General features: G+C 36.1%; 1 protein-coding gene across 1 annotated transcript; it reads left to right on the top strand.

Moving 5' to 3' along the window:
• The first annotated feature begins 4,417 nt into the window (after window positions 1-4,417).
• On the top strand, window positions 4,418-43,383 carry LOC104459213 (leucine-rich repeat-containing protein 49-like). Its single transcript, XM_010082883.1, has 11 exons — window positions 4,418-4,624; window positions 10,595-10,738; window positions 12,130-12,191; window positions 18,638-18,785; window positions 25,836-25,919; window positions 30,939-31,090; window positions 33,729-33,966; window positions 35,257-35,442; window positions 39,868-39,977; window positions 40,653-40,806; window positions 42,871-43,383. Exons 1-11 carry the CDS (start codon window positions 4,418-4,420, stop codon window positions 43,075-43,077), a joined length of 1,692 nt encoding a protein of 563 aa, XP_010081185.1. The 3' UTR covers window positions 43,078-43,383.
• Window positions 43,384-50,919: the final 7,536 nt, after the last annotated feature.

Here is a 50,919-nt window from a genome sequence, read left to right as displayed (position 1 = left end):
TCTAACATTCTGTGATTCTGTGAAAACAAGATCCCTTACATATCTGTAGAAGATTTTAATTTGTCCAGGAAAAAGCAGAATGGGTCTAAGCTCTTGATTGATGCATGCTTCTGAATGGACTTAAGTCCCCAATTTGAGACTAAGCAGTCATTTCAGTTTGAAGTGATGCGTAAAGTTTTAGCTGTAGTACTTACATGAGGAAGATTCGTGTTTGATGGGTATGTCAGAAGCAGCGTGGAGTATTAAAGGCAAGCAGGATATGGTATTCTTTTGTGAAATAAACTTAAAACGCATGTGGTAGAAAATGTTTCGTAATTGAGCTGTTTAAAACAACATATGGTTATTGTGACTATATAAGACCAGCGTGTGAAGTTTCTGGATTCCGGTTCTGACAGTTTTGACACCTTACTGATTTGTGTGTGTGTTCTTCATTATACAATTGCTTGACAGTGGGGAATGGGAATCCTTTTTTTTTTTTTTTTTAAGAAAAAAGGGAAAATAAAAAGACAAGCTAGCACTACAATGAGTTCGTGTTTTATCTGATCCAATAAGTTTGTGGCTTCTTTGAATAATATTAGTATATTTGAATAATATATAGTATGCATGTTGTACAGTGTCAGAGGCAGCATAGGAACAGATAATGACATTGCCATTGCAGTCTTCAAGTGACTGTTTGGAAATGGCTGTTTGTGTAGTTATAATCCTATTCTTATTGTAAGTTTGGGATTTTTAAAATGTTTTTGATAAAAACACTTGTAGACTAGACACGCAGCTGTGGCAGCGTGCTTTTGTAGCACAAGTGGAGGAATCGCTAATGGCAATGAAACATAAGTCGTGCATAACTCTCACAAATTACTGTGAAGTAGATATGATTTTTTAAAAAATTTTTTTTCTCTTCAAGTGTCTGTGCAACTCCCTTTACATTAATTAGAACTTTATTAGGGGTTTTGGGCGTGGTGCCCAACTGGCTGCTGCTAGATCAGTTTCATAATAATAGGTGTTTGATTCAGAGAACATAAATTATCTTGTGTCAGGAGTTAAATATTAAACCTCTGGAGCATAGTAAGTGTTTGGGTTTTTTTCAGAAAGTTTTAATCATAAGTGTACATGTGAAGAGCACAAATGTTAGAAAATAGAATTATTTTCTGCGTGTTTGGTTTTTTAAAAGGTCTAGCGGCTTTTTCATGGAAAGACCAAGTGAAAACTGTGAATTTCTCTTCCATTAATAAAGTAACTTTCTGTTCCTTTCCAGTTTAAAGATATGCAGCTTTTCATATTAACATTCTTTTTTTTCCTGTCTTTGAGAAATTCAAAATCTAAAACACCACTCTGCTGTACATATTATTAGTTATTTTTGAAGGCATAAGGGAAGAAATGCTGAGTTTGAGACCTGTCAGCTTGGTGTACTAGTGTCTTGTTTAGAAGTCTGTGGTTTGTTATTGTTGTTTGTTTGCTTATTTCCTAATGAATGGGGGGTCTTTTAACTTGGGGGCTCTGTCTTTTAACTTGATTTAGATTTGTGGGATCTTTATTTATGGCAGCTTTCTAACCCATCTTAAACAGTATTTCTTCCACATCGTAAATTTCTCAAGAACAGCCTTCAGCCACAGAACTGGTTTTGAGAACTTCAAAATATGTGTTCCAGTATTCCAGAACATAGCCATTTAAACAACAGATCAGTAGAATTAAAAATGAGGTGTTGGTATATAGTTCAAAATAGTGGATTCTGATCATTGTTCCGTTGATATAATGTCCTATCTCTAACATACACATGATTTTTTTTTCTTTCAGTGCAGATCAATTAGAATCAAGAATGCAGAAACAGAATACCCTGCTTGAAAATGAAAAAAATAGTAGAAAATAGGATTTGCTGTATCTTAATAAGCTCTTGATACGTCTGTTTCCTTAGATTGCCTGTGGTGTTATCCTGCACCCAATACTCACAGGAGAGTAAAAAGGTCTACAATAAATCTAGTCAGTTTTATGACTTGGAACTAGTGATGGGCAGCAATTTTCCTTTATCAGGGTGGGGTTTTTTTCCAAGCAAAAGGTTTAACAGCATTTTTGGTGTGCATCACTTATGTCTTCTTATAACTATGGAAAAATGTCATTCAGTTTTGATGTACAAAAGTGTCATTTACTGCCAGTGTAATATAAATATCTGTATGTGCTGTGGGGAGCAATATGAGATTTCCTCTGGCCATCACTTTCCGTTGCTCACTTCCAGTAACTGTGAAACAGACTGTGTAGGTTACTTAATGTTACCATCTTTTCAGTCATACTCTATTTCTTATGTTGACAGATATTTTTACGGTACTTTTGTTTTCATTTTACATTCGAAGTTGTGTTTCTTACAGATGTGAGAAATTATTTAATGCTGTGTATGTGGTAAACAGATATTCTTTATCCAGCACAAAGCTTGAAGGCTGTTTTCTAGAAAAGACGTCTTTGTCGTATCATCTGTATCTTGTTGCGAAGAATATTTTCACGATTTTCCTAATGTGATAATCTTGGGCCACAATGCAAAGTTCATACTGTTAAAGGCACTACTCACACTTGCACACTCAGTTTTGTGTTTATTTTTTGATTGTATAGTTTTAAAAAGATGGTTTTGTATTTTTGAAGAATGTTTGTAACTTTATTACAGACCTTGTCATTGTAATTCATTTAGTAGCAGTGGTTTTCATACCAGACACTCCAGGAAGAAATAATAGATTCTTTCAAGAAAACTATTGATAAGCCAAAACTTAGATGTCAGTTTTGCCTGGATGCTGTCTGCTCAATGGTCAGATTGTTGTGTAGACTGTAATTGGCCTAGAACAGGGATGACGTATAAAGAAGTATGTGTCAGATGCTATTAAACAAGACAGCTTTGCCTTAATCCCTAGGAAAGTGATGCAACAAGTAGTCCTGGAAACAGTTTCCAAACATGTTACAGCAAGAAGGCAACCAGCAGCAGTCACCATGAATTTATGTAGGAAACGGCATTTTACAACAAAACGATGCATGCAGTGGATGAGTAGAGTGCAATGGATGTTTTTTATCTGCAATTTAGAAAGGTTTTTGACACTGTCTCCCATCACGTCTTTATAGACAAATTAAATTTGCACTAGATAGACAGCGAGATTAACTGAAAACTGGCTGGACTGCCAAACTCAAAGGGTTGTGATCAGTGACACAAAGTCTAGCTGGAGGCCAGTCGCTGTCATCGTACCAGAGAGGTTGATACTAGGCGAGTACTTTTGAGCGCCTTCGTTGACGACCTGCATTATTAACAATGCAGGAAATTGGAAGGAGAGCTTTGTGCACGAGGTGGTTGTGCTGCTGTTCAATGGGACCTTGACAGGCTGGAGAAATGGGCTGAGAGAAATCTCCTGAAATTCCAGAAAGGGAAATGCAAAGTCCTGCACTTAGGAAGGAGTAACTCCCTGCACCAGCATGGGCTGCGTGCTCCCCAGCTGAAAAGCAGCTTTGGAGTAAAGGATGCGGGGGCTCTAGGTGGACAAGCTGGCCATGTGCCAGCGGTGTGCCCGTATCGCAAAGCAGGCCAACAGCATCCTGGCTGCATTAGGAAGAGTGGTGCCAGCAGGCTGTGGGAGGCGGTTCTTTGGGCTCCCCAAGTGGCAAGCAGACATGGGCTTAGAATGAGTCCAGCAAAGAGGCACAAAGGCAATGAAGGGTCTGGAGCATCTCATATGAGGAGAGGCTGAGAGGGATGAAAATTGCTTTGGCTGGAGAGCAGAAGCTGCAGGGAGTTCCGATCTATGTATATAAATAGCTGATGGGAGGGTTCAAATAAGATGGAGCCAGGCTTATCCCAGTGGTGTTCAGCAGAAGGACAAGAATCGTGGGGCATAAACTGAAATACAGGAAGCTCGTTCAAACTGAAGAAAATGTTATTGTCAGGGTGGCTGAAGACTGGAGAAATTTGCCCAGACAGGTGATAGAATCTCCATCCGTGAAGGTGGTCTGAGCCTGACTGGACCCAGTCCTGGGCAGCCTGCTGTAGTTGATCCTGCTTTGAGCAGGGGGGTTGGAGAGGAGGATCTCTGGAGGTCTCTTCTGACCTCAACTGATGCTCTTGATTCTGTGGCTAGGGTTACTTTAGATTAAACTCACTCTCTTTTCCTATTTTCCTTTTTTAGTGGTAGATTGGTTGAAAGGCCTCAGACAGAGGGTGGTGGTCAATGGCTCTATGTCCAGGTGGAAGCCGGTAACGAGCGGTGTCCCCCAAGGGTCTGTCTTGGGACCGGTGCTCTTTAACATCTTTATTAATGACATTGATGTGGGAATTGAGTGCACCCTCAGCAAGTTTGCTGACGACACCAAGCTGAGTGGTGCGGTTGATACGGTGGAAGGAAGGGAGGCCATTCAGAGGGACCTCGACAGGCTGGAAAGCTGGGCTCAGGTGAACCTAATGAGGTTCAACACAGCAAAGTGCAAGGTTTTGCACTTGGGCCGGAAGAACCCCAGGCACCGGTACAGGCTGGGAGGAGTGGTCCTTGAGAGCAGCTCGGCAGAGAAGGACCTGGGGATCCTGATGGACGAGAGACTTAACATGAGCCAGCAGTGCGCTCTGGCAGCTCGGAAAGCAAATGGGATCCTGGGCTCCATCAGGAGAGGGGTAGTCAGCAGGGATAGGGAGGTGATTGTCCCTCTCTACTCGGCTCTTGCGAGGCCCCATCTGGAGTACTGTGTCCAGGTGTGGAGCCCTCAGTACAAGAAAGACATAGAGATTGTGGAGAGGGTCCAGAGGAGGGCCACAAAGACGATCAGGGGGCTGGAGCACCTCCCCTATGAGGACAGGCTGAGGGAGTTAGGCTTGTTCAGCCTGGGGAAGAGAAGGCTGCGGGGTGACCTCATTGCAGCCTTTCAATACCTGAAGGGAATCTACACCCAGGAGGGGACTAAACTCTTTGAAAGGGCCGACAATAGCAGGACTAGGGGAAATGGATACAAGTTGAAGGAGGGAAGATTTAGGTTGGATGTTAGGGGGAAGTTCTTTACTAGGAGAGTGGTTAGGCCCTGGAACAGGCTGCCCAGGGAGGTTGTGGATGCCCCGTCCTTGGAGGTGTTCAAGGCCAGGTTGGACGGGGCCCTGGGCAACCTGATCTAGTAAATGTGTATGTTTGGTGGCCCTGCCAGGCAGGGGGGTTGGAACTACATGATCCTTGAGGTCCCTTCCAACCCGGGTCATTCTATGATTCTATGATTCTATGATTAGCAGAGAAGAATAATTATTTTGAGGATATTAGTAAGGTGACAATTATTTATTGCAAGAAAAGTGCCCCGTAAAGCCATGAGAAACCTCTTTATTGGATGAATGTGGCCATTCCTTCAGCTGTACTGCACTAAATCAACATCCTACTACAGTACTCATTGAATGGCACTCTGTATTTGGGGTTAGAATAGGACATTCCTGTGGTTTTAACGTTCATAAATCCCACACATTTGATGAAATTATGCATCGAACCTGTTGGTCTTTTGAGCACTTTCTGTGTAGCTTGCACTGATTGCTTCTGTTCATCAATTCTGTTACTTCTTGAGAGTAAAGGTTGATCACAAGTCACTTTATGGCAATTTATTTGTTGAGAAGACAGCTGAATTTTCTTCAAACTTGATTTGTCTGTTTAAAGAGTCATCCTCTGTGGTTCATGTTTATGTATGTATTAGAACAGTAACCTATTTTACAGCTTTTTAAAAATTCTGTGTATTAATAGCAGCTCTGTTTTGACTGGGGGTTTTGGCTTTTCAAGATGCCATGCCTTATTTAATAGAAGGCAAAGACACATCATTTGTTTGTAGTAGTAAGACCGTTCTATTAAAGGGAGAGCATCTGGTGAGCAGTCTTCATCACTAGAGGATTATCTGAATATTTGCTGCTTGCATAGGGTTTACTTGAGATAGGAGTTAACTTGCATATGGTGATTTCTGGTGTTGCCGGCTTTCCTCTGTAGTCAGACAATTCCAGAAGGTGGTTTAGCGTGCTTGTTAGACTCCAGTAGCTGAGAAGAATCATATAAGTAAAATGTAATAAGTCATACCATTTAAATGGTATTGCCTGGCAACGATAATATTATTACTACAGTATGCTATGGAATAGAGATGGCCACAGTGGTATTACTACTTCTAACTGAGTTATGATATAGAACAGAGTTTTTCCATAGTCTTTGTTTTCATGGTTTGGCTTCTCTGATGTCATTAAATAAACCCCATAAAATTCAGTGTAGCAGGTTATAGCAAATCCAATAAATCTTCCTGATGGCCTTTGGCAAGTCATTTTACCAGACTGACTCTTCAGTGAATGTGATATTCCACAATTCTTTCTGAGGACATTAAAGGTGCTCACACATCTGTCAGGAAAAAAGTATTATTCTTTTAACTAACATTTTTTCCCCTTTATGGTTTATGTCTGATATAGGACATACTTACAATAAAATACTAAAATATCTTATGTGTAATATCCATTACATAATATCTGACCAAATTGTTTTCCTTCTTACTGCAGTAGTTTAATTCACTACAGAAATATTCAAAGCTGCTTCCAATAATTTTAATTTTTTTGATGTTCAAAGCTATTGTTAATAATGTGCAGTATCTCTTACATGTTACCTGTGATCCCAGAGGATCATTGAACAATTAAATCTTGTGTACAAGTTATATTAAAAGTATTTGAAATGAATTAGTCTAACAAAAAATGTTAACTCTTTGGTGATACGCAGTATAATACAAGGTAAGAAATCTCAGCAGTCACTTTCAATAGATGCAGAATATAAATACTTAAATAGGATCTAGCCAGAATATCAATATTATTAATTTTATTTTTCAAAAATAGTGCCAGAGCCTAGCTAGAAGTTATTTATTTTCGTTAATGTTCGTGGAGTAACAGCAGTTAAGAGGAAAGCTAGATTCCTGTTTTAGTCTCAGTCCCTCCCTCCCTCTCTCTTGGGGTGTAAATCAATCCCGTAGATGGAATGCAGATTGTGAAACTTCTAAGACTGGAATGTTTCCAAGAGGTTGGAGGTGAGGAAAAACAGAAGGAGGAAAATTTCATTTTTGTTCACTTTTGGGAAAATATTTTGATTTATTTGGGTACTGAGTTTTTGGATAATCTGATTTGGTCTGAACTTTGAGACTTTCTTCTGCCCAAGAGAGAAATGTGCTGCGAACTAGATGTGCTTTAAAACATGGAGGTATAGTATTCCACAATGCTTAGTGATAAACCTTGTATGATTTATTTTTTTCCAAGTCAAGTTTTTAAACTTAAAAATCTCTTTGTAAAATAAATTCCCAAAAGAAATTCAGGGAAAAAAAATATCCATGTAATGCCTAATGAAATATTGTACTTGATGTCCTTTACAAAAAGGACAAAATGTGAATTCCATTGTCATGCTACTACCCTTTGCCTGTTTTCCTACATAATTTAGTAAGGCTCTTGATTTTAATACTGCCCCGTAAAAGTCTGTAAGAAAATACAGCATCTTAATAACATTAATTTTTATGTGGAGACTGTTTCTATGGTTATTAACATGCTAATATGGACATACAGTACTACACGATCCAGAGATCTTGCACATGATTGTGTGCATGGTATATTTAATGCACTACAACTTACATTTGATTTTGAACTGAACATTTAATTTCTCAATAGTGTGCTTCAAAGCACTCTGAATAGTCTATAGAAAGAACCCTGATTGTTGGCTTGATCTTTGCTGTCAATGTGAATAGTATAAATGTTATATGTTCCATATAAATCTCTAAAACATTTTTATTGTAGGTAGGGTTAAAATGAACTTTACTTTGTCTTCTAGTGAACTGATGCATTAAGGTTGAGTCAAGTTGAATTTGAATTTCATTCTAACTTTATTTAGAAGGAAATTCATTCTATAATGTGTTAAATTTTAAAAGGTCATTAGAGTTGGGGTTTTTTTGTGTGTCTGGTTAATTCTGTGAATCATTGTCCTTGCCAAGAGTTCAAGGATATAAGTAAAAGGAAAAAAAAAAAAAGCAACTTGATTTTTCAGGCATGGGCTTCTTTTCAATAATCTCAGAAATGTGTGTTAAAAGATGCAACATTTGTGCACTTTAGTTAGTAATGAGTGATTATGTGGTGCATAAGAATCTTTTCTGAAATAAATCTATTTCATATCTAAATATTCAAACATAAAAGCAAACAAGCAAGGTCTTTGACTTATGTATTTAAAAAAGCAGCTAAAAATGGTTAATAATAATCCTTCTTTATAATTAATGGAAAATTGTCATAGATACAATTTCTTTTTAGTGAAAGAAATATTATTTGAATCCTCTAAAAAGGGGTGATAATGGCTTGTTATTTAATCTGCACCTAATAGTGTGTACTGGAAGCTGGTGTATCTTCATGCGTGTGTGCATAATTGAAACAGAGAATATCCAACGGAGTTAGTCTTAAAACTTAACAAAGTGATGGAGCGTATCTCTGTACATTGCTGGTGAATTCATTATCTTTGCAATAGCAGTAAAATGCTAGGATTAATATTCCACATTGTGGCATGCTGTAATTCTAGCTAAGCAGACATCTGCAGAGGTCTGTGCTCTTCATGCTAACCATCTGCTCTTGGCTTTGCTTTTACGAGTCTTTCTGTCTAAATATGTCGTTCTAAATGGTGGTATTTTCTGTGCCTTTTGCTGTAATACTTTTGTATCCTGGTAATTTTTATTTTCTGCATGTAATACACATGAATGAAAGATGTATGATAGTTTAATTAGCAGTTGAATCAAAAGTTATTTAATTAAGATGTTATTTAATTTTAGTTTTGCTATCTACTTTTGTATGCTTTTTATTGGAAAAAATTGCTGAAATACTTTTCATAGCAGCATATTCAAGTCATAGGTCATAGACTTAAAGGTGTCTACATACGTGTGTATGTATATATGTGTACATATACGTGCATACATATGAAAATTAACAACAAAATTATGTTCTCAAACTGTTAGTCAACAGCTACCTTACCTCCTCTCCAACTCCAGGAGATGCTAGACATGTTCATGAAATTGGCACGGCCAGATATGTACTGGTCTAAAGCATCAGAAAGCTCATTGTCACTGGGATGGTGTGTGGCACCAGTCACTATCTTGCTTCTTTGCATCTGGTGGCTGTTGGCAGCTTTGAGGAGGAGTAGCGTGCCCGAGTACACAGTGTTGAAGGGAGCTTACAGTGGTCCAGCAGATGATCATTCTAATTGAAAGGGAGTGCATTATACTTGTTAGTACCTTTCTGCACTGTATATCTGGGTGCACTGCCACACATTGTGGAAGTCTTTTCTGCTGGGAAGCCTCCTGCCTTCTTTTCACCATATAGCATGGGTTTCAATAAGAGTATGATAGGGATATCCCCCTGCGCAGTGGCAGTACTTTGTCTTTTCCACGATACATTGCTGTATGGAAGTCCTGCGTAAATGTCTGGATAGATGCTGGACAACAGATCCCAGACCACTATGAGTAACAAAGAGATCCTTGAGTGGATCACTCTGAGAAGTACAAACAGCAGAAAGTGAACTCAGATTGTGTCAGCAAAGCAATAATTAAGGCCATTGTAAAAGATGGTTGCAATTAAGGGGCAGTAGCTATTATTATTCTTTTGATTTTTTTTTGTTAATATCACCTGAATGTTTGAAATAGAATAATGAAATAGTATAAAATAGTATAATAAAATAGTATAAAATAAGATAGTATAAAAACAAACCTTGGGCAGCTGCCTGTTTACTGTAGTTTAGTCGCTTTGTTCGATCCCTCCATTTTCTAATCACGAGAAGACATGGGTTGTCAAAGGAATGCTGGGGATTGTCAAGCAAATGTGCTGTGTATCCAAACTAAGGATGCTGCACCTTTCTTTTAGAATTTTTGACTATGTCTTACTGATTCCAGCAATTACCTGCTCATGAAACTTCCTTACAAGTTCCAATTTCAGAATATTTGCTTTCTTCTCCAGAGGGCTGTGGCTGCTTATTGACTCTGACCCACATCAGGTTCCTGTCCTCATGACCTGCTGAAAAGCCTCTCTGTGGAGCTCCTGTGACTAGAGTTGTGAATGCCGCTACTGGCTTTTTAAGAGGCATGCAGGGAAGTTGGTGCAGAGTTCTGTGATGGCAGGGAGACACGATGCTGCGTATTCTTTAGCATAGGTACCAGGAGATTTGAGGGTGTGTCTGAGTGGCTTTGCAGACAAATTAGGATCAAATGTGCATGAAACTTCCTCATTTTGGCATACAGTGATATCACCAGTGTCATCTTCGTTCTATGGTGTCTTCGTGGTTGCTGCTACAGAACAGCACAGCTGAATTCACCTAATTTCTGATGGTAAGGAAGGAAGTGTTGACTGATTTTACTGCAGTATGAGTAAAAGATATTAGTAAAGTGAGTACTAGTACTTAGTCTCTAGCAGACTGTAGCTTGTTTTCAGCAATTTATGATATGATAATTGTGGTTTAGAAAAATACACAAAAAGTGCACTTAAGTTGATTGTTGATGCATACTTTTTTAAAAAAATGTGCTACATATATCTATTGTGTATCTGTGTAAAACACAGTATATGTTTCTAATTATACCTCTTTCACAGATAACTAAAATAGAAAACATCAGTCATTTGAGTGATCTGAGAGTGTTAAACCTCGCCAGAAACCTACTGACTATTGTAGAAAACCTTAATGGACTGGATTCACTCACAGAACTCAACCTTCGTCATAATCAAGTCTCTGCTATAGTAAGGAACGAAACTTTTTCTCTCTTATTTCTTTTTTTCTTTGTTTTTAACAAAATGCACTATTATTGTAACTTGTTTAAACTGTATCAGCATTCCAGATTTGTGAAATCTTGTGTTTTCTGGTATTGTGTTGCTTATCATGTTCTGCTGCAGTACTTACAACATGAAGGTGAAACAAACAGCAATTTAGTTTTGGTCTTATTTTGTTTAAATATGATCACTTGTAGTGATTCAAGTTTTGATAGCTCATGATGGTTCTTTGGCAGGGGTGAGGTGGGGTGGGGGAAAGGAAAAAGACACTGAAACAGCTTTGTGGTTCCAACATACAAATTTGGAGACTTTTCTTCCATACAAGTTTGTTTCCTAGAAACAAATCCTCTCAATTTCTGTAGGCCAGCTAAGCAGTCAGACCATCTAAAATTTCATGTCCTTGAGAGTATTTCTGAGGCAAATGCAGATAAAATGGATATTGATTGTAAAAGCAGAATTTCACAATTGAAGCTTTAACCTAGCATTGTAAGTCTTCATGTTCTAAAAAATAAGCCTTTTCACTTTTGCAACTGTAGTTCAGGTATGTCAAGTAGATTGTTTGAACAAATGCTTGTTAAAATAATATAGTAAATCTACTTAAATAGCTATGTGTCCACTGGTTACAAGCTGGAGTATGCTCCTTAGTAGGATAAGGAGATGCAGAATTATAACCGAGGAGTTGGTGTGCGGTTTAAATGGTATATGAATGACTGCAGACTGTGCCGTCTGGCCATTATGGACTTATATTTCATAAATGAAGTTTGATCTTACTTGATATATTTCATTTTATTAATATTTGAGCTATTTGCTCTTTACAGGTTTTCTACAAAAGCCTTTAGTGGTATATATTAAATGCCCAGTTACTCATTCTGGAAACTCATTCCTTCTTGTAAATATTAATTCTAAAGGTGACAGACTCCTTCAGATCCTTCTCTGGCAGAAGAGTCATTGCTGTTTCATAGTGCTAGTTGCACTGCTGCATTGCACTTCAAAAACCTTATTTCAGCATGGTCACAATAGAAACTTTTTTTTTACAGTATGTTTATCCTGAGGCTTAAATGCTGAGGCAGCACCTTGGCTTATTTCCCAAAAGCCTGTTCAGAAACCAGCAGCAGCCTTATCTTCTTTTCTTTAACATCATTTGCTTTGCAAGTGATGCAGCTTGTTCTGCAGAGTAGGCATCTGCACTGAAACACTCCCTTGCAGTCTGCAGTAGGGAGAAATGGAGCTTGCACGTTCAACAGAAATCAATGTTGCAGCAAGGTTATAGCATATAGAAATGAAAGTATTTCATCATGCAAAGTAGATAGGTTCAAAAGCTACTTTCAGCTGCTGAATTTATGCCTCTTGTTTCCTTCTAGAAAGATGTGGATTCTTTGCCCTGTCTCCAACGTCTCTTCCTCAGCTTCAACAATATATCTAGGTAAGGGAAAAAGCACTTTGCTGCCTAGCAGTAATTTGAAGTACCCTATTGGAGCTGCATTTCATTAAAATTTAAATTCAAACACTATGAATGCAGATACTTTTTTCTCTTAACATATCAGATAGCATAATCAAGCCATTGTGTATTTTCTACTTAAACATAGAAATTCTTGAAACTCTTTGCGTTTAAATGTGGTTGTACTCTGAGTATTCTACCAAGAAACTTTTATATTTTTAATTTAAAAAATATCATACTGTTCACAATGATGATCAAAATTGAAAACAGTTTTGTAAATATGTTGTTTTATGCTTAAACTGCATATCTGTTACAGCAGCATTACACAAGGTACATATTTTATTTAACTTACAATCACTGTATTTATGGAGATACACAGACGGCTGAGTCAGATTCTGCTTACGATGATTATATTATTTCATGCTTGTATTTTACTTGTCTATATATTAATAAAGCCTGAAAGGTATAATCATGGTTATTTCCTTTTCAAACCAGATGGCAGAAGCAGAATAGCTCAAACTATAGAAGCCCTGCTTTGAAAGTTCAAGTAACTAAGTGCATTTTGTTGTAAATAGATAGAAATGTTGGTCTTTTATGCTTCTTCATATGAATGCATTTTTGGAGTCTGTATTTGTACTAGTGCCAATATTTTTTAAAAAGTAACAAAAAGAAAGGGCCTGCACTATCTACAGTTTGGTATGTCTTTTTTTTTTTTTTTTTTTTTTTTTTTAAATCCCTTAATCACCACCAGCCTTCTTTGGTTAGAATAAAATAATTTAATGTGGGGTAGGGGAAAGGTGCTTCATGTTCTGATTACTGGAAATACTGTGCTGTTCTTGTGGTATCTGCTTTGTCTGTAAAATGTTGTACTAAGTATAAGCTTTTGTTTTAATAGCTACTTGGACTTTTTAAGTCGACCTGCATTATGTTTTTTGCAGACAGCTCCAACCTACTTGTCTGTGTTCCTTAGGTTCTTAAAGTACCAATGCAGTAGGTCTCCTGAAATACACGTGCATATTAAGCATTTAAAAAAATCAGAGATGATGAACTGCAGGAGTCTGTAATATGCTTGTCACTTAATTAGCCTGCTTGTCTTTTTATTTTATGTTTCAAATTGGCATAATAAAGAGAGGAGGTTTGCATTTGCTTCTCTTGAATAGTTTCCAGAATTGAAACAGGCCTTTTGTTTGTGTTTTACTAAAAAATGTCTTAGCTTGGCAAGAACATTGAGGGGACTGCAGTACCTGGCTCCTTTGCCATCAGGGAGCATCACTGCAGTCAGTGGAATTTCTGTATTTTTTTAATATACTTGCTATATTTTCTGTAGCTTTCTGCCTCCTTTTTCACGTTGTTTTATGCAAATTCATGTTATTTTTACAGTGTTCAAAGAGGGAAAAATGTTTTGGTTTTTCTGTGAGGTTTTTAAAGTAATTTCTCAAACTTTATGTAATCAGTAGCTTGCTTCTTGGTACTTTATCTTGATTTTTGTCACTCATTGGGGCTTCAGTTGAACTGTTGACAGATCTAGTCTTAGTTTTCATGTAAGCTAGAAATACTTATTTAGATCATTCATACAAATATATAATTTTGTTTTAATTTGTAGTTGGAACAGGTATAAAAATGGAATCTTAATGTCAAACAAAAGACATCACTCTTCTATAAATTTTGGATGCATATGTGGGTAGATTGGTGGCTGGATCAGTTTAACTCTTTTATTTACCAGTCATTATTTTAAACAAATGAAAATATCTTCTGATGGTCACAGTTAGCTTGGGTTTTAAATAATAACTACCTATTACATATGGGTTTTTAGCCTTAAAACTGCTATTAATTCCTGATTTTGAGTTATGTAGTAGATATGATTTCTAACAAGAAAGTGATTAAAAATAAAAGTATGTTCTGACTATCTGTGTTCTGATACTTGGTTTAATAGTGTTTGAACTGACTGAAGAAGTCACATGTCACCATGAAACTAGTGAATTACTGTGCTACGTTTGAACATTCCTATAGCCCTTTTAAATGATTTTGTGTGTTTTTAGAAACAGGTGTGTTTTATGCAACTGACTTTTCTTTTAGACAATCAAATTGATGCACAGAAATTCTAATTCATTTATCTGTAGGTGCATAGAGAAAATCTGCAAATTGAAAGAAGCAAGAAAGAATATTGTCAAAACCTGGATACAGGTTCATTAAAGTATTTTATAAGTGATCATTCAGAGAAGTAGCATTTTTGAGGCAGTACTCCCATGGAAAGTTTTGCTGCTTCCTACTTTTGTATGTCAGCAAAAATTCTTAAATTGAAACATACTGACATATATGAATTAATATTTCAGTAAAAGATTCAAGAAGGCCTTTTAAAAATTGTTGCTATTTAAAGCATGAGGATCTATCATGAGTTAAACCGCTGATGTTCTTTTTCTCTCATGCTTATGAGGAAGCCTCAGAATGCTGCTGCTTCTCTGCAGAGCTTTTAGTATAAAATGATCTATTGGCAAGATAATATAAGCTAAACCCAAACGCTGTAGAAGTTGATGCTGATTGGAAACAGAAGTAGTCCTGCTTCTGGCTTCAGCCCCAAAAAATTAGCAGTTACAAACTGAAGGCATTCGTTTCTGATGGCTGAAGGTAACATGTATCTCTAGAACTAGTTATAAAGAAGGGAGAGAAATCCCATTTTGAATTTGTCATGTGGTATTTGGAAGAGATTACAGAAACTTTTCTTCAGGAAAGATATGCCACCGAGATTCAGAAATAAGGTTATTGCTCATATTTCAGAACGTGAAACCAGGGAAGACCATTTTTTAATCTTGAAAACAAAATATTTTCACTGTTACACTGCTGTCCAGGTCAGCACTGTGTTGGCTTTTTCATGTAGTAAGGCATGTTGTCTAGCCATATGGAAAAAGTTGGATACAAACTCAAAGGACATTTTTTTTAATTTTTGGTTGCTGAATTGGAAACCTAAGAGAAGGAATGTTCTTAGCCTAATAAAAATAAGAAAATATATATTTTTTTTCTTAGCATAATGAAAATTTATAAATACACTGTTAAATACTTGAACAAAAGCAGTACAAGGGGACTGAAAAGTTGACTGTGGTAACATCTGTTTTCATCAGTAGTTTAGTGGTTAGAAACCTGGAAAAACCCAAATTTTCTTCTTTGACTTAAGTTTTTTAAACCTACAGTTCCTTCTTGGGTGTTCTATCATACTGCAGCAAGTATGTTGCCGCCTTTCTCTTCTCCAGAGCTTTTCCCATTTATGGAACATGCTTTAAAAAAATCATGGATGCAAATGTGTAGAGAACTGTCTTCCTAAGCAAGTAGCCTGTAACAGAGGACAAGTGTGTTCCTGTGTCCTGTTCGTGCCTACTAAATGTGTAAATGTGAATGTGTGTCACTGATGGAGGTTGAGCTTACACCGCTCCAGAATACTCTGCTGCTTAGTAATTGCCACGTTCTGACGTGAAGCAGCAGAAGTGGGTTTGCATCCCCTCTGGCAGAGGGGAGAACTGGATGCGGGACTCTGAGCATCCACAAAAGATGTAAAACTGATCTGTTCTGAAAAGATTTCCAGAAAACGCTTAGTGATAATTTAGCCCATATTCACAACTTGTTTCTGTGTTGCTGAAACTACCATTTTAGCAAAGATAAATTATTCTCGGAAGAAAGGAGGACAGGGGAGATAGAGGTGGTTGCCATAGTTTGGTGAGACTCCTGCAGGAGACAGTCTTTTGGAAAGGGAAGCAGACATTCCACTTGAAGATTGACTGAGGCAGTCTGAAACAGCATCATCCACAGCTGCTTTGTATTTCGTGAGCAGGTTAAAGACTCCTTTGTGGTGAACAGAGGCTAGAGAGAGCATTGAGACGTGCCCTCTGATTCCTGTAGGGTGGTCACCACTTGGCTCCGTCACAGCAGTCTGTGTGCTGGGAAGCAGACAGAAGCTTGGTTGTAAAGTATGCAGTCTGTTTGGTAAGTGTATTGCGCTAAAGCTTTGCTTGGCTTAGGATTGAGATGCCAGCGTGACAAGTACAGTATACTAAGTTTTCTACGTTGAATTTCTAAGGCTTTATTTTTCATATGTATATACAAAGATATGAAAGCATAGCTGTTTTGCACTGCTGTTTTGCTCTAAAATTGGGCTGTTAATAGGGCAGCTAAAAACAGGATAATATAAGCACATCTGTTTTAGCTCCAGAATGAAAGTTCTGGTATGCTGAAGCACTGAGAATTTCAAAGCACAGCTGTATGTGTAAGTGGAAGGTCTTGAAAACACTAGCAAACTCTCAACTTTTCTGTTATTTCCTGAAGAGATGGGTTTTATTAAAAAAAATCTGTAAATCATATGTAATCCAGAAGTACTCTTTAGTTAAATGTTTAGTGCAAAGGACTTGGAAAACATATATTTATTAACAAATATATTTACATTATTTGAAACTAATTTTGAAGACCAGAAAGTTTTTGTTTGTCGCATTTGTCAAACAAAATCTGTTCTAGCTCTATGGAAATTCAGTTATCTTTTCTTATTCCATCCTGTTTACGCGTTTGCTTTAATAACTCCTGTGTCATTTGGGAAGATTATATTTTATCTTCGGAACATACTGAGTTTTAAGTAATTTAACATTTAACATTTTAAGTAATATGTCATCCTGATCTTCCAAAAATGTGGTTATGCAAACTGTTTTAGGGAAAGGATATCAGATCACAGAAAGCAGCAGAAAATTGTAAACAAACTTGTCATCTTAACCACGTGAACAAAACACCCAATTCTTCACGTATGCTAAGCACCTTCACTGCCTTTGTTGGATCTGTACATAGTTCATTTTCCATCAGTTCATGTGTTGTAATACACTAAGCAGAAAGTTAGTAGTTTCTTCCACTTCACTGTCATTTTCCTGCAGCATCCATTGGGTATATCCTATATAGAAGTTACTTGCATGCTGTACTGATTGCATTGGGTTTCTGAGATTTGTATCAGGCGATTTCTTTTCTTTACTCCTGCTAGCTTATGTTCGTATCCAAGCCTTTCTTCTGCTGATCAAGACTGATTGCTATTTGGTGACATTATATTTTACCCATATTTCTTTTTGTTGTTGTTGCAGAAATTGTTTTGTCAAATACCAAGAATCTTTCAGGGTTATCTTTAAACTCTGACATTTTGGTAGATCTGAAGCCCTTTGCAGCTGGATGTTAGTCCTCAGCAGATTATTCTATGCTTTTTGAAAGTTGAGTGATAGCAATGATAAAGGCAGTTGCTGCTTTACTCAATGACTGTCTTTAATATGAACATCTGTACTGCATATGATTTCTAATCCCCAAGTTCAGGGCATACTTAAGGTTTGGTATCCTTCCAAGTATTAGTGGGGGAAGAATTTTCCTGCCACCAAGAGTGAGAAGAACTATAACCAGTTGATGCGATCACTAAGATTGTCAGAATATTAAAAAAAGGCAGTAATTCCATATTTTCCACTTCAGAAAGTCTCTTCTTTCAGAATGTCATTAAGTATTTGCTTCTCCAGTAAAGTGATCATCATTGATTCTTTTTGTAATTTTCATGTTTTTTTTAACTTCATTCTCAAAAGTACCAAGTCAAATTATTTCATACTTTCCACTTGAACTTACTCTGTAACAGTCTCAACTTTTGCAGACCAAAGCGTGTAAGGATGGGTGCACGTTTGTACATCTATACATTGTAATCAATTTCTTAAAAGGTTTTGGGGAGTCATATTTAATTCTATGAGTTCAGCTTTTTCTGAAATCAGGTTAAATAGTTCTCTGTTTAAAAACGTTTTATCTGAGTCGGCTGCTTTCTTTTCACATTCCATCTTTAATGAAAGGAACGCGATACCGGCTGTACGTCTCTGAATACATTTTACACAGGCCAGTTATTTTTGTAAGGAAACCAAATCCAATTTTGTTTAAAAAGCTAACTTACTAGTGGTTGTAGACTAGACTTGGAACCATAGACAGATCTGTTCTGAAGATAGTATGATGCTTTTGTAATTGTTTTTCTTCGTCTTTAATACTGTTCCAAACACCCAGGATCATTCTGTGGTATTTCTGTTTGACGTTTTTCTTGTATTTTCCATGGTTTTCATGCTTTCTTTGATGGCAAACACACCATGTGTTATTTTTTGAGTTGATATGTATACTCTGTTAGGGTCTTTTTGTAGGTGAAACTATACACCCACAGTTAACAAGTTCCCCTTATTCTGCATCTCTTTTTACCTGTATGTGGAGAGATTTAAAAGTTTAACAGCAGCAGCTGTTTTGGTATTTCAAAATACTTATTGTCTGATTTATCATACGTGATGGTGGGCTTTTTTTCAGTACAGTCAAATATTCATGTTCTATCCTTAAGAAATAAAATCTTCCATCTCAAAATTATTCCTACTCTGTGACATTAAACCTTTAAACTTTTTTGGTTACAGTTTTGAGGATATTCTGTGCCTTGCTGATTCCTCATCTTTGTCAGATATCACCCTTGATGGCAATCCAATAGCTCAGGAGACATGGTACAAACACACTGTTCTCCATCATATGATGCAGCTCCGACAGCTAGATATGAAGAGAATCACAGTAAGAAATCTCTTTTTTTGTCAAACTTCATAGATCCTTGAATTTGAATTCAGAAGTAGAATGTAGGGTTTTCTGTGTATATATGTGTCTTTAAAATGCCAGCATTTTTTCTTAATTTAGTATGGAATTGAGTGGTGTAGGGACATTACGATGTTTAAAACTTTAACCTTTTTTCCTTTGTTCAGTATTATGTAAGGGTGTGCTTTTTTACTTCACTTTAACATGTTTATTTTTAAAGGCTTAAACTCTTCATTAGTAAATACTGTGTGATCAATTGCCATGAGATGTGAGAGAATGTGCAAAGCTTTTGGTTAGAACTTTTTCAACACAATCTTTACTGGTTTGCTGTATAGCTGAAAAGGAACAGCATATGTCTTCCAAAGGAATAGTGTTTACCCTAAAATTGGTGTTATTGCTATCTTATTTCATTTAAAAATCTTGGCATTTTCTTTCATCTGCTTCCCCGAGGGAACCCGGCGATCACACAGTTTCTGTGTGTCTGCCTGTATTTCTCCCTTCTTTACTCAACCTCTCCCCCTTCATTTCCGTTTCTGCTGCTCAAGTTCAAGGAACCTTGATAAGAAAGTAGAGGACTTGGAAACAAAAGAGTCTTCTGCAGACTTCTTGAAAGTACACTGTAAGGTAGAGAATGGAGGGTAATCACTGGGGGCCTTACCATTAAGTCAACTATTTTACTGCTTAATATAGGAATAGCTATGCTAATTTTTCTGTGTCTATTCAAAGGTGATGTGTAAGCATGACCACCTTACAAGAGAAATCCGTCCAACAGCAGGATAACAGATGTAATATACTTTACAAACAACAGTGTTGCACTATTTTCTTTTTTGACCAGGTGCTGATACATAGACCTTATTTTAAATGCTCATTCACTTTGTACAAAAGCTGTACTCCATTATAAGTTGCACCTGTTGTTTTACCCTCTATCCTGTTGTCCTGTAGCCAATCCACCATAAAATAGAGCCAATTATGATGTGAAATATAACATACATGGAAAACATTAATTTTAAAAATAAAGGGCTTTGGGACATTAGAATTTTACTCCCAGCATTGAAAATACAAAATACTTGTTTGTGTGCAGGTATTCTATGTGCTGTGTGGTGTTTTTTTTTCCTTTTGTGAATTTATACCAACTTATTTGAATACTTGCTAATTGCTTTGCCTTTAAAAAGATAATTTCCTCACTATTTCAGAAACTTGAGTCAAATCAAGAAAATGTTTCTCCCTCACCCCCTCTCCCAGCCCCTTCTGAAGAGGAGACAGATCCTGGTAGAACTCTCAGTGATGGGAAAAACTGTAGAAAGAGCTCGAACTCCTTTTTAGACTCTATGGGATCTGATGGGGAAAATCTATTAGAAATGCACAGCCATGGGGAAAAAATCTGGGTTCTCACCTTGTTAAACATCAGAGAATGAACCACAAGACAAAAAGCCATAGAAAATCAGGCTTCACAAGTTGTGCTGCTCAATTCTGCTTTTAAAAAGAGTGTTTTGTGTTCTTTTTATTTGCCTTCTGGTTTTTGAGCCTTGAGAACTTTGTAAACACTTTCCTGGTGTATGTTTTCTCCAATAAAAACTGTGTTACCCAGATAATCATATGACTTAAGAAACTGGGATTTTAAGGAAAATAACAAGTATCATTAGATTTGTGATAAAGTTAGAGCATTGGCAATGCCAAATCCAGCTATTCTGCTTAGTAACTGCAACATGCTATTGCAATGGGCTGTAATGGTAAATGTAGTTTGGTGGGGAATGGAAGTACAATATTGGGTATGTGCTTTTTCTCACTCGACTAGTATGCCTAAACTCTAATTTACAGGATCTTAGTCTGAGAAGAAATCACATACTCTGCACTTGGAATAAAACTTTCTTTTTGCGTTTTAATTGTTCTAGTATTTCTTAAGTTGGGGCAGATTTGCCTTTATTCAAGGCATTACATCATATTATGACAGCTTTTAAACCCTGACCGGTGAAGAAGGTGGTGTTTTCTGAGGCCATTTCGTTCCTAACCCATTTTTGAATGTAAGATTTAAGCTCTTAAACCACTGAGGCCTGGACCCAGTGGCGGTGGAATTGGTGGAGGTTAGTCACCTGTAACGAGTTTCACTGGAAGACTGTAAAACTTCTTAATTATCAACACTAGAAGATGATTTTTGGCTGAAAACCCCATCCATGTCTGCAGGCATGTAATAAAATATTAAAATATGAATGAAATGTGTACATATTCCTTACTGAGAAATTATTTATCCAGGAACACTTGCTATCCATCACTTTAAATAAACTTTATCAACAGAATTTGCTAAGTGTGTGTGTGTGTGTATATATATATATATTTGTGTGTGTGTATAACAGTGTGTGTCTCTATATATATACATATTTTAAATGTGCTGTGGTTCCCAAATTCAAAGACAAGCTGCATCTTTTTTACAGTGAAACTTGGCCTCTTTTCATTGAGGTTTTATAGGGTTTTGGATCTTTTCATTGAGGTTTTATAGGGTTTTGGATCTTTTCATTGAGGTTTTATAGGATTTTGGATGCTTAAAGTAAGAGAGCTGTGTTTGGTTTTGATTATTTGCTTAGATATTTCTCTTCTGATCAGGGAGCAGGTTCTACTCCTTTATCCGGAATATAATTCATTATCGATTCCATCACCACCATGGAGTGTTCTGGTTTTTAGGGAAGGATCCCTGATTTTTTTTTTTCTTTCCACTCAAAAATAAAATACTTCAGGAACTTCTAGAGCTGTTCTTGTGGATCATAATCTTCTTTCTTAAATCAGGTCTTGCAAAAAATATACTAAATTAATACTAAAAGTAGAAAATGGAGAGAGATCTCACTGTCAAATATAACTGAAAGAATGATTCATCAAAAATTTTGTACTCTTATTTCTGTAGCTATATTTCTACTAGAACCATTCTTACATTCTCACTTCATTCTTGTGTAAAATCAGCCTCAGTGGTGTATGTAACAGAAAGTAGTCTGCCTTCTGCAATTGTAAATGAGCTGGATTTTGTGTATGTTAAGTGTCCTGTGTTGAGTCTCTTTATAAATTTAAGCTTTCAAGGCGTATTCCAGGCCATTCTTCATATCCTCTTTTTTCTTTCATCACCTAAAGTAGTTTATATCAAGTACACTATAGCTGTTTCTAATCTGTAGTGACATTATTTGAATAATAGGAAGGTAGCTGTCCTGTGGAAATGAAATGCTGCATTCCATGTGTGGTACTTCAGCATCTTTTTTCCGGTGAGTTAAGTGGTATCTTTTGTTGAAAAAGAACTTATTTGGATAATAGTAAAGCAGTAGTGAGGAAGAATACCTGCGTTGCACTGTGGTCCCTTTGGGATCCTCCTCGCGTGTTGCTGGATGGTAGCCTTGAAGGGCTGATGCCATAACGACAGATTTGGCCCGAATCTGCGGTGTTCCCGTTCCGGGGGTGCTCAAGTAGCAGCAGGGGGAGCTGTCAGCCTGCCCAAGCGCCGGGTGCAGTGCTGCTGCAGCTCTCCTGAAGGTGTGTTGGAAGGGTGGTAATCGCTTTCATGTGCCTTTATTCTTCTTGTGTTGTGTCGCTACTGTTGCTTCACACTGAGAATGTGAACCTGCAGCCTCAAAAACTCGTTGCAGAAAGTCAGACTTCTGCTTCTTTAGGAGGGTTGGTTTTTGGGTTTTTTTGTGAAGTTGGCTTCTTGGCCATTCAGTGAGATTTTTAGATGGGAAGTGGAGAACGAATGGAGGTCATCTCAGTATAAAAGAGGACATACAAGTCCTTTGGTAATGATCTGGCACTTCAGCCTTCTGGAAAAGCATCCTTCCTTGTCCAGCAAGGTTTGGTTTAAAGACAAAATAAAGTTACAGACAATAGCAGCAGAATAACGAGGGGGAAGGAAGAAAAAGGGAGATAGAATTTCAGAAGAGGTGGAGGTAAAAGAGAACAAGGGGTGATAATAAAAATGGATTGTGTCAAGGTTATTAAGGGCTTTGTTTTATAACTTTGTAGGTTTTTTGGGGTTTGTTTGTGGGCTTTTGGGGGGGAATGTGTTTTTTCAAGGTTGATTGCATGTGTTGTGTAAGACTAATGAAGAAATGCATAAGGATTTTGTTTCCATAAAAAGTAGATTTGGCCATTGATCTTGATTCATATATTTTCTCTATCATTCTGCTTTTGTGAATACTGAGTAAAACTAGGATATGTTTTATTCTGAGGCTGAGATAGTTTGTTTTGTAAAAGAAATAGTATTTTTTAAATGTCTGTAATTAGGATAAGCTCTGGACAAGAAAAAAGTCTTATTCTGTTAACGGAAGACTCATTAGAATGTAATTTGCATTAGTTCACTTTGTTGTTTGTATACTGGACTGGCTTGAATGAGGGCAGTAGACCCTCGTGTGCAAGACTGTCATAAAGCATGCTTTTGGGCTGTATCAAGGGAAGGCTTTGAGATGGAAGATAGAGTAAGAAGAGAGATTTATGGAACCTGAGAGAAAACAGAATTAGGGAACTCTCTGGACATTTGCCTTAAAGCTTCAAAACCAAACCCAACTAGAGTTGTTTTGAAAGGAATAAAATTAATGAGGGCTAATTTCCTATAGACTAGTGTCATTTTGTTCTCCAGTTCCCGCTTCCCCAGTGTGAAACACAACAATACCTCGGTGAGTTTGGAGCTGAGGTTATGATGACTCGCTAGCTGTTTTCTGCCAAATAGAACGGATAACTTCTGCTTTGTCTCCCTTGGTGGGAAAACTACATTTCTCTTCTTTCTGCATACCAATTTTATATAATCAAACTTCTAGGGAACAAAAAAAACCTTAATCTGAGAATTCTAAACATATCTTAAATTGTTTACTATGGTCAATGTGTTGAGAAGTCATTAGATATTAAGATGCTGAAATTGTAAAAAGCTTCATTCTTTAGGAAGTTAGAAAGCATAAATGCAAGGTCAAATGGAGAGATTTAATTAGAAAATGTAAAAAAAACCCCAAACAACTCTAACCCTCTTTCTGTAGAAAGGTATGACTAATGTAGTTTGTTAGTGTTTATAGTTTATTTTAAGGCTTCAGGGTTTTTAAGTAAACAGAAACTTAGTGCACTGTAACATGTAATTGGATAAATGGCTGTCATGAGAATCGTGTTTGTAGTTCTTAGAGAGATTTTGAATCGTATCTTGAGGAACAGTACATGTTTATTTTGCATTATTAATTATACATTCAAATCTGTGACATATACCTGCATGGGGTTTATTTCATGGTTTTTGTAGCGTCCCATTCAGGTATTGGGTTTCATTGTATGGTATTCTGTTGTATTGGGATCTCAAAGGCCTTTCTCTAGCTGTGTGTGGCTTTACTGAATTATTTATTTATTGTTCATCCTCCTTTAACATGGAGTAGTGACCTCTTGAGGTCCCTTCTAACCTGGATTATACTGTAGTTCTATTACACCAGCCTCTTTGTAAGACCCTGTTTAGGAAGACCTGAAAAGCCCAGTAGCAGAGGAGGCTGCTGACAAAACTTCACCCTGAAACAGCGAGGAGTTGCTTTCAGAACAACAACAACAAAAAAAGTTAGGCTGCTTTCCAATTAACTGCATGCAAGAATTGCCCTGGAAGGCTGAGTTAGAGAAGCTAACCAAGAAGGTATCCAAAGGCTCATGCCTCAATCTGCATTAAGATATTCCTCTTGTTTAATAAATGCATGTTAGGTTAAAGTCATGGAGGAGCAATTTTGGAGGTTTGTTTAATCACCTTTCAGATTGAGGTCAATGGGTTTCAGGGGAGCTGTACACAGTTAAGGGTAAGTTTGCTATGTGAACCTAAGTTCTTATGTTTTGGAAATTATTATCTTAGAAAAGTAATAGTGATGCTAAATGTAAGGGTCTTGTTTTATTTTATCTTCCAGTAAGCATTTGCCCATGTGCTTAGGGGTTCTTAAATGCTCTAAACATAGTGTGTTTTATTTATATAGAAATTCTGACAGATCCATGTGTCTTCATGGTTGATGATGTTTTCTGTTCATTTTTGTTTGTTAATTTTCTTAACACATAACTTTCTGGAAAGTGAAAGTGAAAAGGTTAGGACAGGAGCTTTCTATTTTGAGGGAAATCAAAACACTTTCCGTATGTTCCGGGAAGATACTTTAATAGAAACACTCAAATGGCATGTCAAGTAAATCAAAATAAGTTAAAGTATGCTTCCCAAATATTTGTGTTGGAAGGACTCTACACTTTTTAGTTCATAGTGAACATTTCTTTTGTTACTTGGAAAATGTATGTTCTAAAAATACTGTGCTGTGAGAATGTTTAGACTTCTGTAAACAGGGAACATTCAACCTAATAGGGGTGTATTGCAGTATTAAATTGCTGTACCAGGAAAATTAAGCATCTTCACTTATGTGACTTTCATTATTTGGGAATCAATGGCTTTCTTCTTGAAAAATCTTCTTGAATGGGAAAATTTCAAAATTAACTGTAGTACATTATTTCTCATCAGTATTATTATACTGATGAGAAATAATGTACTACAGTTAATTTTGAAAGTATTTTTTTTTCTTCTCAAGTTCTATAGCTGATTGAGAAAAGTAAGCCCCTGGAAATAGTTTATAATTATAAAAATCAATCTTATGATTCAAGCATAAATAGAATTCATCTCATTTGCTCTGTCTTACAGAAAAAAATCCTACTAATTGCAAAAACTACTACAAAGATATAATGCACTGTTACTTTTAAAAATGTTCTTTTTCCATGTCTTATTCACCATATGCTTTACACTTTTTCAAAGGCCTTTAAAAATACTAGTTTTAAATAGCTTTATTTTCAGTATTTGCATCTGAGTAGATATGTTTCTTCTGTGTTTCTTATTTAAAACAAAATTGTTAATTATAAATAAATCAACATCTAGAAACATTACTAAAAACCCTAAAATTTTATTAAAATTAAAATTTGCATTTCAAATACCAACAAGTATGTATTAATAATTGATCAGTAATACTTTTCAGAACCTGAGTAATTCCTCCTTTTATAAGGTGGTTTTTGGTTTTTTTCGTGCAGGAAGAAGAAAGACGTATGGCATCTGTTGCAGCAAGGAAGGAGGAAGAAAGGAAGCGTGAAAGCCATAAGCAGACATTGCTGAAGGTATTTTCTATGCCTGTTCTAAGCCTGCTGTAAACCACTGTACAGCAATAATCTGTATCCTAATATTTTTGCTGTAGTTCTTGTATATCCCAGTATGCCTCTATCTCTTTAAACTTTTTTTACAGCTTAAACAGTGGACTCCACAACTGAAACTTTCTTCAGTCAACTATGCAAGTTATAGTTTAGCAAAAAAACCCAGTTGAATACATGATTGTGTTACATGTAAAAGGATGGTAAACTTCATTTTCACCAATCTAGAGATAAAGTAAATGTAGACTAAAGTAAAGGACTTTTCAGTGATTTCAAGTTCCTTGAACTTAGTCTCACCTGTTTCAGGTGAGTGCTCTAACTGTTGTCATACAGGGTGTTCTGAAGTAGTTTTTCCTTCATTCTTTCCTGTTGAAGTTGTTCCTTTTTGTATAAAGAGTAAAACAGTCATCAGAGCAGCAGCTAGACTCCAGCTGTCTTCTTTTTCAGAAGAACAGTTATCTGCCAGACCACCTGGCCTGGTTAATGGTTGTATACAGGAGATGGAATAGCTCTAACGGGGAGACTGAGGTGCACTCTGGAGTACTTGTATGGGGCTGGTGACTGAATTGCTAATAGGAGACCGAAGTTTGGGGATCTAAGAGTATCTGTGTCCCATTTGTTGTGTGAATATTGCCATTTGTCTCCAAATCATTTTTCTTTGGAGGAAAAAAAAAACATACCTAAAACTTTGTCATCCAGTAATGGTTATACAAAAAGCTCTTTCAATTGGGCATACAAACAAACAAAAATTTCCATGTATCCATATTGTTAAGTTGAGTAGGTAAAATCAATGTCATGAAGGGGATTAGACTGAAAGTAGTTGAAGTGTAGCAAATGTATATAACTCTCAAAAATAAAAAGTATATTAGAAGTTGTTTTAAGTATATTGAAAACCACTAAGAACACAAATATGTGAGTAGGAAGATAAAGAATTATGTATCTTGTGCCTAAGAATATATTTTTATTTCCTGTATATTTGTATCCACATATATTTTGATTTTCAGTTAAAAAAAAACCCCAAAAACAAAAAAAACCACCACCAACCAAAACCCAAAAAAACCCCCCAATATAATAAAAAAGTCTTTGATATTTTTTTTTTTAAGGAGTGTTGTGGTTTGGTGTGTTTTTTTGTGGTGTTTTTGTGGTTTTTTGTTTTTTTTTTCTTTCCCTTCCCTCTGTAAGATACTTATGTATTTAAAGTCTCTTCAGCTTTCAAGTTTTGGTGCCAGTTCTTAGTAACATAACTAAATGGGAAATTAGTAAATAATATTCACAGATAGTGTTACTTTATGCTCTTGAAAAGCTAACTGTGTCTCTGGACTGGACAAAATGTAGGTGTTTATTGAAAGTGTTTATTTGTAGTTCATGTACTTAACCATTGATATAATGTTTCCTCGTAGTAGAGGGGTTGTTTGTCTTGATGGCCTAGATTTCTAAGTGTATTTTACGAGTGGAAGCTTCCCTTAGGAGAAAAAAAATAATATTTTTAATGTATAATGCCATTGTTACTCAGATTACAACATTAAATTGTAGATTTTGTAACTTAACCAACGTGTTTTTCTTGCCTTCAAATACTTAAGTGGCATACAAGCCAACTATCCATATGTTTTCCACAATTTGGTGGTTTTGTATATGTTTCCTTTGTAAATATGCTCTTTGTAAATATGTGTTATGATTCTGGTTTCTTTTCTCTTCAACACATTTGAACTGAAAGGAACAAATCTATTTATAGATACAATGTCCTATGAAAAATGTTGTGAACTATAGGGTTTTCTTCATAGTTAAATCTGAAGAAAATATTTGGTGAATCCTATTCTGTAATTTTTGTTGTCACTTTCCTCCAAACCTTCTTAAACTGTATGCAATGTAAATGAAATTGTAAGCACTCGTTCAGCAGCAAACAGTTGCTGTTTTCCTGTATGAACTGTATCAAGAGTTCATTTCAGCTATGTCATCTCTTCTTTTTCCCTTGCTTGTACTGTCTACTTCAACAGCAAAATTTCGTCTCTCTTTTTGCAAACTTTTTTTTTTTTCTTTTTATTGCTTAAAATTCACTCCTCGGGGAGAGTTCAAGATGTACTTCAAAATATACAGAATGTAATTCCTTTCCGGTAGAGGCTGAACTGGGGCCTCCCATAGAGGCTTAGTATTTAATGGGGCAAGAAACAGTTGTTGCTTACAGAATCTTCACACTTCTAAAATTTGCTTTTTGTAAAATGAATTCTTGAAAGCTTTCGAAGCTCTGCAGGAATCCAGCAGCCCACAACTGAGGGCTAACAAGGTAGTAGAGCTGTACACTGGTTGACATTATGAGGAGACCCTCACCCCCCCAGAACAAACAGAATTTTTTCCATGTGACTAGAAGAAAATGCTGACTATTTCAACTTCCCCTACTTTCTGTGACATGGAGCCCAGTCATCACTGAGGTCTTGTAAATCTTGGGTGCTTAGTGTCCTCTAACCAGGTAACATCATAGCTCTTCGGGCAAATTGAATGGGAAATAGGCTTTCAGGCTCTTTAAAATGGAAAAACTTTCAGAAGAAGAAAATTTTTCAAGTAGTTCCCATGTTGTCAGTTATAGGCAATTATGGACACTATTTTTATCAGCATTTAAAGTCTGGTAGATCTCTGCATTGTCAGTCACTGAAAGAGGTCATGGTGTTTATTATAAATGTAATAGCTGCAGCATGAGGGATTTGCATATAGGCATTAAACGTTTTACTGAAATATTTATATGTAGTTGGTTTTTATTCTTAAGGAAATACCTAGGCTCCACAAATTAGCAGTCACAAATGGTGAAATGCTTGCTTTTTTTTTTTTGTTGAACTACAGTTTTCTGTTTTTCAAAGAAATATTGATTTTTAGTGCTTTACACTTCACATCTCCTACACTGAGTACTGTGAGGAACATTCTTAGTGAACTACATTGCAGCCATGTCCACAACTCACCCACTGTGAAAAGAATTATGTGAAACCATGATGGTAACAGTCATTTTACTTTTATAGATTAAACCTAAGAACATAATGAGTATAGGTCAAACTTAGCATATCAGAAGTGCTAACTTCAAATTGTAACGTTAGGTTTGTCCTAGTCCCCTGCCTTTCCCCATAGGCATATAAAATAAATTGGTTTTTTTTTTTCTATTTTAAAAAAAGGGGCTGTAAGAAAACTTTGTGGTTTGTGCTGATATTTTTTTCCCAGTCATAGAGTCTGTCTTAAAACAGAAATGTAAATGTTCAATTTTAAACCAAATAAAGCCTTTCTAGCCTTCAGGATTTTTGGTACAGCCTTCTAAATTCTAATGAATATTGTGTTGTTTTCTTATATCTTAATCAGCCTAACAAAATATTCTAAAGGACACAGGAACTAATTTAATTATATTTAAAACTATGATATTAGACAGGCTTTTAACACTGGTAAGAAATGGATAAAGGTGTTTAGCTTATGCTCAAAGCAGATACTTGCTAACAGAGATTTCCCTTACCTGACATCCTTTTAGACCCAATTTGAGATCATTGCAACTTGAAGCTAACAAGTACTTGGTGATTCAATTCAAAGTTTCATAGCATTGAAGTAGAATATTCATGAGTACATCTGAAGAGTATGCGCCTTTTATCCTTCCCCTATTTATGGGTAAAATTAGTGACAAATACACAGGCTGCCTACAAACTGCTTTTTATACTACACAGAGAAAAACCAGGTTTGCCTTTTTTCCCCCCTCCATTCCAAAATATCAGGACGTTTGCTTGTATTCCAGTTCCAATAGTGATATTCTGAAGTACATGAGAGAAATTAAAGGATTCTTAGAATATAATGGGTTTTTAATACTTCCAAGAGTGGGAAGCTTTAAATTAAGGTTGTGACTTTGTATGGACTTGAAAGCTACGCTTCTATAGCAACATCAATTTAGAGTATGATATTACAAACCAAGAAATCATTGGCTTTGACTGATACTGTTTTCTCCATGTTCTGTGGATATGAATTTATTTTATGGTAAGCTCCTCTATAATATTTCCTCTCAGAATTCTAAGTCACTGAGTTTCGTTGAGAGGAGTGTAGCAGTGAGATGGCTGACTCCAGAGAATTTGATCTGGTTCAGAAAAGCTGAATGAAGTGAAACTAACAATGAATTTACCCTTTGGAATTATGTATGTTGAGCAGTTTGCATTTCATGAGAGTTCAGCTGCCAGTCCATGAGCTATTACAAAGCACCTTGTTCTTTAACCTTTTAAAAGATGCTAAATTGGATATATTAAATAATATATATCTATATGATACAGCAGCATAATAACCTGTGTATAGAATCATAGGTAATTGACAGGATTTACATGACTAGATAAGCACAAGTACTTAATAGACTTTCGAAACACTGGTTCATTGACAAGACCTGTTTAGAATATAAAAACCACTTAAAACTATTACAAAATATTTGAACTTAGAGTTCTGTTGCAGTCCTTGTGTCTGTCATGAAGGTAATTTCACGTTCTGTTTTTATAAAATTGACTTTTTCAATTTTTCAGAAGATACCCTGCACGGGCTGGAAAAAGTTATGTTGTAATTACTGCAAAGACTTAGAGCAGTTGTGTAACTGCCTTAGCCTAAGTGCTAGGGTCACTCTAGCAGCAGGGAGGAAAGTACGAGCAGTCTGCCCTGTTGTGTGGGAGAAGTATTCCAAACAGCTCCAGACTATCAAAATGAGACTTCTGCAGTTATCCAAGCTAAATATTTTAACTTGATTATTTCACAAGTTGTGGATTTATGATGTTACTTTTCTTTTCTGTTACTGCAAATTTAGTGAAATCATGGCAGCTATATGAAATAGCAGTAGAATGATGCATTGGTTTTAATGTATAACCACCAACCAGAACTTGTTACTTTAACTTAGAACATTTTAAATGTTTTGATTAAGCAGAATATTTCTTTCAAAACAAACAAGTGTGTTGATACTGCACTGTCATAACTTATTGTGACTTTTATGTCTTGTTTCAGGAAAAGAAACGGTTGACAATTTGTAATATTGCTCACCAGTGGGAGATACAACAGAATCGAACAGCTCTTGTGGCTTCTTTAAACCAAGATAAAGATAACGAGCCCTGTCAGATCAATGGCAATGCTGTGTATGTATTTCCTGAAGAAAACAGGTATTTTATTGGGAAATACTTATTCTTCTTTGTGTCTTATATTCTCACCTCTGAGCTCTCACTGTACTTCATTATCAAAAGTAATATATCCAAATTAATCTTGAAAAGATGTTTTACTTTGTGATTAAACCTATTGGCCATTAGTAATAAGTAATAATATATTGAAGAAGTAATATAACAGTGACTCATTGACTAAAGAAGTGCAAGCTAAATTATTATGTGATTTTGCTAAATAAGGGAGGGCTTCATGTTTGCAGGAAATGTTATATATGAATTTGTGAGCCTTCTTAAGGCTGTTCATTTCCTTGAGAGCTTAGATTGTTGCCTTCAGTTGAAACGAACAAAATGAGGGTGTATGAGCGTTAGGTATGTTTGCAACCTCTTTGTGTATCAAGAGGTTTCATAAACGGAGTGTTGAATTCATGTTCTTAGTTTGAACAACAACATCTCGTAAGGGCCCACTTTAATACCCGTGCTATTTTAACAATAGCAGATCTTTGACTTAGTTTTATTCCTACAATGATTTTTTCTAAGATAATTTTTCGGTTGTTGGTTTAAAATATTTTATTTCTGTGATACACATGGCTTGCTTATCTGCATCTGCAAGATGGCCATCTGGCGTTCTATGTCGTTTAAAAACCAATGCAGAACTTCGTGAAGAATGTGTGAGTTGGATTGGCTGAAACCCAGCTAGTACACTTTCAACCCGGCCAGCTCAGGCAAAAGTCTGAAAAAATAGCCTGCGTGAATTCAGTAGCAAGTACAGCTTCCTGCTGTGACTGATCAGCACTGGAAATGTTGGGTCTGGGCAGGAAGTCTTTGCCTCTCACAAGCAGAACCCATCGGAGTTTCAGTCTGACGTTGGCTAGACCTGGTTTTTATCTCTGGTGGAGCGCTGCATCTTTTGAAACATCTTAGTGCTTTTATATTGCTGTTGGCCTTTCTATTCTTGTGCTCCCAAATATATGTTTAGCCACTGCTTTCTTGCTGCCTTGGCTTCTTCACAGTTTAATTCAGTGTTAGTAATCATTGCCTGTGACCAAGTCAGTGTAACTGTGGTAGCTTGGCGTTGTCCTGTTAATGAATAGATTCTCATTCCTTGAGAAATCATGCTTTTAAGTAACATACTAAGACTTTTTCCATGGAGTTGTATGAATGATCTTGGTGTAATGCTATTTCTGCTTATGCTACATACAGTGACTAAAGTTGGTTTAGTCCTTGAAGTTTCCTGACTGTGAATGTTAGGATTCTTTTGTCAAATCTACAGTAATATAGTGCATAAATTCTGTTTCCATATTCTTGTGAAAGTTTTTGTAGTTTAAGATTTGTAGAATATGTTGTCGAAATCAAAGGGGTTACTTTAATGAAATACCAAATTTCAAACTCCCTGAGATGTTAGCAAAATAAACCATGTGCTTTATTTGCATATATTATAAATTTCTTGTGCAAACTACAGGGCATTTAGTTTTCTGAATTAGACACTTAGGTTTGGAATTTTCTTTTTCATGACTGGTTAGAGAAATTAAAGTGTGATAGTGTTGTTTATCCCTGATTTATTTCAGACAGATTAATGAAGATGTGACAATGTGCATTAGGATTAAGAAGCTGTAAATAACACTGCCAATTTTTTTGTCTTGAAGCCTTATTGCTCTTTAACCCTCTCGAACTTATAAGCATAGTAGACCAATGTTAATTTTAATAGTGAAGAATTTCAGAAGATATTGTCAAGATGAGTGACTAAACAATAAAATGGCAGGTGAAATTCAGCATAGATAAGCGATTACGGCTTCACGTATGAAGTGATTTGTGCTCATCTTGAATTCTCTGTGCACTTTAGGTCCAGTCAGCTGAGTGTATCATGTTGGAAGATGCAAAGATGTGAGAGTTGAGAATGCCTGGACTTATTGCTTATTTTGAAAATGGTTCTTGTGAATTGGAAAACTCACATTATTTTAAATAAATGCTTATTCAACCCTAATAATTAGGGATTAAACAAGTAAAATAAACTGTAAGATTATTCTCATTTCTAAGCAGAATAATGAATCCTGATATGCTGATCAGATAATGTGACATACGGGTTTGAGGAAGGAATGATGCTCTTGTTCAAGAGTAAAAATAAGTGTTCAGTACTGTGAATAGCATGAGCCTGGATTGGTTTTAACAGCTGTCTCTTCTTAAAGTGATTGCTCATGTCATAATCTTTACATCTCAGAAAGCAAACAGCATGTGAAGGTGACTGCTTGAATAAATACATTGTTTGAAGTTGGTTTTAGATATCTAAAGCAACATGAAATATGTTAAGTTAGCATTCTGAGTTAAAATTTTTAAGCAGATTATTAAATACGAGTGATTTATTAATTCATTTATTTATTTTTTTTCTACTCCCCTGTCCAACTCAAATACACCCAGAGGCTTTCTGACAAAGTAGAATATTTGCTATGTTACTTGATGGAAAGAGGATTGTCCTGCCCTTAATGTTTTTGAACCTGATTGGGTACTGCAAATGAATGAATGCTGAGAAATGCAGTCATATTTGCCAGTTGGGCTTTGGTGAATGAAAGGACTGTTGTTCAATAGAGTTATGTTACTATCTCAAAATAGCCTCATTTATATCACCACATTTTTATTTCCTCCACAGGTCTCTTGATACAATATTGAGCAGTGCAGTACAAGGCTTGTCTGTTCTTGAGTCTCATTTAGTGGAAGTGGAAGGAGACACTCTTTGCTTGTATGGTGCTGGAGCACTGGAGTGCCTGGATAGAAACTGGAGTATTCAAACAACTGGAACTATTGTCACAGTCTCCTTTATGTTCATAGAATTTGATGAAATTGTTCAAGTGTTAACAAAACTGAAGATAAAATTTCCTAATTCTGTGGTAAGAATGCCTCAGACTTCAGCTGTGTGAACAGCTATGGAATATGTATTCTCTAATAGAACCTTAATTTGGCATAGTCACCCTTGACTGCTTTCATATAAATAGATATCTTTGTGAATTACATATTTGCTTGCTGTTATTCTGTCACACTAACTTTAACTTGATACTTATGAAAAATCAAGACTTGAATTTAGGGTGGTGTTTTCTTTTCAGACTGGTTATTACTTCTCTTCGTTCCTCTGACCTAGCTGATTAGTTTTAAGATGCAAAACTGATGTGCAAATACAGTATTGCTATCCTACAATATTGTTATGGATCCATGGCATGAGGGAACCATCATTTGTGTTGTGAGTTCAAAGATCAAATAGCTGATAGGATAAAAAGAGAGGTAAAATTCAAAGGGAATAGCTAGCTAAATCAGTACAGCTCTTGGAATTCCTCAGTCCTTGTTGAAGCAAAATAATATAAATGAGACATCCCTTTACTACTTCCTTTTTTAGGTGTTTTTTTTTTTCTTAGATATTTAAATAAGTCATTTTGAAGCAAATAGTGATAACATACATAAAGCAACTTGTTACTCAGATGATATGCTTTCTTGAGTTCCCCGCTTCATTTAAGGTTTTGAGTATAACAGAACTTCATGGTTTAATTGAGCTAGATGAATTTGTGGGGAACTTAAGACAAATTTATCTATCTCAATGAAACAATTATTTGACTGTGGGGGAAAAATTTGGGGGGGATAAATTTGTGGGGGATAACAGAATCTCAGCTAAATTTTTATCTTCGTCAATTTTTCTTCCTTCCTATGTAGCCACACATACCATGCCCATAGCACTAGCATAGGACACGGTTCAAAGAAACAGCAGTGTATGACTTAATGCCAGCCTGCTAATGACCAAAAAACCGGAATATTTAAAACACATACTTATTTTTGCATGCGGCTGTTGCAGTTGCTTTACTTGCAGAATGAAAATAAGCATTGCTCAAGTATTATCACTGCTTGTTGTAATATTGAAAGTATTAGTGCTGTTAGTAAAAGGTTTATACATTTCTTAGGGGCTTGTAGCGTTGTCATTTCTAAATATATGTAATACACCCATTGGTTGATACATTGATGAGTTTTGCCACAAAGACCTCAAATGAGGTGAGCTCAGTTGCTTCATCAAACCTTAAGACTGTTTATTTGAGTTTGGAAATTGTGTGGCACAGAACAGGAGTCGTTGTATTCATTATTATTGTTTTCTTACTTAATTTATTAATTTATTGTGGTTCACTTTTTTTTTTTTTAAGCACCTGAAGTTTAAGGAGACAAATCTTGTGATGCTGCAGCAGTTCAATGCATTAGCCCAGATGCATCGCATTGAACAGTTAACAGTTGATCCTCAGGGCAATCCGGTTGTCAACTTTACTTTGTGGAAATACTATGTTCTGTTTAGACTGAACCATTTTAATCTACAGAAGATCAATGGAGTAAAGGTAGGATGGTGTTTCTTCTTTCTTACTATTGGAAAACATTTTAGGTAGACTTCACTGTATAATTTCTTGTGCTGCACATTTAAGTCCAACTGCACTGTGTTACAATTAGCAAAGTTGATAAGATGTTTAGTTGACATAAAATGTTGTATTGTCGTAGATGTTTGCAATTGCCAATGACAGTCCAAATCTATGTCTGAGTGGTTGGGATTTACCTCAAGGGAAGACTTTATTTCTGCATGTGGTTTGCTGGGTTTTTTTGTGTGTGTTTTTTTTTTTTTTTTTTTTTTTAAGTTAAAGTAATGCACAGTTTTACTTGATTTTAAGAAGCACTTTATTATATTCAAAATTATCACAGTGCTGCCATTGAATACTTTCACAAAAATGTGTTTTGACAGACTGCTTGGTTTACAGTATAAGATTTTTTTATCCTTTCCAGTGTTACAAGATATAGCTAAAAATCTTATTTTCTTCTTTAAGCCTTTCACAGGAAAAAGTCTGTCAAATAGATGTGGGGTTTTTTTCTGCTTGCTGTGTACAAGATCGTTAGTGTGTGTGTTTTTTGGTTTTTGTGTGTTTAATGTTTAAATAAATAGACAGTAAGGACACTAATGTTGTTATTCTTTGTTATTCTTTCATCTACTTTCAATTGATGTAAAGTGGAATATGAAGTAGATATATTCAAGCATATAAAATTGTTATTTTATACTTGGGCTTTGATTATAAAGGGAGAGAGAATAGTTACAATGCAACACAATGTTTGAACGTGCATTGAATTTTAAATGCTAAGTAAGTTTAAGTGGTGTTTTGGAAGGTAATTAGAGCAAAAACAATACATAGCTTTAGTGGTTAGACCTGGTATTTTAATTTGGTCGTCATCATCATCATGTGTTTTGGATTAGATATTTTACTTGTTGTGTGATACAGCCATAGCATGACTGTTGTAGTTTACTTGGTTCTAGTTCTGTAAAACATGCGTTGGTTGCACAGAAGAGCAGGAGTGGGTTAAAGAGCTTACTTGAATTAACTGCCAGAGAAAGGATGAGAAAAGATGAAGGCAAATATGACTCACTCTAACACCACAGTATCTTGAAAAGAACAAAAAGAGATAGCTAGTAACCCCACACAAACTTTAAAATGACCTTGAATTTAGTACTTTACAAAAAAAATGGCCATCAAAGTTTATTTACAAAAAACCAGAAGGTTGAATGTGGGTTTAAAGTTTATATCTTACTGCATTGTATTTTCAAAATCAACACTAAGTGTTTCAGATTAAAAGAAAATAGAAGACAAATCTTACCTGTTTGGTCTTCATGGAGGAAGAAAGAAAAAAAAGAAAATAACAGAACTGTTTAAGTAGGCTTTTTGTAATCATCTCAAGGTCAGCACGTTCAGTCTTTGAAGAAAACTTTTGAATTTAATAGTGCTTAGGGATGAATTTAGTAAATGGATTTACATGTGACACAGCATGCTTTTTATGTAGGACATATATCAAATCTTAAATATGTATGACTGAAGAATATTTTTGTTCTCAACAAACTTTCAGCCAGACCACACTATATGAAGATGTGCACACAGAAATTTTTCCCTAGTGCCATTAATCATTTGAAAAGTTTTGTAGCCAAGCAGAAGAAAGAGATGAACTCTCATTGCTGTTTTTCATTAGTCTATAGCAGAAGTCATGGTATCCAGTTTTGCAGATATATATTACCTTTTCTTTTAAAATCAGTAATAGAAAATCCTGTTTCCATGTAAAGAAGACAAACCCCTGAAGTGTGCTCTCAGACCTTAGGTCAGCCCTAAATAGGAGCTTGGTGACAGAAGAAGAAACATGCATATTCTGCTATTCTGATTGTCATAGGATCATAGAATGGTTTGGGTTGGAAGGGACCTTAAAGATTGAGTTCCAACCCCCCTGCCATGGGCAGGGACACCTCCCACTAGCCCAGGTTGCTCAAAGCCTCATCCAGCCTGGCCTTGAACCCCTCCAGGGATGGGGCATCCACAGCTTCTCTGGGCAACCTGGGCCACTGCCTCACCACCCGCACAGTGAAAAACTTCTTCCTAATGTCTGGTCTAAATCTGCCCTCTTTCAGCTTAAATCTATTAGCCCTTGTGCTATCACTACACTCCTGGTCAAGAGTGCCTCCCCCTCTCTCCTGCAGCCCCCTTTCAGTCCTGCAGAATGCCACTTGTCGCTGGTGTCCACTTGGACCGTCAACTGCTGACTGCAACTCTTTGAGTGTGAACGTCTGTCCAGTTCCTTATCCACCAAGTGGTCCGTTCATCAGATCCATGTCTCTCCAATTTACAGACAAGAATGACATGTGTGAAAGCGTCAGAGGCTTTGCACAGTTATAATTTGTGTGCAATGCTTGTTAAGACGGTTGTGTTGCCAGCTCTAAGGTACATACAGGTGGGGAGTGAGAGGAATATGTACTAATTGAATTAACTCAATAAATTATGTAACTCTGGCACTTTTAAACTTAAAAAAAAAAAAATCATGTAAGGAAGCTTTTATTTTTCTCCTCAACCTCCTCCTTTCATTCCAGTTGTGTTCCAAGCTAGAAGCTGTTAGTCTCCCCGTAACAATTATTTTGTTCCCTTATCAAACTGTTACATTTACGAACTGTGAAGAAGCAAATTCTGAGACATACTATTTGAAGTTTTTCCCAGTGATAATAATCTCAGATTAATTAAGAGCTGTCAAGGTGGAAGTTACTAAACTTTACGAACTGCTTTACACCAAGTGGTATGGCATGCGATAGAACAGATGCAGCACGTTTACTGAACTGGTGCCTGTTTTCTGTACTTGGCAAGAAGCAGGCATAATAGACTTACATTTATGTGATATTACCGTTATAATCTTTTTGTGATTAATAGAGCAAACAACGTCCTGGAGTAAGATAGGGAACATGAGTTTCTGTGAACTAGGGAGTGTATTCAACATTGCTGTCTCTGTTGACCTGGTCCTTATGCTTCTCTTAACATAAATAAATAAATTAAAGTCACTTATTTCTCTAGCAGACATTTCTGCCTGCGGTGGTCTTTGTTTCCCTAGCTGCCTTCTGTGCTCTTTGTTTTAGACCTTGCTTCTGTTAACAGACTGCTTAGTGAGGTCATCTACTCTTAGGCTACTAAGACTTACTTAATTTTAAGTGAAAGTGAGCAAATCTAAACATTGTGAAAAGAATTGACTTCACATTTCTAATTTCCTGACCTATGTTTTCTCTGTGGATTTCTCCCTGCATTATGCTGCTGGAGTATACTTTAGGCAAGGGTAGATTGCATAGTCTATAAACATTAAACAAGAATATAATAAAATTACTTTAAAATGGAATTCTGATCCAAATTACTCACACATTTGAATAATACAGAACACAAATATTTTCTGGAAGTACTTAGTCAATGTTGTGAGTATTGATGTTTATTTAATAATGGGTTGCTTTCCAAAAATATGTTATAAGATGAACGGAAATTAAATTTGGTCCAGAAGTTAAGACATCACCTAGTGTGTTTCGTTGTCCTGTGTTATCCAGGTCAGATTTAGATGATCATAAAGATGTCTTCTGCACTCACTGAAAAGCCAGGAGTCTAGAAACTGTGCCAACAAACTTTTGGCAGTTGAAGTCAGTTCATAGTCTGGCCATCAGGGAGGAGAAACACAGGCCATGGTCTCCAGAGGTTATGAGCCAAGACAAACAAAAAACAATAACAACCACCAAAAAATAAACCCCTTCCACCTTCTTTAATCAAAATTGAAATGTGTAGAATTAATCCTGGAAAGCTGAAAATTAAAGAGACATCTGTAACTTAATGTTGATGTAACAGTATCGATGATATTTAGAGAAGTAGAATGGAGGAACACTTATTTTTGGGAGTTGAAAAATGTAGAGAAAGTACTTTTTTTTTTTCTTTAAAGTGTCTCTTTCTGTAAAGCCTTCTCTACAATGCTGCCAAAATAAGAGAGACCATAACTTTTCTTTTCATATGTGGGTGCCCAGAGTCTTTTCATTTCTCCAGCATAACTTGATCAGAAATTTTCCAGTAGACCTTCTGTAAGTGCATGCAGTATGGAGCAGAATTAGTATGTCTGGCCTTCAGATACTCAGTGTAAGAAGTCATTATAAAATTCCTCATTTCATGAAGGCTATCACGAAGCACAGGGTAGCATGTGTGTACGTTAAAGTTTCCAGAATTACAGGAAATAAAACAAGCACAACTACCTCATTTGGTTTCTTTTAAAGTACATTTAAAGTGCCAGTAAAAGCAAATCTACGTTTTGAAGATATGCCTGGAACAGATCTGTATGCAGTGGTCTGTATAAAAAATTTCAGTTAATTCTCAATGTAGATATGTAATGAAATATGAATGTGACAATTCTGAAACAACTTTTTTCTTCTTCCCCTTCTCCCCCTTTCCTCAAAGGTTACTGAAAATGATATTGTAATGGCAGAAAGGCTCTTCGGAATTCTGGCATACGTAGCATCTTCTGAGCTGCCACATTATCGCATGCTTTCGTTATTGGGAGAATCTAGGTAAAATACAATGAATAGAACTGGAATTTGTCCAGAACATATTGTTTATTTCTTTTGAGCACAGTTGTGATAAAATCTTTCTGGGTAAAAAGATAAAAATTTCACAAGTAACATCTTCTGGAGGATAGGTTCTCTGCTTATTGCAGAAATATTACTATCTCCTGATTCGTGTAACCAGAGGCTTTCACAGAAGTTGTGTAAAGTCTGCAGAGTAGGATTAAAAGGCACATGCACACAAATGTACTGCTTGTTTAATTCTCCAATTGTACTGGTAGTGGTGAAGATTTATGGACTTTCACAATGAAGACATGATTTTTAGTGGGTATTTTATAGTGTGTGCCTCTAACAGTTAATAGATTTAAGAGTTGGTGCTGGCAGAAAAAAGGTGCTTAAACTTTTTTTTAGTCTTCTATAGATACATAATTAATAAGTTTAAGCTCAATACTTCCTATTTAGGAGATGCTATGTGATGTATGTCAAAAAGTCAGCTATTTAATGGAGGAGTATCTAGAGTCATATGTATTTTGAGTAACTTGAGGATGCAATAAACTTGAAAACTCAAAGTATGTGTTCAAAGGGAGAAAAGAAAAAAAAAACTCACAATTGCTAGAAACATCTGGACTTTAAAATTTTCTAATAATTGAAACTCTAAATCTCTTTATTATCTTTTTACAGAAGGAAGCAATTCCATTACCTGCTGGAGGGAAAGGGAAAGAAATCTGGGACTGGGAGTGAGGAAGGTAGTGATAACAGAAGGAATGGAAGAGAAAGCACAACTCGAGCAATGCTGAATTACACAACAAAGGACTTACATATGGAAAAGCTTGAGGTATGTATATCATTATAAAATACTTGCATTATCTATAATATAACCTTAGACTACTACTCATGGAATTTGTTGTATTAAGTTTCAGTTGTGCTATTGAGAATGGTGGTTTTAAAATATCACTGCTTACCATATTTACACGTAGGATTGAACATTTAATCTAACTGATCTTTACCAGAATACTGAATAATGGTCAGTCTGTCTTTAGTGAAGTGGTTCCTAAACAGTGTCACAGTCTCAGAAATACATTCTCACCTACAAGCCTTATCTTTGTAATGAATTGTACCTGCATTAGTAAATATAAGAAGTGAGCACAATGTTTTACAAAGAAAAACGTATATTGCACGTTAGGATTTTCTAATGGGATTTGAAAGTCAGAAACTATAGCCTAAAATGAATTGATGAAGAACACCTTCAGACAAGATTTGAGATAGTGCGGACTGTAGTAATAAAGAGTTGTTGCCTTGCCTTTAAATGAGCTACAGGAAAACAGATATGTAGGAAATGTATTCGGTTTAATTATTAGTAAAATTGCAAGCTGGCTTGTTTCAGACAAGTGCATCAGTCACGCTTGTTTTAGTTTGCGTTTCTGATCTGTTAACTCTTTTGCTTGGGCAGAGGGAAATTGTTTCCAGGGAGAACATGCTTCTTTCAGCCCCAGTCTCTTTTCTGAGCAATCATCATGAGTTCTAGCTGTATGCACCCTGTTTCCCACATTTGTCCTGTTATTTACTTTTTGATTATGTGGAAATATATAAATCCTCTAGCACAAAAAATTAAATCAAGTTCAGTAAACACTGAATTCAGTTATTGCATTGTGGCTTTGTTTTCTCAGATGTATTGCATAAAAAAGAGAGTGTCTGCATATGTGGAGAGATTAAGAAAACATTTTCGTTTCAAAAGCTGTGATAGTAGCTCTTAAAGCTTTGAATGGCATAGAGTAAGACCCCGAGGCATTCCTCTTGTCCTCTACCATGGAACAACCACTACGATAAATTAAGCTTGCTATTTGTACAGTCCGCTAAATACATGCATTCTTTTCTCTTCCCAGTGCAGCAGTTCACACCTTGTCCTTTGTTATAGCATTATGTATGTGGCAGCAGATATTACAGGATGTCATGTGTGAAGAGTAAGGCAAAAAAGACAGATTCCTGTTCCACATCAGCAGTAAACTAACATAATAAATGTGATTGAATAAGTTTATTGCTGAAGGTGACAGTCTGAGTCATTGATTAATAATTTGGGTTTTTAGATGAAGCAGCTGGAAAGTATTTTCTCTGCTTTATCACTCATTTAAGAAAACTTCTGTTTTGATGGCCTGAAGCATGACCTAATATTTTTAACAGTGCCATAAATCAGACTAGTTAGATATCTAGCACGAATATAACTTACTGTTTAAAGCTTATCATGGTATTTTATAGAAGCTCTGGAGAAACAGTGATCAGTACAGTTTGAGTGACTAAAATCCAGAGCTGTTAGTTGCACAAACTGCAGTATTTTTTAATGATTTTTTAAAGGTTCTGGTTACTTCAGTATCTTAATGTAATACATGTTAGGAACGATGCACTTGCTAGAGTCCATCAGGGAACCTTTGGAAAGGATGCATACTGGCATATTTTTCATGACAATATGCTTAGTTCTTGTTAGGGCAGGTAGCTAAATAGATACTTTCCAGCCGTTGTACTAAAATCATGAAAACCTGGGAAGGGAAGTAGTCTGGTGCTTAATTTCTGTAAATTTTCACTGCTATTCTAGAACGTGACAAAAATCATAATGATGTTAAAAGATATTTACATGACTATTTAAAAGTGGGTTTCAGATAAATGAATGAATATAATATGAATATTATTAATCCAATGAGATTCTGTGGCCACACTCATAAAAGCTTGACTTAGACCCTGGGCTGTGCAACTTAAAGCCAAAAGGAAAAAGTGTGCAATGGCCTCTTTACCTGCTACTTGCTATGTTCTTAAAGTAATCAAATTTTTGTGGTTGTTTCTTGGATTTGCTTTTGTTTAATGTTTTCTTCCTTTGTCTTATACAATGTATAATGGTTCTCCCATGCAGGAAATCAAGGAGAGAAAAACATTTTGCCAGACGTACATCGAGAACTTAGTGAAAGAAGCAGCTGACATCAATATGAAAAATGAGTCGTTGCAGAAGCTCTGGCCTCAAATGTTCATTGAGCTTGTTAGAGATGCAGTGATAGAAATACGCAATAAAAATTCCTACATGAAACTCTGCTTACAGCGGATCACTGATCAAAAGGAGTAGAATCAAGGCTTGTTGTCTTGGAAGCTTTTGGTTTCAGTATTCTCTGATGTTTTACAAACTTAAAATAACAGAATATAAAATTACCATCACTATGGCATACTTCATCCCCCCACCCTCCAAAGGGATGCCTCTCAATCTTAATTAACTCTTGATAGTTTTGAAATCAAAGTTTACATGCATACTGCTTTAACAATGCTTCCTTGCCTAAAGTGATGAGATAGCACAGAAGTAACTTGGTGATTGTCATGTTTTACTAAGTTCTTGTTTATTTTTTTCTGCTACCCTTGTTTCTGTAGTGCTACAGCATTGATTTTTAAGGAACAAATTTGCACTCCTGTTGCCTTATTTTTTTATTGAACACTTTTCAGTTGTCACCTTTTTGACTGTTTGTTGCTGTTTAAAAAAAAAATCAAGAAGAGTAGCTGATTTTTTTATGATTAAAACCTAATAAATTATTTTTACACCCTGAACTTGATGAAGACCTATTATTGTTGTTTAATTTGTGAGATTATAGAATGTTTTCACATCAGTGCCATCAGAGTATATATCAACATTTAATGAGCCTAATTCTCAAGTGAACAAATTGCCCAAAGTTGATTTCAAGTGTTTTCCATTAATTTCATTTGTATTAGTTTGTGTGAATTATTATAGGTAAAATATGAATTTGAGCTATACTGAAGCTTTTTTGTTCTGTTAAAATATGTTAATAATATAATTTCTTTTGTTTCTTGATTACTAAATAATAAATTTTTGAGGTTTGCCAAGGTCAAATGAGCTCAAATGAATGCATTACATTTGGTCAGGAAACTGATGGTTACTATTCAGTTGTAACTAATTTCTATGACTGTGTGACAAGTTCGTTCTTGTTATCAATAAAAATAAGTTCTTCACTTTTGCCCTTCACAGATACTGTAAAGAAGTATTGTGTGCAAAGGAAAGGCTTGAAGAGATGAAGCACATCTTGCCCCCAAAATCAATTGTGAATGGGTAGAAAAAACCCATTCCATAGTACAATAACTTCCACTGTAAACACCTTGTCAGCTTTTGAAATGGAATTTAGGAACTGTTGGCAAGTCCAGCTAATTCCCGTGGCTAGTGTTCATGTGCAGGTAGAAAGCTGTGCCATTTAAACTTAATGTTATAGTTCCATTGTATCTTAAGTAAAAACAATCCAGAACCTTTGTGCATTCTTTTACTCCATTCAAATTGGTCTTATTTTACTTAAGCTCATTCATAAAAAAAAAGAAATGTTCACACTCCAAGAAAAATTCCTGCAGAGTTTCCATGGCTCAAAACTAAGTTTAGTTTAAACTTTACTCTGTGGCAAAGCAGAGACAGATGCAAATACAGTTTTGTAAGTTTCTATGCCCTGAAAATAGCCTTGAGTGAGTAGGAAGAGTCGGGTGGTCATAGGCATTTCGGAATATACGGTCTGTTTGCATTCAGATCAAGGTGGTGCACCTAAGTTGTCAATGAAGAATCTGTTTTCAGGGCATGTTACAGGTTAACAATGGCATGCATACTGTTAAATGGACTTTTCAATTTTGTTTTGTAGATGTGATCTTCCAGACATCCTTGTAGGTTGTTGTTTTTCAGTCTGTACAGAATTCAATGGAGGTTAAGTCACTTGAGTTCTAAGGAAATGTTAAAAGGCCTGGAGAAACTGCTCTAGCAGTTGACAGAATTTAATAGAAACAATCATTCCTCCAGGCTTTTTAAACTGCTTCATGGAATTTCTAGTAAGAATAGTGTATTTGATAGGATTTTTTTTTTCTTTCCATTGGAAAATTGAGCTCTCAAGTCTTATGGTGCATTTTATTAAGGGAACAAATTAAGACCCCGCAAATTGTGAAAAAAGGAGAGTTTATAGAAATACAGTCAATATAGAATTGACCACACAAAGGTTTTTTTGGATCCATCAGTTCCTTTACATCACTTCTGTGGAAAGGGGGTGGGTGGAGCAATTCCAGCTTCTGCACGGGGACAGAAACCTCAGCAGCTGTGTGAAAGTGCAGAAATCTCCTGATGATGTAGCTGGAGCAGATGGGCCCCTTTTGAAACAGATTCAGGAGCAATAAAAGACTGGAAAAAATTGTTTTATGAAGGGTGGATTGGTCTAGAGGAACAGGAAGTTCTCCATGGGAAAATCCAGAGAAAAGCCATACTTTCTGATAGTGAGGCTTTAGAAGCATAATCCTGATAGGAGGATTTAAGGTGGGGTCTTGCAAAAAACTAAGTGAAATGAATCAGAGGGTTTTGACTGTGAGTTGTAGAAACATCTCCTTAAAATGCTGCGTATTCCCAGCGGTCTGCGCATGCTGCCAGTTTGGACTTCTTTCACTAATAGCAGCTGTTTCATAACAGGATTGCTAAATGGCTGAAGTGAGGGCAGCTAGGCAGCTATTATAAATGGAGAAAAGATTAATGTTGGGCTACATATGTTTTTTTCACATAGGACCACTAGGAAGAAAAAAAACTTAGTTTTTTACTAATTCTTTTCAAGAAACAAGTGAACGATGGACTAAAGTGGTGTTAGACCTAGGAGTACCCAGAATTTGAAGCATCCAGGTGGTATTAAAATTGTTAGCATGCTCTATGTTCTTCATGTGTTTATCAGAATTATTTGTCAATGCATACAGACTTGTGGGATACAGCACTGTAGTTGCTTAGTAAGGAGTTTCTGAGTAAAATTAGAAGGTGGTATAAGCAGCAAATTCTTAGATCTTCTGGAACTCAAGTACTACATATATAAACTTTCTATGATTACAGATATTGAGGAGTTAAAATAGCCATTGAGTTTGAAACTGAGGATCTTTTAATAAAGCCTTTCAGGCTGCAAGCAGTTAATTTTTTTGCTTCAAAAGCCTTTAAATGCTGCGTAAAACTTAATTTTTATGTTGTTAATTTTTCATTGATATCCCATTCAAAATGGACTGTTGTGATCCCTTCATGGAGCCTGACTTTCTGCACAGGACAGGAGCTACCATTGTAAAAATTCCATATGTTAACTAGAAATCATCTTAAGAGATAAAAAGATACAATTTAAATTTTAAAATCTCTTGAAAACTTTTTTTACATTGATTTTTCAATTGTTTATACCATTTCCTTATTTTCTGAGATAAACTTCCTCTGTGTCCAGATAAGGGCAGATAATGATGTGTATCTTTTTTTTTCTTTTTTTTTCATTTTCAGTTTAGCCCTATCGTGCATGCAGGCCCTGTTATGTCATGCAGAGTAGTTGTTTATTATGCAACTGAAGTTTGATCTTCTGTAACGAGACTGATGAAGAACTGTATTTCATATACTCCCTTTGATACAGGATCGGAAAAAATAATAGAGCTGCAGATATGCTGCCACAGTGGAACAAAGGGAGAAGTGGTTCACTTGATGTGCAGACCAAAAGCTGAGCCTGTCGGGTTTGAGGGGAAGAAAGGAACTGGGAAGAGATTTTAACTGAGCATCATAAAGCAAATAAAACTACTGCTTGGGAACAAGTGTTAGATCTGAATCTGGAAATAGCTGAAGATTTGTTTTCTGGTCTGTGTAGATCAGTGATACAAAAGCAAAATATCTTGTTCCACTGCTACAAATGGTCATACTTTTATCATGTAAACTATTTAAAATAATAATGATAACAACAAGAGGTTAACCTATTAAAACACCGGCCATCTGCAGATTAAGTTAGGCTATTGTGCAGACAGTAGTGGGCCCACAGTCTATGGATACATTCTGCAAATTCAGGACAGTGAACTACTTTTTTTAATCAGAGCTGTAGGCTGCAAGAGACAGACACTGATGCGTTCTGTTGCTACTTTTTATTGTAGTGGCACATCAGGATGAACTGCTTTTTGCTAGCTATTTTATTTAAAGAAGCTGAGGCAAGTACTGGCTATTTCATCTTATTAAGCAACATTCACAAAGATGTGATTTAGATCAGTGTGCATATTCAGAATCACAATAATAACTCTTTGTTTTGATTGGGAAAACAGTCTGCTTGAGTATGTTTCCGTTCCCATATCACACAAACTACTACATCTTGAAGTCCAGTTTCAGTGAAATTGTTTTTCTCTTTAGTTTAAGTTGGAGGCATCAGTCGTTTGGGGATTTGTAAGAAGTGGTGTTCTGTTACACGTGTAGAACAAGGAAAGGGAAAAGAGGAGATGAGCTATCATGTTGCTCTATAGCGTGGTGAAGTTGCTTTACTCAAAAGTGGATAGTAAAGAGTGTTGGGTATGCAGACTTTAAAAAATCTTGCACAATGCTAATTAGTTTCTGCTTATACACATCACCTCAGAGCTGGATTTTCTTGAGCATGAGCTGAAAGAACTTGAATCTAAGGGTGTTTATACAGACCAAGTATCTAATTTTGTTGGCTGACTTTGCTAGGCTTCTGCTCTCAGGGGAAGACAGATAACCTCATCTGGAGGAACTCTTCTCTCTGTTTACTGTGGTGAAAACAGCATTTCTTTACGAGCTGTGTACCGGACCTCATATGCCATGCTTGTGTACGGATGGAGTGGACAGATGCTTCTGCTTATTGTATCAAATGTCAGGAAGCCCTGGTGAAGAACTGGGAGATCTTAATGGGGGAAAAACGGAATTGTTTGGTTTTGGTGGGGCTTTTTTCAGTTATAGATAGATGTATTGCAAGCAGAAACATACTTGACTGATAAAAGGACACTGAGTGTAAAAAAACCAAAACAAAATCCAAAAAACAACGCCCAAAACCCCAGAGAACTGCAGGTTAGAATGTTTATGCTAAATCTAGCATTAGAAGTTTCCAACATCCCCAAAAAAGTGTTTGTACAAGACAACCCTGTATTCCTTACTGACTACATGGACTTAAGGAGGCCCTTAAACGTAACTGTTTTATCCAGCTTTTTGGAAACTACAAATTGGTGGCTTTATGATTGCTCTGGACTTTGGTTGGTACAGTATAAAATAATGTAATCAAGACAGCAGGATCAGATTTCTTGGTCCTGTGATCTGTTGGCTACTAGGATGACAATGCTTAGTCCCACCTTCTGTTGCAATCTTCCTAATTAGGCAGCTACTTCCATATTACGGAAAATCTTTTGTGTGATGTTCGTTTTTATTATATAGTGCGTGACATCTAGTATATTGCTACATCCATAGGTGGGGTGCTTTCTAGTTTCAGACAAACTATTCCTTTCATGTTTGTTTGACTGGTATGGGTATCCTGGAGGTTAAATGCTGCTCTTAGCAGTACTTCATTTTACACCGAACAAATCTGGAACTTGACATGAGCACATTGTTTCTGGAATACTATACATGGATAACATAAACAGCACTAACCTTTTCAGAGCAGTGAGAATGATACCTTTCAAGAATCAAGGTAATAAAAAGCTTTTCTGCACGTAATACTGAGCATTTAACATTTAAGCATGGGAGAAAGTAGCCTAGAATGACATAAGGTTTTTATCTACTTAGAATAGATCATTAGACAAGAGATTTTAGAGTTAATTTAAACTACAGTGGTGAAGAAATTGTGCCCGTGATCATGGTGTGTTTCTATTACATGTTCACGTAGTCTAGACATCTTACATGGTTATGCCAGTACCAGTGGTAATAATGTGATTCCCATGCAATGAAAGACATCATAGCAATATGCAGACGAGCCATGACTTGACAGTAATAAAAAATGCTGAGTGAATTGATTAGAAATTATATTACACTTAAAAATTGTATTGTGAGACAATGTATGCTGTGGTGTTCTAGATGGAGATGTAGCACATTGGCTGCCTATTTGCACTAGGCTTCAATGATCCATGTTTTCTAATAAAGTAAAGAAATAATTCTGAAGAGTGATGAAAGAAGCCAAGAGCACAGAGTATAGCTTTCTTCCAGTTTCTAACTCAGTACTGACAATAGAATATATTAAGCTTCATGCAACTGTCATATTCTGGGTAAAGTATGCGTGTTAAAGCTTTCAGAGTCGTTTGACTGTGAAGCTTTTATGTAAGTCCCCAAACAAGATCCTCTAGGGAAATGTTACTTAGATTCCAAAGAGATGTTAATAACTAATAAAATGTAAACATTCAGGTTTTTCCAATCCAGGAAATGTGAACTGGCTTGTCAGTTTAGAGGAGAGAAGAACTGGGTAACTAATAGAGGGAAAGATTCCCAAGTGTGACAAGTGCCGTTGGAATACAGAGTGAATAGGAAAGAGAACACGTATTAAAGTGATTTTGCGTTCTGCTGGAGACTGCATGTGAATGCATGGAAACTGGAATGTATAAACCCACAGCAAAAGACATTATCGCTCCCTAAAAGACATGAGCATGAAAACCTCTGTCTGATGTTGTGGCAGTTACTTGCTGTGTTGTTTTGTTGTTGTTTTGGTTTTTTTTTAAATGACCAACTAACAAACACTCCAATGCTTTTATGACAATGCAATGAACAACCAACATATCTTCGGAGGTTTTATTTCTTCGGTCTTTGGTAATTGACAGTTGCATAAGCAGAAACATTACACTATGCATTCAACAGTTACAACAATGCTAATTGCTTTATTAGAGCTGAGGCCTTCATTGGCCTGAGGATCTGTGTTTAGATTAAGAAGTAATCAGCCAAACAAAAATTTTTTCCTTTTTAAATCAAGGTAACCAGTCATTCTTTCCTACAGTGAATAACTGTGGGAGTCTATAGTCAATGGCATTTTTCGATGTGAATTGCCAGCACTTCTAGATGTAGCTACAGTCATTGAGCTCTGTGTATTGCATATTACCATAATTCAGCACAATACATGAGCACACGCATCTGATCACACACTTGAATGTTCCCATTATTTTTTAGGATTTCCAAGACTAGGACTCGTTATAGCCAAAAACATCTTTGATTTTTGGCCTGAAACAAGAGGTGTAGTGTTAAAGGCAACATATTAATGATGTTTATTACTTTTAAATCTTCAGATCAGGTGCTTTTTTATTTTAAAGCCTGTTATTGTAGGTTAAATTGGAATTAATATCTTATCCAAGACAAATTTTGATATAACCACAGCTATATATAGATTATTCAAAGTATTACGAGCATTTCAAGACATTGTTGTTGATCGGTTATTTTCATTTATTAATGTAAACTGTGAACTGTTCTTAAATGAGGAATTTAATTTGCTACAATATGAATGTCTCCCCAACATACTGTTCAGTCTTTGATGGAATGCAAAGCATATTGTTTTTCAGAATATTTCTATCCATTTGTAAACATCTGAAATCACAAGTATGGGAAACAAAGGCATAACCAAAAATGGGAATGGAGAACTTGTTTCATGGAATTGTAGGTGCTGGAGTGTTGGGTTTGGTTTGGTTTTCCTAATTAAAAAGGGAGTGATGTAGATCTCCACCCCCTCCCACAACCACCACCACCACCCCCTTAAGTCTAAACTGTACATTATTTGTTTTGTTTGTAGGTTGAATTTCTGGATGATTAGTGGTTCTCGTGATCCACAGGATTGTTTATGAAGCTTTATTTATGTTTCATTATTTCAGTGTTATCATACTTCTCCTCTGAAGATGTAATAATGGAAGATTTAAGTGCAAGTCAACATGCTGCTGAAGATCCTAAAAGGTATTTGCATTGATTTATGCTCTTTATTAGAATGCATAATCAAAAAAAGCAAAATCTAAACTAGGTTACCTGTGTGAGCTAAAGTTGTGCTACTATTGAAGTTGTTGCAAGGTTCCCAGTGGTTTGAGTGACTGAGATTTCACACATGGCCTATATGCAAGGTGAGAATTACTCTAACCATTTTTTTTTTTTTTATATCTATAGCGATGACATTTGTGTCTCAGCTAGTCATAGAATCATAGAGTGGTTTGGGTT

Source organism: Pterocles gutturalis, unplaced genomic scaffold (assembly GCF_000699245.1).
Source record: "Pterocles gutturalis isolate BGI_N339 unplaced genomic scaffold, ASM69924v1 scaffold7685, whole genome shotgun sequence".
In the NCBI taxonomy this organism is placed as follows: Eukaryota; Metazoa; Chordata; class Aves; order Pterocliformes; family Pteroclidae; genus Pterocles; species Pterocles gutturalis.
This window is presented reverse-complemented; position numbering and strand designations above follow the sequence as displayed.

What these genes read in the sequence shown, in the direction of transcription:
- LOC104459213 (XM_010082883.1), top strand. Translation starts at nt 4,418, where the DNA reads ATGAGGTTCAACACAGCAAAGTGCAAGGTTTTGCACTTGGGCCGGAAG. An exon ending in AGCTTCAACAATATATCTAG is followed by an intron (nt 12,192 to 18,637) that starts GTAAGGGAAAAA and finishes TTTTGGTTACAG; the next exon opens with TTTTGAGGATATTCTGTGCC. An exon ending in ATAAGCAGACATTGCTGAAG is followed by an intron (nt 25,920 to 30,938) that starts GTATTTTCTATG and finishes GTCTTGTTTCAG; the next exon opens with GAAAAGAAACGGTTGACAAT.